Source organism: Cinclus cinclus, chromosome 2 (assembly GCF_963662255.1).
Source record: "Cinclus cinclus chromosome 2, bCinCin1.1, whole genome shotgun sequence".
NCBI classification, from domain to species: Eukaryota; Metazoa; Chordata; class Aves; order Passeriformes; family Cinclidae; genus Cinclus; species Cinclus cinclus.
This window is the reverse complement of record NC_085047.1, coordinates 52,697,681-52,758,628: the sequence shown is the minus strand read 5'-3', so window position 1 is coordinate 52,758,628 and position 60,948 is coordinate 52,697,681. Positions and strand designations below refer to the sequence as shown.

Below are 60,948 nucleotides of genomic sequence, written 5' to 3'. Positions count from 1 at the left end.
TGTATTGTGTTGCTCTTCCAGGCTTCATCAGCAGTTTCTCGACGTTTGGAAAGTTCTGACACACCCTGTTGGACTACTTGTAACCAGTGCCTAAGACTACAAAAACGTACATGTGGAAAAACCTTTCCTTGAAGGAGGTGTCCATCACAGTGCTGTGGAAACTCCGTGCAGGCCTTGCAAGGCAGGAGAGCAGTTTGTGCTTCCGTTGACACTCGTGCATAATCTCTGCTTCTTATGCACTCCAGCACCCCTATCAGTTCCTTGTTCTCCTTCACCAGCCCTGCAGTGAAAAGGCTGCTGGGCTGGAAACAAGGAGATGAAGAAGAGAAGTGGGCAGAAAAGGCTGTTGATTCCTTGGTGAAGAAGCTAAAGAAGAAAAAAGGAGCCATGGAAGAACTGGAGAGAGCTCTGAGCTGCCCGGGTCAGCCCAGTAAATGCGTCACGATCCCACGTTCCTTGGATGGGCGTCTGCAGGTGTCTCACCGCAAGGGGCTTCCCCATGTCATATACTGCAGAGTGTGGCGCTGGCCTGATTTACAATCTCACCATGAGCTGAAACCACTGGAATGTTGTGAGTTCCCTTTTGGCTCAAAACAGAAAGAAGTGTGCATCAACCCCTATCATTACCGACGGGTGGAAACCCCAGGTAATTATGTGATCTGCAGATGATTCGCATCTCTGTGTTAGCTCTTGCTCTGGCAGGTCTAGTCTTGGTGCGTCCTACAGCTGTGCTCTGAAATGTGAAAAGACAGGCTCCATCTGACGGAAGGATCTTGGGTCTTACCCTGCCTGGTGCTATCATAGCTCTGGCAGTCAAGACTAGGGAGGGAGTAAGGAGCCCCTCTCCCCTTGGGGTCTGCATCCCATCGGACCCCTGAGGGTGCCCAGATCTTGTCCAAGGTGCTGAAAGCAGCTTCCTCTCCATGGTCCTGGGTGCTGAATCCTCCCCATCTGAACTGGTGGCCATTTGCATGAAGTCTGGGCACCAGCCTGGCCTCACCAGCATGGTGAGATTTACGTCTCATTGAAAACCAACAGTTGACTCATTAACCCCCAGGAAACACTAGCTCTCTCTTTAAAGATAAGAGTTGCAGTAAGATGGCATATTTTGCAGTGAAAATGAAACCAGGTCAGTTGATTCTTCCTAAATTACCTGGTGGCCTGCCTTAAGTGGGATTTACTTACCTAAATGGAGACTTTATGTGAAATAAATCCACCAGGTTTCCATACAACTTTGAAATTTTCCACTGATAATCCTCTTTGGGCTGTACTAAAAACTTATGACTTCACTGAAAGGTCGTTTAGTTGGGCTTTATGTTAATGAAACAGCTGTTTAAAAATTGTAGCGCTCAGTGTTGACTTCTATAGGGATCTTAGAAAGCAGGGCTGGCAAAGGCCTTGAACAGTCATCCTATTTTCCTCTGCCCAGTGTCCCAACCAAACCAAATTACTAGGTACATTCCTGACAGATCTTTTCCTAATGAACTCTAAAAATCCCATGTGATAAAGGCTCTACAGCCTCCCCAGGCAAGTCATCTATTTCTTTGCTATCCATACAGTTCAAAATGATTTCTAATGTCTAACCTAGCTCTCCCTTGCTGCCAAAAATCATGGTAATTTAATTTACTAATGGATACAGTTGGTTAAACTATACTTTTTATTCTGAGATTACTCCTTTTCTGCCATGAACTTTACTCTGAGGTGACATTAGGATCAGATAAGTGAACTGTGGGATGTTTCTTTTCACACAGATGAAATAAGGGAAAGACATTTGTTAAACACCAGGGGCTGCTTCCTCTTCTGATAATCCTTCCAGGCCAGCAGAGCTGTCACTGTGAAGTTGCATCTGACCTACTTCAAACGTTGTCAAAACTTTTACATTTCACAGCTTACACTGAGTGGTGCTTGTTGTCAACAGTTTTCAGTGGAAAGAGCTGATCTCACGCCTTGCTAAAGTAAACTCTTCAATAATTTAAGAAAATATGTCCATAAAACATCCCATTTTTATTTGCAGGCTGCAGTCTTTAGTGTCTTCTCATTTCTTCTGGTTTAACTTTGGTGTAACTTGGCAGTTAATGGGGACTTCTCAGTGCAGTAGCTGACAGCACTGAACAGTGCTGATTTCAACACTGGTTTCCTCATCTGTTCAGTGCCAGCTAACAAACACTGTTAATGGAATAGTCCAGCAGCTGCTTAATGGCTGCCAAAGCTTGTTGTTCTGATCCTAAAACTCAGTAGCTTTCAGCTGTGAACATGTCTCTGTTGTTTGTCTGTGCAGCAGACTGGCAGTATCTCTTCTAGTAAAGTAGAAGGATACAAGGTGCTGGTCTGGCAGCTGCTGAATTGGTTACATGGCCCCAGGAACAGCTTTGACCCATGTGGACTTGTGTGGAGTAGCAGGTCTCAGGCACCTTGGACTTAGTCACCTTGTTTTGGAAGTGAAAGTGAGTGCAGCTGTGAGGATACAAGCTGTGCTGTGCCAGTTCTCCGTAGGACCCAGGAATCCTTCTCAGGCTGTTGTATTCACCCCTACAACTCTGCTTACAGGGACAACTCAGAAGCTGAAGCTCCCAGCTATAGTATATTTGTATAGTACAGCAGAGAATGCAACCCACTGAGGTGTTCTGGGGAACCAGCAGGAGAGAGAACTTGCACCACTGCAAGTGGTGCAGTGCAGCTCCAGTTAGAAAGCAGTGCTGCAAGGAGGTGTTGGCAAGGCAAGAGACCAAATGAGCTTCATGAGAAAGCGTTAGCAGTGAGGTCACCACAGAAAAGGCTGGGAGTGGTTGATTTAGGTGCCGGTCTGTTTAAACAACAGTCCTCTTTTGACTGCAGGAAATCTGCATCTTGGCTGTTGATCATCTTAGGCTTATATGAAATTCTCCAAGTCCCATCCTCTGGAGCTGAAGAATCTACCCATTGAATAAATCAACACTGTTTTTTATAATCCACCAGAAAGCAAAGCCAGTATTATTTTCATACAAATGTCCATCCTTTCAGGGATCAGTTTCCATCACTGCAATTTTTCTTGCTGAATCAACCACTCTATGACCAGATCCATTAACTTCAATCCAGAACTAATGAGTCGTGCCAAAGATGGGAGAGCCTCACCCTTTCTTTGACAGCCTGGCAAATCCCTAGACCTCTGTTACTAGAGTACATCTTTGAAATCTGGTCAGAAATTCAGGGATTTCATTATCTCTGCTGTGTCCTCAGGCTGTCCAGTCCCATTTTAGGCTGTGCTACTGATACTGCACAGATTACACATGGCTTTTATTGCTGCTGCAGGTATTCCTGGCAGATTTCTTCTCAAGTCTGCCAAATAGCAGGTGCCACTTAGACAAAAAGCAGAAAATATTTCCTCTGTGTGTGCAACACACACTGCAGAGAGAAGTTAGGCCACCTAATCTGAAAGAGGTAGGTATGCTGATTATGCTCTCCTTCCCCCTTCATTGTTGCCCTGAAAGAGCTCCTTAGAAGTCTGGTTTGTTGTCAGCAGAAGCTGCCTAAACATGTACCCTATTTTTTTTAATAAGAGATCATTCATATGTAAGTATTGCAAATTTGAGGACACACCATTGCTGTAGACAGGGGAATTTTTGACTTAGACTAACTGACTGCTTTCATGCAGCCTGAGTGGGACTGAGATGTGATAGCCTCTCAGGTGGAAGACCACCTGATGGCCTCACTGTTGGCCATGTGTTTGGGAGCAGTCATGGGCATGGGGAATAGATGGATCTCGCTGGAGAGTGTTTTCCAAAAGTAGTAAACTATGCAGAGATGGATTAATGTGTGAGAAATTGTTGTGTGGATGTTGTATCTGAAATTAAAACAAGGCAGATAAGTTTGCTTGCTAGCATCTGAAGTCACAGACTCTGGGCATAGCCAGGTTCCCAGCAAGAACTGTTGAAGCTAAAGGGAACAGGAGAAAGGCGTGAAAGGCAGTGGAAGGACTTAGAACATGACCATATTTGTCTTCAGCTCAGCAAAGATCATCAACACTTCAGCATGCATAGAAGGAAGGACCCACCTCTGGCTCTTGGTGGATAATAGCAGGTAGAAGAAAAGGACCCAAATGAGTGGAGAAAATGTGGGTAATTTATGAGGACAGGTCCCAACATACTCAATTACTCAGATTTATGCTGCTGGTCACACTCCCTTCAGAGTGGTTTAGCCTTGGAGGGCGACATGTTATCAAAAGAACAAAGAGAACAAGGCCCTGAGGGGTACTCTTAGCCACAAACATCAAAATCTCTGAATTCCTCCCCACCACAGAAGCTTTAGCCTTCTAGGCAATCACAGAACAGTCAGTGGAAAGAGTGAGTGAGGTGGCAAAAACTGTTCAGCAGAGCAGAAATTAAGAATGCCATGGTCAGAGTTGGGAAGGAGCTCAAGGTTTGAGAATTCTTCCTGCTGACTCACTCAAGGCAAATCAAAGGCTTTTCCTGGCAAGCGCTGTTCACACATCCAGATTCTCAGCTTTCATTTAGAGAAGGAGATGAGTTCTCACAGGGCTGAAGGAAGAAGCTCCCTTGGCTGTGGTACCCACAGTGAGGTGGTGTCAGCCTCTCAACACTGCACGACGATGCTGCACACAGCTGTCCCTCGCTCAGCACCTCTGCTGGGTGCAAAGGGACCCCCACCTCCTCATCTTTGAAGGCTGCTGGTCAGAGCTGGCTGATCAACAGAAGACCTGACAAGCATCATACCAGTTTCATGGAGCTGCTGAGGAAAACTCCAGAAGCAGCAACAGCTCACAGTCTGCAGCTGCTCACAGGAGCATGGGATGGGAGGAATACAGCTCACCAAAAGCACATCTGCAGTGATAGTACTGGTCTTGTCCCAATATATAGCAGTTAAAGAGTTTATTCCTCTCCACAGGCTGCAAAGAGATCCGCAGGGGACTGGGCAGCGCATGTCAGATATCAACACTTGTATTGCCTGTATGAGTCTTACCTGGATGTTTAAAGCTAAAAGAACAGTAAAGAAGCATAAATATATTTCTCTAGAAAGATAGCAGTGGACCCTTCATGCCACAAATAGGGGCATATGAGAGGCAGAAGGAAGTCTCCAGAGCACCACTCCTTGTCCTGGCCAGAGACTAATAAGGAATGCATTGGGCCAGAGAAGCATGTATGTGTAGTGTCTTAACAGATATCCCAGTGCCTGCATTTCCAGGCAGCTGAGAAGATAATCTCTGCAGGGAACTCCCTGTCATCAGTCCAATCTTTTGCATAGTTTTAGGGCTCAGTTCTTCAGGTCATAGGTGACTAGCAAATTCCCAGTAGTATATTCCAGTGGTTGGGCAGTCACATTGTTTAATCCTGCCTCTACCGCAGCATGGTGCTAGATCGAGCAAGAAGCTTGTAAACATTGTTGGTACCAGGCACTGTAAATGCCCCAGCTCTCTGAGTGACTGATGTGCATTCCAAGCAGCCTCTTCTCATGCATGTTTTGCATTATCTATACATTTTTTGCTTTATTCAATAGCAATTATTCCACTCTTTCATTAAGCTGGATAAATGAGACTTTGCCGTAATTAAAAGTTGTTAGCTAACATACCTAAAAATAATGTGCCTTACCTAGACAGAGCTTTTTGGTCCAAGCAATATGTTAAAACATGTTCAAACTGTATATTCCCATCAACATTTAAAACCAAGCATGCACATTGCTATTTGTTTCCATAAACTAGTCAGGATAGACTGGAAGATGATGTGCTGCTGGGTTTTAGGTGAGAGGAACTCTGAATACTATGTCAGTCAGTACAAACCTGCTGAAATGTCCCTGATGCTGGGGTAATTCATCCTTCTCACACTAACTCAAATTGCCTCCTTATTTTCTTTTAGAAAAATGGCTTTTAGATTTGCACAATATCAACTGGGAATTCACTCTCCCTACCTGTGTTGAAAGCTTTAACTAAAGTAATTAGGCACTATGTGAGCTAGTAACTAATAAAGAAATCTTGGACTGCAGTAATCACCCACTGTAGGTGTTGCTCTCCACACCAGCACTATGGAAGACACAGTTAAAGCATCAGATTGAACTTTTGTACTCAAAATTATTCATCAAGCCTCCTTGTCTTCCAGCCTAGGGACTGCAGCTTCATAGGTATCTCACTAATCAGGATTTTCAAAGTGTTTTGAGTCTTAATTCTACTCTTGCTTCTCATGTGTCAGAATGCAAAGTAATTTAGATCAACTTTGGGTTTTTCAAAGGTGCAATGCTGTTAACAGCACTGACAGTGTGATATGAAAGTGAAGAGAGTTTGGGGATAGGCAGTATCTTCTACTAGACTAATTTTTAAATGGTTTAATTTGGATTTCAGTTTTCTGACTTGAATTTTTCATGTCTTAAATACCAACCACTGACATACGCCTTCTTCTGCTAGATCTTTTCTAACAATATTGCAAGAGCTAAATTGATATTGCTGCAAAGTTGAATTGCCATTTACTTTTCCTTTTAAAGATCCCACTGTCTGTCTGGCAGCATTTTCAAGTACCTGAAAGTACAACATTTTAGATCTGGTGTCTGGCTTCAGGTCTGTACTTCCTTTTGCCCATCTGTAACACACTAGTAGTAAAATATGCGATGTATTGCAGAGCACTATTAATTGTTATTAAACTTGGCTGTGAATTTGGCACATCCTTGTGGTAATATTTAGAAAACTCCTGGCGTGTTCAGTTTCTGAAGAAGGAAGGAATAGGTAATTTTGAAAGGAAGAGATGTATTGCCTGTATTTCTGCATGCCGTTCCTGTGAATTTTATGGTACCTTGTTCAAGTCAAGGTTCCTTATTTTGCATGTGGAACTGCTGTAACTGGCTGCGGATCTGGAGAAAAATGTCCAAGAATTCAGCTTTTGATTCTTGAGTTTGGATAGGTTTGTTACTCTTCAATGACTTGTATGCAGACAGCAATACATGAGGAGCATGAAATATGCCTCTTTTTAAGCTACAACAAGATACACTTTCAAGAATACAGCTTTAACCATGTTTTTCTGTTGTTTTTGTTTTCAGTCCTGCCTCCTGTACTCGTTCCAAGACACAGTGAGTTTAACCCTCACCTCAGCCTCCTTGCCAAGTTTCGAAACACCTCTCTGCACAGCGAGCCACTGATGCCGCACAATGCCACTTACCCGGATTCTTTCCAGCATCCTCCATGCACCCCTTTTCCATCATCCCCCAGCCACATGTTCTCCCAGTCTCCTAACAGCATCAGCTACCCCAACTCACCAGAAAGCTCTTCTGGACCAGGAAGTCCCTATCAGGGACTCACGGGTAAGAGTGAGCTTCGGGACACTCTGACTGAGGCATTTGAGCATCTTGCCAGGGCCTGGGGTCAGGTGACAATTCTGTGCTCGCCCAGACAGTATCTGCAGGTTGAATGTTGGATAGAATGGACTTGGAATGTGATTTCTTGTGACTGTCTCTCGTATATTGTCTCTCAGTCCTTCTGACAGATGCTCAAGAGATTGAGAACTGGATTGAGCAGGACTGTAGTCATCCTGCTCCCAGAAGTGCCTTGGTGAGATGTCATGATTACTGTGGGGAAAAACTGAGGAGAGAAGCAGGTGTGTCAGGCCACCTTCTGTCCAAACTGCCCATCCAAGCTTCTCATAAAATTCTTGGAAAAGAGCACTTGAAAGACCCAAGTTAGGGACCTAGGAGGGTCAGGGTAGGAACCTTTAGAAACTTCATCACGAGACAGGATAAAATGGGGAAATTGGTGTGCAGATTTTTTTTTTTTGAAGTTTATGGCAATCCCACTGATTGTATAAGTTTCAGAAAGTTAAGGTGTTTAACAATCTGTCCCAACACTTTGATAAGTCACAAGTCAAGTTCCTATGACTTTGGAACATGTTCCACAGTTCTGAGATTAGCAGGTTTATGTCACTCAGATTGTTTGTGATGTGAGCTCCTGACTTAGTACAGCTCTAATTACCTGGAAATTTAACTGTGCTTTTGCTGTTAATGCAACACAGCTAAGAGCTAGTTTTAATATCAAAACTATGGTTCAAATTCACTTCAGCATTTTAACTTTCAAATAGTTTCAGTTATGTCAGCTTTTTCACAAAGATGAATTTGGGTCAGAACCTTGTAATTTAAGATTTTAGTCTTTCAACAATGAAGCTTTTAAATTCAGGTCCTTAATGATATGCCGAGAAAGATGTTTATTTTACAAGGTGTTTGTAGCATTTGAACTTCCTTTTAAGCTGAATACTTCCAACTCAGTGAGATATTTTTCCTTCCCTCTTCATTCATTGAATGTGCCTTCATTCATTTCTTCTCTAGATCTGTATTTCTGATTAAATCATATTTAGCAACATTGAAACATTTCATCAAGTAGTAAGACTTGTTTGTCTTCTCCAATATTTTTCTCTCACCTCTGCGTAACTAAGCTGTATTCAGTGGAGCTGGTCCTGACAGGTAAATCAGGCCCATTCCAGCTGTGTAATGACTCTGACTCGTGTATTCAACTGAACTTGGGACTTTGCAAAGCTACTTAATAATGGAAGTGGCTCAACCTGAGTTTCAGTTTATCACAGCACACAGCATACTGATAAGCATAATTTGCCTGTGTAACAATCAGGGATGGAAGGCTATCTAAAGCAAACTGGAGTTACATCAAGAACCTTGAGAGGGATTGCTGTGACCAAATATAGACGTAAACAATGCAGGTTTCTGCATCTCATGGAATTGTCTATACGCTCCTTGTAATCAGTGGAGGAAAACAGACGCTCCTAGAATAAGATTAATTGTATCTTCTTGTATATGTCCAATACACTGTGTCTGCAGGTTTCTATTTTTCTTTAGTGGGTATAAGGAGACCTAAATGTGACTAGTTTAGGAGTAGATGTCAAAAATATCTATATAACCACATGATTCTGTGATTATATTCCTTTCTTTAACTTATTTTTCTCTTCCGCTATTTCTTTATTTTGTTTTACTATTTTTTGTTGGAGGGTTATGTCATCTAAGTGTTAGAACTATCATATAGCGTATGAAATTCCTAGGTCCTGAACAGTGCTTAAATAGAATAGAATGACACGGCTTACTTGGAAGATTCAGTGATTGTTTCATGAGACACTTCACAGTTATCCATTCGGGGTCAAGTTGCTCCATTTTGAGGGCCAGCCAACAGACCCCAGACACAAGAGGGAATTTCAGTCTGGAGCCAAGTTAAACCCTTATTAAAGAGGCCCTTGGTCCTGTGAGCTTGTATGTGGCTGTGATTTGCATATAAGCCCATTGAGTTTCTGTTCAAATGAGACAAAACTATACACTTTTAGTACTTATGCATTGAATGTTGACATTTTATAATGTGAAAATGACGTCCTTTTTAACTTGGCTTTCTAAAGCCTCCAGCCCTTCTGGATAATCCCCACTATAGAGTCACCTTCTGTTTTCTAGCTCACATTGCTGTAAATGAAACCAATCGGGAGCTGAGCAGTTGTGACTCAATACTTTTCCTCCCAATGTTTTCATGACATCGCTGATGGGAGACTGAACAAACCAGGAGAGGGACAAACTTCCCTTGTAGGACAGAGGGAAAAAGAACAAGCCTGGGAGGAGTTTTGCCAAGTCTGATTTCTATAGCTTTCCGTAGGCTTTTTTTACAGATTATGAAGAAAGAGAGCTTTCTGCCAGAGGATCAAATAAATTTAGCTTCTGCTCTTAAATCTTCCTCCTCCTAGGTTTTAAATTAAAGACAGAATTCTGGAAATAATTCATTACTTTCTTAGGGTAACAACTGGTGTTTAACAGAGAACTTGATTTACACAGGTCTAGGCCTGAGGCACTGCTGTGACCATCCCTCTCTCTTTCAAGTACTTCATGTCCAACATGACAGCTTTCCCTTCCCATCTTTGCTGAACATGTAATGGTCTTAATCTAGAGACTGAAGGGAGGTCAGATTCAGATTTGTACTTTTTCCAGTCTTCTCAAGCCAAACAATGCTGAAGCAGTAAAATATTCACCAGGAAAAATCCAGGAGGAATTTACCAACATATTGACCTAGGTGTCTTTCTTCCTTTCTTTCTCCCTTCTTTTTTCTTTCTTTCTGTAGTGGAAACTCCACCTCCACCCTACCATGCAAGAGAACCTCCAGGAATCCACAATGGACGGTCAATGGATGCAATAGCTGAAAGTCAACTAGTGCTGTCTTTGCCCAATGGAGGTAAATCTGCCGATGGAGAAACTGAAAGTAAATAACCGTTTATACTATTCTTTAAATAAAAGCTTTACTTGTTAAGAAAAAAGATTGTTTAAAAAATTATTATTTGCACAAGAAAGTTTAGTGATCTGTGATAATAGATTTCAGGCAGTTTTGCAGTAAGGCTGTGTGCTAGACCCATCCATTAACTAGCAGGATTGGCTGATGTAATATTTCCATGAATTATGTGCAAAGTTACAGAGTTTAGACCTTATTTGCATCCGTGGACAATTACAGTTAAAAAGCTGTTAATGAAAGCAAACACTGTTATCTACATTGTAAACATAAACATATCAAATCAAGGATGGTGGGGCAATATAACACACAAACCCATTATCAGTATCAGAACTAATTTCTTTATCACCTTCAGTTCTAGGTTGCTTTAAAGCCTTATGGTAGGGACCTTTTTACTGCGATCTTTGTATTTATGTTATGTTACTGGCTGGCTAGAAAAGAAAAGGACACTTTCTAGTACAGTACAAAGATATTTTGACAGAAGACCAAAGCCTTTGTCAAAGCCCAAGAATTCTTTAGTGGGAGAGGCATTAATGGTCAAAGAAGGGTTGCACCTGCTTGCACCCCTCAAAGCAACTTGATGACCTCTCTAGCACAGCCTCTGCTACTTTTGGGCTAGCACTTGCTAGCAGTGATGTCCCCACCATTCAGAGCCCATTGCTGCAGAGTAGGAAGGGGAAATAGAGTTCCTCTGCTGCCTTTTGCTTTGGTTTCTTGCTACTGCAAAGGAAAAATCACTGTTGTTCTTTTAGTCCATCATATTGTGTTCCTAAAGAAATGTCATTTCTAGAATGAGGACTAAACACTGAACACACTTGCACATTAAACAAATATTGCCAGCCTTCTGTGAGGAAACAGCGAGGAGTGTGTATGTAGCATGTGTATGGAGCAGAAGGAATGTGAGGGGATAGTGCTAATTACAGATGGGGACATAGAACGGCCGGAAGTTATCAGACACCAATATTTTAAATAAATTGTCAAGCTACTTTAATCTCTTTATCACACCCTACCATGCCTGATCACTATCCCAGTGAATATTAGTTGGAAGTTTATTAGAGGTTATGCTCAGAGGTGCTCTGGGGGCAGGCAGGCTCACATGCCTGTGGTGAGCAGGCATGGATAAAGTTTCCTACTAATTCCTGTAGGACAAATGAGGCTCAGAGATTCTGTTACATTTTTGAGTTTTTCTCTGTCTCTGACTTAGAAAACCTGGGCAGGGATAGATCTAAAAGAAATGACCTTGCTGACATTTCTGCTTACAGTCTCACATGGAAGCAGAAAGCCTGAAAGCATGCAAAAATTTGAGTGATTTACTACTTCTGAACTACAGTTTGGTATTCAGCTGATGGCTAATACCAAAAACTTGGCTCAGTTTTGACTTGTTTTGAGCCCATCTGTCATCCCTATCTCCTGGTGGTGTGCAGAGCAGATGTATCCCTTACTATTTTCAGTGTATAGTTTGGGCCCCAGTTCAGCAAGGAATGTCAGTGTGGTTGATTTAATCCAGTGGAGTTTCCACTTTTAAGAAGAAGTGGGACTCCTCAGAGGCTTAGGGTTAAGCTGGTACACCAACCTTTTGCATGTTTGGGACTTCAGTCATAAAATCAAGAAGCAATGGAAGCTGTTGTTGGGGATAAAGTAAGACATGACTGACTGTTTAGATGAAGAGACGGGGGGGGGCTGAGAGTGGGAGGGACTGAAAGAAAACAGAGAAAGATTGTTTTAAAAATATTGCTGAAACCTGAGCTGCTGCTTAACTTTATTCCCTGCAGACTTTCGACCTGTTTGTTATGAGGAACCCCAACACTGGTGCTCAGTTGCCTACTATGAACTCAACAACCGGGTAGGAGAGACTTTCCAGGCCTCCTCTAGAAGTATCCTTATTGATGGATTTACAGATCCTTCAAATAACAAAAACAGGTTCTGCCTGGGTCTGCTCTCAAATGTAAACCGCAATTCTACTATAGAAAACACCAGGAGACATATAGGAAAAGGTAAGAGGAAACCCCTTCCCCTCAGGAACAATATTCAGAGCTCAGAAGATCCATGCATTGCATTAACAAACTTAGCTGATTCATCAGATGTGCTTGCCTTAAAGTCAAACCTCTGACATTACTTCTGTAGAAAGTATATAGAAGAAATAGATAGAAAGAAGTATTTCTATAGAAGAAAAACTTCAAGAAATAGAAGAAAAGCAGAGGATTCTTTTCTGACTGGATAACAATCAGCAGAGTAACTCCTTACAAAGGCTATTTACTTAGCCAGCAAAGAGAAAAATGTTGTTTATAGTTGTGTGTTCTAATTTAGCAGTATGTATTTTCATTTTATTTATTAGAGCTTCTGGCAACTGGGAATATTGCCATTGAAATGCCACTAAAAGGATAATTGCTGGTGCCTCAGGGCTGCTTCTCCTCCCACCAAATAACAAAGGGAGATGGATGAAACACTTAGCAGCTGAGTTACTTAGCTGCAGAACTCTGGTAGAATTGTGTTTGTAGCTCCCTCCCCGCTCCCCGCCAGTCCAATTTCGTGCTTTATCAGCTTTCCAGTAGTAAAACTAAGGTTTTTTATTCTCCCACCATGTTTACTGGTGCAGCTCTGTATGCTCCACCTCTGGTGTACATATACCCTCAGCCTGCAGTGTGTGACATGCTGCTGGTACCAGGTACGGGGAGACCACTCCTGGACACACATGGCCACACGCACTCTGTCCCGGTTCCCCAGGGCTGTGGAGGGTTTGATATTCTCCCAGAACTTACTGTTGTTTGTGGTGGTGAGTCAGAAGCCCTGTGCCAGCCAATTCTCCATGCCGATGAAGCTTTGACTCTTCTGGTATATCCAGTCTTGACTCATTATCTTGCCAACCCAGCCTCTCACCAGTAGCTGCCTGGGAATGCATTTCCCACTGGGCTAATTAACTCTAATTGTTCCACTCCTATTATCTTGTCAACCTCACCTCATTTCCCAGGCCTAGAGCAATATTTTAATTGGCTCTTGATAGTCTAGTGTTGAATGACTGAACACAGGGAAGCTCTGAGACAAATGTGATACAATTTTTGCAGAAGGCAGTGAACCTGAGGATTGGAGCAGGCAATGTTATGCAAAGCTCTTGCACTTTTCCCCGGAATGGAAGATGCTTACGTTTCAGATGTTGTACTGTGTGCCATAGTGGTTCATTGTGCAGAGTGCAAATGTGTTGTACATCTGCTTTTAACTTACTTAGAAAATAAAGAAAAGTTTTGCAGCCTATCAGTGCAAGCTGTCAGAGGGATGTAGATCAGAACTGAGCCTGGCCCTTAGAGAAGAATGACAGAAGATCCCAGCTGTCATTTGGCAATGTCACAGCCTGTGACTTTCTGCCCCAAAAGAAGAGACAGAACAGAAATAAAGTTAGGTAAATGCTAATGTCTTCATTCCTCTTAAGTGTGAAGATCTGTCTTAATTGATTAAAAGTCCTTTAAAGTCCTACACTAGTAATGTGCCCAAGGGAAGGGAACAGGTTGCCCAGAGAGGAGCTTAATATATCAGAGATCCTTGATTTCACTGCTCTTCCCAGTTTATGCAAATCCTAAAAAAAACATATACTAGTGAAATACAAGTGGCACCAGTGCCAGTCTGCAGAAGAGCACACAGCAGCCCCAGAAGTATATAGTTCAAAGGCATGGTGGACAGATGAAAGCTGCTGAAATGGATACAATTGTCACATGTTAACACCGGAGAAAAAAGAGTGAGTAAACAAGATTAGCTCAGTAGGATAAGGATATGTGATTGAATTGTCATCTAGTGTATCAGAGTGAAACCATTTCCTGGAAATACCACATCAAAGCTAAAAACAATCCAGAACACAATGCAACATCTACGAGCAATTGGACCTGTTTCAGCAGTTAGACTTCAAGGACAAAAAAGGAACTTTTGTTGAGTGTCAGAAAGATGTGGATGCTTGGAGATTGCTGAATTTTCAGTTTCTGCAGAGAGCAATGAAATACCACTAAAACATATGGACCTTTGATTTGGTCTTCTACAAATACATATTTAGCTGTTTGGTTTCCTTTAGGGTGCTTTTCTACTGTGAATGAATACTAGAATAATAGGAATACACACTGATTGTATTTATTGCTTTTAAAAAGTTCACAAGAAAATAATATTTTGTGACCTCTGCTTTCAGAAGTGACATTGATGTTTTTGCTATTGTAGCACAATGTTTGGCCAATGCCTTTGAAAGCATTCATTTTTTTTTTCAGAAAATGGGTTCCTTAATATACTTCGAAAACCTAGCCTTTAAAAATTTTCACCTTAGCATCTGCTGTGGTGACCCTAAATCAGTAGCCACACCTGAAGATTTGAAATGTGGTGCACATTTGTGTCCTTCTTCTTCTCCTCCCCCTACCCTCTTTTCTCACTTAATCTGATTATTTCAGAAAGCTATATGGACTCCATCGAGGTCCTTTCTGTCTTTCCCTTTTATTCAGTTCCATGGGAAGGAAGGTCAAGTGGTAAGAGTCACGGTGTGCAGCACCCCACAGTGCCTGGTGAAGTTGGAGCTGATGCTTTCCTGTCGCTGGTGTTCCCAGTGCAGTATCAGAGCTGCTCCGAGCCACACCCCTGCCACTCGCAGCTCATTTCAGATCTTGTGGGTGCTCAGAAGTCAAGTGATGGCTTGAAGACAGACTTAAAGGTTCCCATCTGAGTCACCCTGGAAGACTATGGGAGAGTTTATTTTTCCCAGATTCTTTTCACACTCAACCTGCTTTCCCCCATGGCATTCACACTTCTGTTTAGGGGCTGTTTTTGTCTTAAGGATGTGATGCTGCCCCTTGTTGTTATGACTGCAGAATGATGAACAGACTGGGACTATGTAACCAGTCTTTCTTTGTATGAAAGACACCAGAAATAAAACTAATTGCAGCTGCATTATTAAAGCACAGTTACCAGTAGCTTTGCAGGCAGCCTACAGAAGCTCTGTGAACATTTGTGTGTGTCTGAAGAGCATATCTAGCATTAGAGAGGAGGATTTCATTTTTATTTAGTGGTGGTTCTTACAAGAACAAAGAAGTGAGTTCTTCCACCTCTCGGCCATGGGAAGGTTTCATTTCCCCTAATCTAACCATGGGAAGGGTGACTGTCTGGGCATTTTCACAGAATGACTTGGCCTCCTTCAGGTTGTGGCTTCATGCTCACATTCAAACAGTCAGGGTCCCCATTGCCACACTTGCACTGATGAAGATCACAAGATTGCACCAAAAATAAATGTTGGTTTGTTTGTTTTTAAGTTCATTAGCTGGTTCAGTTCCTCAGCCTGGACAGCAGCCCAATCCTCAGCTGTTGATGCCAACATGAAAGCAGGTGTCGCAGCAGGGCACAGGGAATGAGAGAGCCTTTTCAGCACGTGCACAGACTTCCATGGCTTTAAGCTGGCTCTGAGCCTGCACTCAGTAGCAGATGGAGCAAATCATCTAGTCACAGTGCCTCTCTCTATCTATCAGCTAGAGAAGGTATCTACACAGTTATCATCTTACAGATGATCTCCAACTTCAAGGTTGCTGAACTAAGCTAATATAAATTTCCCCACCAATTCAGGTATGTTTTCATGCAAGCATATAACCTTGGTGGATTGGGGTATTTGAAGGGACAGAAGTGTTTCCACCCTAATTTCCCCAAGTCACAGTCAACATTTGAGTTAGCATTGGTAAGTCACTTAGGCACTGAAAAGTTCAGAAGAGAATCAGTAATTTTCTTGTTACAGGTCACTTGGAACAGAATCTGATGAGTAAGTCACATCATGTGAATGCAAATACGTGCTTCTGATGTGGCAGATAAAGCAAAATACAGAAAAGCTATTTTAAGTACGTGCCATGCTGTGTTTTAAATGTATGACAGTAGGATCCTGCAGTAAAACAACACCAGTGAAGTGGGTCTTGGCCAGTGTGCATTTGCTTAACAGTGAAAATACATTTAGCTGTGTAATGCAATAGTGCTTTTTCAGTTCTTGGATAGTTTTGATTCATGTTTAGGATGTGTTTGGCAGGTGTTTGATGTATATGTATGTATATTTTGTCATAAAGTACTATGCTGTTGGGTAAAAGTAAAGCAACCTGCACTAAGAAACAAAAGATCCTGTAAGGATTCTGGGCTTGTATGCCCAAACCAGTAAAATAATTACTAGATAATTAATTACTAGATTAATTATTAAAATAATAAATAATTATAAAGTGTGTTGTGAACAATGGAGAAATAATACATGTTCTATTTTGTTTTTCAAGGTGTTCATCTTTACTACGTTGGTGGGGAGGTTTATGCCGAATGTGTCAGTGACAGCAGTATTTTTGTGCAAAGCCGCAACTGTAACTACCAGCATGGTTTCCACCCTGCCACGGTCTGCAAGATCCCCAGTGGCTGCAGCCTCAAGATCTTCAACAACCAGCTCTTTGCCCAGCTGCTTGCCCAGTCAGTCAATCACGGTTTCGAAGTGGTGTATGAGCTGACCAAGATGTGTACTATTCGAATGAGCTTTGTTAAAGTAAGGATTCTTTGCCTTCTCTTGCATCCTTGCTAGCTTTGGTGCGAAACTAGATCCCATCAAATCCATTCCAAGGGAGGATGTAGGTACCCGACTTTTGAATAGCAATTCATACTGCTTGTTTTCCAGTATTGCCTTAAACTTAGAGGCGCTCAAAATCAATAGCTTTTGTGGTCAACCTGAAAATCTCTCAGATTACTAAAATTTAGGCATTCCATAGGCTCTCTGTGGAAAATAGGCAGAGAATGCATGGTAGTGTTCCCCCACTGATTGTTCGGAAAGCTCAACTCAAAAGGGCTTAGCAACACAGAAATGTTGCTGCATGTATTTTAGGCAGTTGCGATCTCTCCTACTGCTACTGGTTTACAATAGAGCTTGATAGAGCCCTTGATCTGAAAAGAATGTCCTCATGTATTTAGACTAATTTACTAATTTAGGCTAATTTAATTTAGTCTCACCAGTACCATAGACTGGTATATATTGTCTTGGTCAAGAAACACTGGGTCCTTTTTCACCCCTCACTCAGCTTGCAGAGAATTGTTGTTGTTTGCCATTTACCTGATCCCTGAAAAATATTGTCTTACTTTCTGATGACATTCACTCAGGCCAGCCACACAACCAGAAGGGTTTCTTGCAAGTGGAACAGAAAACCGAAAAGAACATTTGACCTTTCCCCTGTTATTTGGAGGCGACAGCAGGCCACCAGAGCCATGACAGTTCTGATATCCTTCATGTCTGAATTTCAGTCTGACTGCTCTGTGGGAAGTCTATCAATCTTTGTGGGACTTTCTCAAATCTTCTGAATGGCCTTTTCACCAGAAGGAGATCTCTCAACTCCTTTTAGCACTTAGGATTTATTTACATGCCTGTTGTAGCATCTAACCCCCAAAGAATGGTGTTTCAAGATAGTTTCCAGATGATGTGATGCTAGACCAACTTGCTCTAGTGCTGCTGGGGAGAGCTGGCAGCAATGTTCAGCCTGCAAACTAGAGCAGTTGCACCATTAGAAGCCTGTGGTCCTGCCAGGCACCATAAAAATAGCTTGAGGACATTCCTTTGTCTTGCAGATTTGTTTCTATACAAATGACTGAATTGAGATGATTGAATTCACAACTGAGAGACCAAAAAGTGCTCCAGGCTCAAGTCCAGTTTCCTTAAGTTCTACAAAGCCAATGAGTTGAGTCCTACATATCTTTATGTTCTAACTTTTTCTAGCCATCCTTGGAGACCCATCTTCTTAAGTCTTCAATAGCATTAAGAGATTAAGAGTGCCTTGGAACCTCTCCCAAGAGTCCAAGCCAAAATATCTGTGCCCATGACTATGCTGTTGCTTTGTTCTTGGGAGGGAACAGACACCTTGTTCACATACAAGCATTAGGACAAAAAAAAAAAAAGCAAGAAACCCAACAAATAGCATTTTCTCTAATGGAAGACATGAATGGGCATGTTGTTTGTAAAAGCAGTGTAGCCAGCTATGCAATATTTTCATTATCTCAGCAATTCAGGGGCAGGCTCTTTGATGTGGTGTCTGCCTCCATGCCCAGCATGGCAGCAGAAATAGAGGTGTTGATGCACTATATAATGCTATAGGCTGCCATATTATCACCTTGCTTTGTTGTAATAATAGTAGCTATTATTGTGCCTCAGGCACCAGAAGACCAGCGCAAGGAGTTATTTTGAACTCTTTCCCATGACGTCTGGAAAATTGCTATGCAAATCTCATCTAGGCTTTTTCTTCCTGTCCTGCAAATACGCTTTCCTGTATTCAGTCTTCCTGAAATATTTCCCTCTCAAGGAGTGAGCCTTCCTGTGTTCAGTCTGGGGTCAGGAGTGACCCTGAGTGTTGGGGTTGCAGTGCCCAGAGGGGCCTGTTGTCTGTCAGAGCCACAGTCCAAGAGAGCCCTCTTGTGCAGGGCAGTGCTGTGGCTTCTCCACTGACTCATGTCCAGATACTGCTGGTCACCTACAGCCCAAAGGGCTGGAGACCCTACCTCTGACCCCACCAATGCTTGAGCTACCTGCTGGGAGGCAGGGATGGGTAGGGACCAAGACATGAGAAACTTGCCAGGATTGTGCCATCTTCTGGATGCAGGGCATAGGACGGAGGGAGGTGAAGGTCCTGTCCCCTCTGATTCCCTTTTTGTGCCCAGAGAACAGCTGAGAGGAGCTCAAATGTGGTTGTATTATCAGTGACAGCAGCTTCCATCCAGTGGGCAGTGCTGATAACCAAAGCAGGATGACTCTTGCCACCTCTCCACTCCACAGCTGAGGCAGCTGAAGCACAAAGGGAAGAGATGGAGAGTTTCTCCAAGCCAAGGTCTGAACCCAGCAGAATCACAACCACATTTCCCCGTGTCTTGGGGCTAAGGGGAGCACCCAGCAGACTTGAAAGTTCAGCACTCTGGGACATGGAGCCTAGGCTGGAGAGAGCTGTTGCCCACAGGAGGTGGGAAGTGTTGGCAGGAGCAGCAGGACCCATGGGGGTACTAGTATCCTCTTTCCACCACCTGTGGAAAACACCACTGCAGCTTTGAAAGTTGTACTCACTTTATTCCCTTGTTAAGAGAACTCCAGCTCTGGGCTTCTCAGTCCTGGGGTGAAGGAGGCTACCTGCAACCCAAGAGTGATATACAGGGAGCACTGGGGTCCTTGCCCTCCTGTCATTTCCCCTGGGGGTGCTCCAGCCAGAGACAGCATCACTGGGTGTGTTTGGGAGTTGCCAGCAGAGGGAGATGGCCAGCCACCTGCCGGGCTCCCCCAAATCTGGCACATTGTGCTTGAATCTTGTAATTGTTGTTCTTCTGGATTTTCTGTCCTGTCTGTCAGCAAGGTGTGCCAGCTTCTCTGACACTTGCTCTCCTGGCTGTGTGTCTTCACTGCAGTTGAGTACTTGTGACTTCACCGTCTCAGAAATGTGACTGTGCTGGCATTTTATGCAAACATTTATAGAACATCAGCCTGAGGTTCTGTGAACACTGGCTCTTTCTACTCTGATAACAGTTCTGCAGTTCAGAAAAATGCTACCTGTTTGGAAGTACTCTTTGGGCTTTGGTGGGTGCATATTCTATATCTTATATCTTACTCTTCTGCTTTCTTTCCCCTTATTTTCATTAATTAGCATGGATTTTATCCAGACCACTTAGGTTGACATCCTATTTTAGTGTTGATCTCAGTTTTCCAGCTATCATCTAAAGAAGTGGCTGCTCTGGCAGCCTCAGTTGTCTGAGCTGCTCAGCACTCTAAAATTTTGGTGACTTTGGCAGCCATCAGTCTTAATATACCTCCTTTATATATGTCCTTGTTTTGTTACAAGAATACCAACCTGCCTGCCTATCATAATGACAGGTATGACTCAGTGTCTGATCAGCATCCCACAAATGAAGATCCTCATCCTGTAGCGAGACCATGTTTTGCACATTGCCCTGTGGAAATCTGAGTTCAGTTCTGCCAGTGAGACATCTGGTGAGCTGCAAGACTGTGGGCTGTGACTCGCATGCCTTGTGTTGCTGTGACATTCAGGCTGCTGCTTAGCACTGCTTAGACACTGTGCCTGCTTGTGAATCATAGAATATGTTGAGTTGGAAGGGATTCATCAGGATCATCAAGTCCAGCTCCTGGCCCTGCACAGCACCATCCCCTAGAGTCACATCCAAGAGCATTTTCTGAACGCTTCTTGAACTCAGCCGGGTTTGGTGCTGTGACCACTTCCCTGGGATGCCTGTTCCAATTCCCAACCACCCTCTGGGAGAAAAGCCTTTTCCTAACTTAAACCTGCTCCTTGAAGCATGGGTACTTCAGGTTTTCTTTCCTCCCTGCCAGCACCCCATTCCCATCTTCTCTCAGGTGCTTCATATCCCTTATCTTCCCCAAGAGATCTGGGGAAATTACTGCAGGACTTCCCACAGCAGACAGCTGGAACTCTTGTTGGGAAAGAGGACATGTTCAAGGATAGAAAACCTGAGGAAAATATTTATATGTAGGCTAAGTATGGTACATAGAAACTGCTGGAAGTTTCCAGTGGTTTAGATAAATACTTAGAAATTCTAAGGTCTTAGACTCACAGGATGTATCTCTACCAATACATGAAGCAGTGCCCAGGACCATTTCCTGACGAAAGAGGCTGGCCTGCTTTTTCTTGGTGCCAGACAGCAGTCTGCCAGACTTTCCTGGGCATGTCCCTGGTTTGCAAACAACAGGGACCATTCCCCATGGGCTGTTTGCAGGCAGCCAAACTTGGAAACAGGCCTTTCCATGCCAGTTGTTCTCAACACCTGGAGGTGTGACTGAGATTTTTAATTTAATAGCATCAAGTCCCTGGTAATTATGATAACAATGACCTTAAAAAGGAGCAAAGTTACTAAAGAAAATTATCCCGAGGATAAAGCATTAAATCTTGGGAACTTGGATGGTGGACTATCTGTAGTTTTGCTAGACTATCAGCACTGGAGTTGTGATTTGATGTTTTGGGTGTTAAAAAAAAAAACAACACCTCTTTTTTTGGTCCTTTTATAGGGCTGGGGAGCAGAGTATCATCGCCAAGATGTTACAAGCACACCCTGCTGGATTGAGATCCACCTGCATGGACCATTGCAATGGCTGGATAAGGTGCTGACACAGATGGGCTCACCTCACAACCCCATCTCCTCAGTCTCTTAAGAATCATCTCTAGAATTCCCTTAGGATGGATGCTATTGCAGGCAGTGGCTTATAGAATTCCCATGAACAGAAGCTTCTATATGTAGATGTACGTAGATGTAAATATATCTATATACATAGTCTACTTCCTTTTTTTTTCTTTTTTTTTCTTTTTTTTTCTCTCTTTTTTTTTTCTTTTTTGGTTTTTTTTTTTCATTTTGTGGTTTCTAGTTACTCTGATGCCAGTACAATAGGTTTAGAAATTCAGGTACAGCATATCTGTTCGCTAGTACAAAATAAGCCAAATTCCTGCAAAAGTGTCAAACATTTCATGTGAGCATCTTCATTCCCCAGCCAAGCCAGCAAATGGTGCAAATTCCCAGCCCTTTCACATGAGTTCAGAAACCTGGCTGTAGCTGTTCTTAGTAGGTGAAATTCACCCCTCTGCAGGCAACCAAAGTCAGATCTCTGTGCCATTTATATTCATCTTACATCTCGATTTCAAGTCCAGAAGAGGACCTTAGGTGGTACACAGGACTTATGCACAGAGATTACTTTTATCTAGCAAACTGAAGGACTAAACTGCAATTCCAATCTGTCTCCCTTCTGCAAAGCACAATGGGAAAACAGATCCTCTGAAAAGCTGAGGTACACTGTCTCTCTTGGAATTTGGCAGGAGGAGCGAGCCCTTGGGACATGTTCAGCACAGGAACCTTATCTCAGAGCATTCTGGACAATCCAAGTAGTCTGGTACTATTAACACAGTAGGGTACAGTACTGCTGCACTGAAAAGCAACAAGTTCCTAAGAAAAAAAATCAATAACTGAAAATATATGCCAATGAGTTAAAAAAACTAATTAACTTCTAGTTTTTTTTGCAGAGTACATACATACTTGTATATGTATCTGGCATGTAAACTGAATCCTATCCATTCTACAGTATTGATGTAGCCTGTTTTAAAGTTAGGACTGTCTGTACTTAGACTGCTGTGCTGATATTAAGGTTACACCTAAAAGGGACTTGAACTCTGATTCAGAAAAAGGAAATTAGGTGCGCATTGAAAAAGCAGATAATTACTCTTTCATTCATCTTGGGAACAGAAAGCCCCACACTCAAAGGATGCAATGAGAAGGAGATGGGAGTCAGCCATGTCCATCCCCTGTACTGGGCCAGTCCTCAGGATCTGATTGCATTGCTTGGGTCTGACTCAGAGGGCTTCCCTGCCAGTCACTCCATACATCCCTGTGGATGGTCTCTCATCTTAGATACAGGCTTCTGCATTTGCTGGGCTTTTGCCTTGCCAGCAGAAGATGGTGAGGCAGTGTAAGCCATGAACAAGTGAAGAGTGAATCTATGTGCAGAACCTTGTCTGTGTTCCCTCTGTAAGCAGAGAAACTTATTGCCTTTACCCTAACCCCATCATTACAAAATGCTATTCACTTGGAAACCTTTCCTGAGAAGACAGATGAAACTCTTACTACATTTTGATGGTCTTTAGTTTTGCTGAAAGAGTTGAGTATTATTTCTTTACAGACATAACAGTCCATTGAAAGTTATTTTTCTTTAAGGGTCAGAAAGAGTGATAATATCTCCAATATCATTCCTCCATAGAACACAATGAAGTGGAAAAATAATGTTTTCAGAATATTCCTTTTCTTCCCACACAATATCTAGCGCTACACATTTTGCTGCACAACTAGAAGAGGACACCCAAAATCTTCAGCAGTATCACACATGCAAAAGGAAATAACATTCACTGGAAAGACAGTGAGTAAACTAACAGTGTTACTTCATTTGAATGCATCTTCAGCTGCCTGCAGCACTAGCAGGGCACAGAAGGATAAATTGTTGTTACATTTGAGCAGTAATAGCAAGTTGTACAGGAAATTAGTAAGTGTGAAGAACCCTATTCTGTCACCATTTGATGTCAGCAGTGTCACTGTGAGATAGGAAAAACTTTACAGTCTCTTGCAGCAATGAAATCCAGTAATAATAATAATAACAATAATAATAATAATAACAATAATAATAGAATTTCCAGGCCTGCCATTTACTATTTAGCAGACTGTTTGGAAAAATACATTTTCCTCAACTCCTTCTGTCATAAGTGATCAGATACAATTTTTTAGCATGTTTATTGCCCCTCTTCTCCAGTTGCACCTTTGCTCCAGGATGAGCACCTTTTGATTTTCTCATTTTTTTTTTTAACAGTTAAGCATAAAGGAAAACACCTCTACTGTCCAGGATCTAGCTCTGTCCCTTATTCTAGATTCTTCCTTGCCTTTTAGGCTGAAACCTCCTTCCCTTTTAATATAGAGAGAAGCCTAGGAGTTCCTTTTAGACATTCCCAGCATTGTCATCTTCCTCATAGAGAGCAAAAAGAAATGTGCTGAGGTGCGTCTGCTTTGGGCAGCTCCAGAACTCGGTTTTCTGTTGATGTTACAGAGAAAAATTGGATGGCCAGTGAAGAGAAGCAGCTTCTTCTGGGGCATTATTTGTTTCATCACAATGTATTTCAAATAGGTGAAATACACTGCACTCTGAGCATGCTTGTGTCTTCCCACTGAGCACAAGGAGAACTCATGGTCACTAGCTCACATGTATACTGCTACACTGGATGTACCCAAAAATAGATGAGGGAAACCCTAATGAAGATGTGGTGACTTTTCTAGTAGTGATGCTTGCTCAGTAAGTGTTTGGTTTAAATGGAAGTTGGTAAATTCAGATCAATTTTTGCGTTCCTTTATGTTTACATTTATGAAATCGTTTTCCAAATAGGATTTGGCTTCCATGCAGTCCATACATGCATCTCATTTAACGTAGTCACCTTAATATTCCCTTACTAGTAAGAAAAGAGGCATTTCTGGAGCATGATTCTTCTGACCCCTTTAAAACGCCTGTATTAGGATGAGACAAATTTCAGTAAATTTAATTATTTGCTGAAAACTGGATCAAGGCACTTGATTCTGGGCAATTCTGGCAACAGCCACCTCAGTATTTAGCCTTTGGGAAGGCTAATACAACTGTGTCAGTTGTTTCCTATTTTGGTGGTTTCTGGGGGCTTAGCCCACTGTGCTGTGCCAACACACAGAGGCTGACAGCTCCTCCCCAAAGCCCACAGTACATGGAGAAGTGGTAACAGTGGATGAGACGAAAAAGTAAATAAGATGACCTCTGCCCAGATGCAGAGATAAAAAGTAAGGCTAAATAATTTCCCTTTATTTTTGAACAAAGTTTCTTTTACAGGCTTGTCTAGTATACGTGAATTGAAAATGGTTAAAAATTCAGGTTTCTTACAATTTACAGCAATATAACTTTGGATCTCTAATATCTTCCCCACTTTGGAAGGAGATAACTTCTGCTGAAAGGTCTTCATGAACCTCTACACATGTAGTCAATTTAAGGTCTTTATAAATGTACTACTCATTAATCCTCGTGCTTTGGAGACAGTCTTCCTGAGAGATTTAAAACCACTTACAACAAGACTACTTAGTTGAAAGCAGATTTTAATTTTTTTTTTTTTTTGAGTCATCAACAGTTCATAGCCTCTTAAAAGTTTCTGTTGAGGAGTACCATGCATCAGCAGGCAGCAATGGGAGTCTAATGAGGCAAAGGAATAAAGCACATTCAGCGTATGTAGACCACTTGCTTTCCTATTAAATAGTCAAGGGAAGATGACTTTAGTTGCTGCCAGTTCTTCAGCAGCACCAGTATTAATGTGCTGTTTGCATCCAGAGGTGACAGAAACAAATCTTGCACCCTGACTGCCTAGAGCTGTTCCATGGCACTGCTGCAGTCCCATCCCCATGCCTTGGAAAAGCTGCCCAGGTATGGCACAGCAATGGCTGTAGCATTGCAAGGTGTAGCATGTGTTTTTCCTCCCCATCAGCGGCTATTCCACCAATTTTACTCCTATCAGAATGCTTTGCCGGGCTCAGTTGGAAGGTTAATGTATCAGAAGGGGAAAGGTGACCCAAAGTAGCACCAGCTGGAGTTGAGGAAATCCCTTCCATGTCTCCAGCAGGTACTGTGCTAAGACTTTCACCGCCCTGAGCAGCCTTCTGCAGGCAGTCCCTGTCTGGAGCAGGGTGTCAGACTTGATGCCATGGTGTGATCCCTTCCAATATACATTATCCTCTGGGTCTCTGTAGAGATTCAGTGATAACTGGTTGCCACAGGAAGGACTTCTCTGTTAGCAGCAGGTTCAGGATGGAACACGTTTCTCCTTAGTTATTTCATATTAGTGTTCCCTCAGCATAAAATCAGCACTCCAAACATCTCTCGCTGTAAACACCATCTTCACCACACCCCTCTTAAAATGGAGAAAACAAGGCATTTGTGACTGTAACCTTATCTAATCTGCCCTTGTTCTTCCTGGTTTACAACACCCACCTTTGTCTATCAGCTCTGCAAATCAATCTCACCAGTGACTAAGGAGTTGCACAAACAGCTGGATTTACAGAGGCAGCTCAGGAAGGCATTTTGCTTCTTGACTGTGTGGAAACAATTAAATAAAAAGCCTGATGAATTTAGGAACTTTAAAGGGGTATCAAGCATAAAACTAATTTTCTTGGATTAAGACTGCTCTGGTGCAACTATAACTTTTAGGAATACTTTAGCACTACACGGTGCTCAGCAAAGGAAAGAAACATTATATCCTCTGTACCATTCATCTCTTCTCCTGGCTCCTCATAACCTTAGTGTAACCAAAATCAAACACAAGACAAAAAGGTCAATGAGTCATAAGGTGGAGCAATTAGATACCATTTTTCAAAGTTGAGAAGTGCTGCCCAAAATGTAGATTTATATCATGAGAAGGCCATGTAGTTATAGGACAAGTGGGTAATGGCTTTAACTGAACAACAGTAGTTTTAGTTAAGATATTAAGAAGAAATCCTTTATTGTGAGGGTGGGGAGACACTGGCACAGGAAAAGCTGTCCCAAAAAAGTTGTGGATGTCCCATCCCCAGAAGTCTTCAAGGCCAGGTTGGATGGGGCTTTGAGTAACCTGGTCTACAGGAGGGTGTCCCTGCCCATAGCGGGAAGGTGGGACTTGATGATCTTTGAAGGTCACTTCCAACCCAAACTATTTGATGACGATGATGTCCCAGATGCCTGCCAAGCCAGAAGCAAGACTTCCTTGCTCTGGAGAAACCTGGAGAACAGGCTGTAACTTGAACATTTCAACTCAAGCCCTTCTGAGTGAGTGGAGACCCTACTGAAGGGGCTGAAAAAATTTTTATAGAGGATTTACAGTTCATGGGTGTTCCAGTAGCCAGAAATGCATTGAGATGATAAAGAGACTGAGGAGGAGGAGGAGGGAGTATACAACCAGATAAGCCCAGTGGTCATCACTGGAGGTATCAAGGCAGTACATGCTCAGGTAGCAACTCTGTTCACCAGAGCTTTTTACATTCACATCTGAACAAGGCCTGTCTTAGGAGCAGCTCGAAGTACCACAATCCTTGCTCGGGTTTTTCCCATGCACCCAGCTCGGGAGATTGTGCCAGCTTCCTGATTAAGCCATTCGATACAGTGGGGCAAATGGTGTCCCATGTGCTCCAGAGAGTAAGCTCTGGTTGCATTTGGGGACAAAACTTGGAAGGTTACCCTCTGCCTCGCCACAAGATTAATGAGGAGCTCAGCTTTGGGGCACTGGTCAAGGACACAATAAACACATCCAGTATATGCTCCTCAAAGAAAGATGAAGTCTGAACAGGAACTGCACAACTGAAAGAAGTGGACTATATATAGAGAGAACATCTAACCTGGGAAGTGTGACAAACCAGCTAATTTCAAGATAAGGTGGGAAATGGCAATGCTCAAAGGAAAACAGTCAGCAGGAACCTAAATGAGGACTCCTGACTATGAAATCACATTTTAAACAGTACATAAGGATGGACAAGTGTGCTTCCCTAAGAGCAACTAAGAGATCAAGTTACCATGAAATAAGAACTTGACAGAGTTGGTCTCATCTTACAGCAGGGAGAGAGAATCGATGATACTTTAGATCTGTGAATAAAAAGCTTCTCAACCTGGAGGCTTCATTGCAGCCACTGAAACAGGGCTTGATCCTCATGGCAGCTCCAGGAGTACCTTCCTGCAAGATAAAGGAAGCCTGAGTAGGCATTAAGTCTTTGTTCAGCTGGGAGAATCACTTTGTGTCTCTAGTACAGACAGACACTTCTGAATGTTGGGGACCAGCACAGAACACAGCCTTTGGTTTGTACCCATCATCTGCCATAGGAAGCTCCAGAACAGCCAGGAACAGCCAGAATCCTGTTTACGTGTTCACCCCAGGGCTTTCCAGACACCTTGCCCAGGCGTGCCTTACATTACATTGCCATACTGATGCCACACTTCTCTGCCAGGGAGGTGAGGCTCATGAGAATCCTAGCAAGAGGACATCTCCATTTGCACCTGGGCCATGCTTGCAAACTTGGTGCCTGTACAGATGACAAATCTAATTTGCAGGCCATGTCTCTCGCACAAGGTAGACATAACCACTGTCCTCCAGAGTCAGCTACTCTTACATTAGTCAATGTGAACATTTGCAGCTAATTGTGAACACATTTTAGATCTTCACTCATAGTGTTTTTATTATCCATGAATGCTGCTATTTTATATTCTGTGTTAGTATTCAAATAATATTGCATATGAATAGCATAGGGTGAAATAGACCAACCAGTTAATAATTTTAAATACAGACCTCATCAGCAAAGAAAAGCTAGAAAAAACTTGGTAAAATCTGACCCCTTGCACTTTCACAGTAGTGAGCGAGCACATCGTACTTCAAAGTAGTTTAATTGATGCTGAAGTGTGTGTTGTCTTATTCACAGTTATGTCCATGAGAAGCTTTGCAAATGATATGCAAGGGAACAAACATAATGATGAGCAGAGATAACGTGCATTCAGATAATTTTTCTTCACTTACTCAAGCAATTGGAGTTTTTAATTATTTATAATACTTTAAAAGTACAAGTTAAATGTATCACGGCCTGCTTTCTGCAGATAAGTCAGTATTAGCAATTTAAACCTTAATTTCATATCATCTCTGTGATATAAAAGGGGTTGAGAAGTGAGATAAGAAAGTGAAGAAACAGGCTTTTTGTGTGGATCAACGAAGCCATGAAGTTGCAAAGCTCTATGCAAGGGGCTAAAACGTGGATTTGTGCAAGGTGTGTTTACGGGATTGTGTTAACTACGACCTATCAAGTCTGGTGGGAAAAGCACTGTGAGTCATCTGTAGATTAACAAGAGTCACTTATGTTTATGAATAATTCTGCCCTCTGTTTTCCATCAGAAGCAAGGCAAAACATCTGCATTATCCACAAGTATTACTCACGGTTTGTGACATTCTGTAAACCAGCGCAGGTCACTGTATAGAGAACAATACTTGGGCTCTTGCCTCTAGAGAATGAAAAATTGCAGACATAGCTTTCAGGAGGAAGAGAGATCCGGGCAGCTTGGAGACCTCCAACCAGCCCCAGAGTACTCTGTTCCATGCCGTGTCGTACCAAGAGGGATGGAATGACTGCTAACCAAGGGGACACTTTCACAAGCATTCCTCCTGCTGTATTTGATTTGAGGCATTCTGAAAACAACACATTTAGTCTGAACAATACACTTTTTAATGCACTCCACTTTCTTTGGCCGGAATTATTCTATTGTAAAAGGGATTATTCACGTCTTGTGTTTTACTGTTAATAAAGATATTTCTGTTTTAAGAGCTCCTTCCCTTGTTGTCTCCCCCTCTTCTCTTTTAAAGAGATTTGCTGTAGGTCCCAGTACGACGACAAGTGGCTTTGGGAACTAGAGCATTTAAGAAAGCCTTTATTCATACAGATCAGTCTTAGGCAAGAGGAATCAGTAATTGCACTAAGTGAGTAAATGGGATGCTTGACACAAGAAAATGTATTGAAAATTAATTGAGCATAAAATCTCCATGTACAGTATATGAATTCCTCACTGTCCTGTGGTAGATTTGATGATTCAAGAGGATGGTTCAGTTTTCTTTGGATGGGGACAACTCTGATAGTCAAGAACAGTGATGCTGCCCTGTAACAGAACCCTTCCCTCTGGACCAGACATTAATGGAAAGACAGACTTGCAGCTGCACAGTTCTCAAACTGCTCAAGAACAAAGAGAGCTGTAGTAAGAATGTACTCTTACAGAAGCGTCGTGTTTTCATCTTCCTAAAATTCACATTTAGCTCTGCAATACCAGAAGGGAGCAGACAACACAATGGACCTCGGAGCTATGCAGACAGTGCTGGCTTGGGAATCCCATCCAATCTTCTGCATGGACAGGAGCATGCTACTACCAGCACATGTCCCAGTGTCTGCATCAGCCTGACGGTGCTGCTATCACAGACTACCAAAAATACAGGATAGATACTGAACATGTCTGTGCACAGCTTCAGCAGCTTCCATTTGTTTTGACATAAACAACTTATTCAGCACTGTCTTAACAAACATGCCCTGTGCCAATTTTGCACCTAATGGTTTGGGTTTTCTAAAAGTCTAATCAGATCTCTCCTCACAAATGAGCTGCTCATCTTTTATAAGTTGACCATTTAAAACAAAATCAAATACATTCTATAATTTTTGTCAATTATGTTTTCATGTCTATTCTTCTATACTGAAAAGTAACCTGATTTTGCTTAAATCTAAAATAACTCTCTATATCAAGACCTTGAAACAACAAAAGGCCATCTAGTCAGAACCGGCTGTTTTAGCACAGGAAGAAAAACCCATACAAATTTAACAAAACAAGAACAGACTTTTTTTAAAGAAAACCCAAATATTTTACTTGCTTATTGGTCCAGAACTGTTTATACAAAGTTTTTCAAGTTCCTTTTTAAAGAACAAGTTGCACAATGTCAATACAATACAATAAATCCTTACAGAACAAGTTTTGTACATACAAAATGCAGAGCTTTTAAAAACCCGTAAGACTAACAAATACTGGTGAAGAGATATTATTTAGTGGCTCAAATTGCTGCAGTATAGAAGTAGTACTTGAAAATAAGCATCTAACCCATTTGGATAACCTCTATTCAGTAAAGTGGCTTAATACAAAACTATTTTTAGAAATAAAGCATGGGATTTAACACTTATATAATATAGTGTTTGGATTCTTAGCCCAATCAATTGCAAATTCATTTTAATTGGCTGAAAACCTGTGACGTCTATCACTGCAGCTGATTAGAGATCTCTGGTCTTAATAAAATAACTTTAACTATACCTTTTTGAGAAGAAAAAGACTAGATTTTGAATTACTATTATGAGTTAAAAGTTTAAAATTTAATTTAATCACCTAAAGATTAGTTGCATTCTCATCTGTAATTAAGTTATATTTCACATATAAGAAGTTAGCAATTTCAAATAACTCCATGTAACAAGGTCCAACTCCCAGCTTCATACTTTTCACCTAATACTTTTTAAAGCTTTTTGCCATTTATCACTTTAAGAAATTTTAAATGCAAATTTTTTTTTCATCGGTGCATAATGAAGCATTTCAAACCTACTCGACTTGCAGGTAATGAACAGATCACCTACTTGTACATTTCTGAACTGCTGGATTGACTTCTTGATGTCAGGTTGTCTTTGCCTTTAGTGCAAGATTCTACAGGACATAAATTTCTTGTTTCCCTGAGCAATTGCTGGTAGATAATGCCACTGGACTGCCTCAACTTCAGAACTTTGTTTCACAATGTCCACAGAAAGTAACTGACTTCTATCAATGATTGTCATCAAAGACTGACTTGTTTAACTGTAAATGTTTATATAGAAAAATGTTAATTTATCATAACTTTGGTGGGAAAAGGGTATACAGCTGAACACTCCTACCATAAACAAATTTTTATTAACAAATGAAATATTAAAATGAAGGTTTAGACACAATTAGAAAAGACTTCTCCAGATTTCAAAGGAAACAGCCCCTTAAGAGATCATACAGCCAGTGTTACATGGAGAAACAGCACAGTACTGATTACATGAGCTCAGTTGGGAATTCCCGAAAAAATCATAGACTGGCCAGAAGGCAAAGATTTTAGAGCATTGCCAGAGAAAGACTTGTGCACAAGAAGCACCCCCACGTAACAAGTTACCAGAAGATGAAAGAGGCTATGCACTGTTTAGTGATGGATCCTGCTGTGTGGCAGGAAACCATCAGAGGTGCACAAGTCATTGAGGCTGCTGAAGGAGAAAGCGAGTCAAGCCAGTTTGAAGAGGCGAAAGCCATCCAAACTGGCCTTAGAGACTGCTGAACGAGAAAAGTGACCTGTCTCTATTCTGACTCCTGGATGGTGGCTCATGTCCTGTGGAGGTGGCTGCAAAAATGAAAGAAGACCAATTGGCAATGCAGGGATAAACCAATCTGGGCTAGACTGTACCTGCACTTGAGCAGGACATCAGCACACAGGTGGAAAACATGACTGGAAAGGTACATCAGGTAGATGCTCGTGTCCCCAAAAACCACATCACTGAAGAACATCAAAACAATGAACAAGTAGATAAAGTTGCCAAAACTGAATTAACTTAGGTATGCTCAGACTGGGAGCAGAAGTGTGAGCTATTTGTAACCTGATGAGGCCATGAAACATCAGCTGCCACAGAGGGGCTCGTTGAGGGGGGACCTGGCCATGGAAGCCATAGCTGAGATCATTCATGCTGCAATCAATCAAGCCATTGAAGTAAACTTCCCCTGGAATAGAGGGGAGTGGCTGAGTTTCCAGTAGGGTAAGGCCTGGCAGACTGGACCGCTGCCATATGTTTTATGGTAAAGAGCTACATACTCACCACGGTAGTGATGGCTGGCAACATACCCTGTCAACCATTACCATTGCTCAAGACACCATCTCAGGTTGTGAGAGACGCATTTTGTGACAACGTGGTACTCCAGAGAGAATCGAATCAGACAGTGAGACTAATTTTCAATACAACCTAATAAACTCCTGGGCAAGAAAACATGGCATTGAGTGGACATGACAGCCCTTGTCACCCATAAGCCTCTCAAAAGATTGTGTGGTATAACAGACTGCTGAAGACTGTGTTTGTGTTATGTAATGGGGCATGGAAGGATTGGGATGTAAATTTAATAGAAGCCACTTGGCTTGTTAACACTAGGGGATCTGTGAAGCTCCCTGGTCCTGCCCACACAAAAACCCTACTCACTGGGGAAGATTAGGTACTATACATTGCAAGTGGCTGGGAAAATCAGGGTGGATTTCTCTCCCTATAGGAGAAGGTAAACCCATTTATGGGATTGTCTTTGTTCAAATACCTGGGTGGGTAATGCAAAAGGATGGGGAGACCCAGTGCGTGCTCCACGGAGATTTAACCTTGGGGAGAATATTAATTTGTGGTGAAAGCTGTATTGTGAAAGTAAAGCAGCAAAAATGACATTAACTGATGAAGCATGAATTTTGTGAGGAGTAAGGAGAGTGGGAGGCACAGGGCCAAAGTTGGTGCCCAATGATTAAGCGTACTGCTTCTCCTGTCCTGAGCACTCATCTTGATTGAACCTAGCCTAAGTCGTGGCCTGATTTTGGACATCTGGAGGGGTGGAGAACGCTCTTGAGATAGGAAAATAATACCTATCTGTGGAAGGACATGGGATAGCAGTTGATGAAAATCTGTATGTCCAAAGTCAACCCATCACAGCCCCTCTGCTCTCCTCTGGTGAAAACCCCATCTGGTGGACTGTATCCAGCTCTGGAATCCACAACATAGGAAGGACATCCACCTGTTACAGCAAATCGGGAGATCCAGAGACAAATTGATTACAGGGATAGAAGACCTCTCCTATGAGGAAAAGCTGGAAGAATTGGGGGTATTCAGCCTGGAAAAAGAGATAGCTGCATGGTAACTTAATTGCAGCCTTGCATTACCTGAAGGGAGCCTACAGCAAAGATGAGAGAGGGACTTTTTACAAGGGCATGTAGGGATAGGATAAGGGGGAAGGGGTTCACATTGAAGGAGAGTAGATTCAGATTAGATATTAGGAAAAAGTTATTTCCCTTGAGGGTAGTCAGGCATTGAAACAGGTTGCTCAGAAAAGCTGGGTATGTATACCTCCTCCCTGGGAAATGTTCAAGGCCAGGGTGGAGAGAGCTCTGAGCAACCTGGGCTTATGAAAGGTGTTCCTGTTCACAGCAGAGGAGCTGGAACTTGATCATCTTTCAAGGTCCCTTCCAACCGTTGAGGAATACATCTGGTGCAGGTAGCTGATCTGGAAGTTGCAGACTGAGATGTAAACTGAGCTCTGGGTGGGATCCAAGATGGGAGGCAGTGAACTGCCAACTCTCTGCATAACAAAAGGCATGGAGTTGAGTGGCTAGCCAGGTGAACGGATGCAGGGACACGGCAGGGATGGAAGACTCAGAAGAGAAGACTCGGGAAGAAGAGCAAGGCTTGCCTTAGATTGTGATGGTATAAAAGCCCAGGAGCTCCTTTATCTGAGATACCTCCTCGGAGGCACCAGCCTGGGCTGTTTCTGTGTTATTACACTATTAATAAATTGCTTTATGGAACAAGGTGTCTGAGACTGGGGTCAAACCAGTAAGGAAACCAGGTCTGACTGTGAGCCAGGTGTGCAGGGAGTCAAATGGGGCACCTGCCAGATCACTGGAGCTACCTGCAGTGAAGGAGCTTTGGTCCCAAACTTAGTCTCTGGCACTGGAAGAGTGACTGTCAGAGAGTCTCATGAATGGTTAGACTGGGAAGCTTCCATAACACAACCCAGGCCATTCTATGATTTGTTCACAAGTTTGCAGACACCCAATCAGCTCAAAACCTCTAAAGTGCAAACAACAAACAAAAACGTAACAACAGCAATTTCAATTTTTGCTTAAACATTGAAATTCTTTGCATTTATACAAAATATAGATCCTGTCCCTCCTTCAGCACCATCTTCTGCAGATCATTGATCTTTCCTCATTACCCAGGTGCTCCTTGAAACTGTTGCTGCCTTTGCTCCAAGGCTTGTTGACTTAACAGTTGCTGCTGTTTCTGTAGAAACTGCACTACTTCTGGGCTTCTGAGTAGGGACTGAAAGAGAGAGAAGGTGAACTTTACAAAACTCACATATGTTAAATAGCTACCATAGTAATATTTTTCCATTACATGCATTTGCACATTACCCACTACTGTTGCTTAATATCACAAAAACCCTGTAAGTATAGCAAACAGAAGTAATCTACTGACATACTAGAACCAAAACATCTTTCAGTTGTGCTTCTGTTCTACAGCTGTGCTTCAATTGAGCTAATTGCTACATTTCCCACTGAAGATCACTCAGAAACAGTTTAATAAATGAATAAAATATTGTAATCATGCAGCAAAGCTCATGTGCCAGTCAGAGTTCAAGCATCAGTACTATGCCCTTAGCATATATTTTAGTTTTAGGCAGTCCTGTGAGGAGCAGGGAGCTGGACTCAATGATCCTTGTGGGTCCCTTCCAATTCGAGATAGTCTATGATTTTCACTGACTGTCCAGAATTTCCCAACATTTCAAAACAGCACTCCATCCACAGGGAGTCTGTTAAAAAACTCCTCTGCATTCAAAGACAAAAGTATCTAAAAGTATTTCCATCTGGCTCCTGGCCCGAATAGTTGTAATCTGTAATCCAACTCTGGTTGTTCACTCTCATTTCTGCACAGTGACAGCACGAGTGATTGTAAGGTCAAATGGCAAATCAGTTTGGGAAGTGATCCTTCCAAAAATTAATACAGGAAGAGTTATTTTTCAGTGGAATGAATTCCCTAGATGCTTACTCATTATCCATGGTCACTTCAGTGATATAACCAAAGAGGTATTGCAACTGCAAGTCAGAGGAGAAAGAGAGAAGCAGGAACCAGATCACAGAGAATCTGAATTTCAGGAATGCTGAAAGAAATCCTGAGTTCTTAAAGAGCATTGACATAATTAGTGTAAAAGCTCTGAACATCTACTAAAAGCGCTTCTGGTTGCTGTACTTCTATAAAAAATAATGTTTAATTCATAAGATATCTTTCAAATTTAATTAAAAGCCACATCAATACAAACAGCCAGGAAAGTGGACAGCAAGTCAGTAAGTGGGGCATGAAGAACAAGAGATAATATGAAAACTACTCCATAGTTCATTACTTGTTTTTCACATAAAAATGGAAAAACTATGAACACTCCTCTGAGTTTTAGACACAATCACTAAAAACGTGCTATCAATGAGAAAGATTTATCAAGAAATACATCTAGGTAGTTGTATACTTAAGACTGACACAATGTTTCCTTTAAAGCTTTCCAAGTTTCTGAACAAACAGTACAGCACTATATAATGAGGATTGTTACTGTGTTGCACAGGTAACAGAGAGAGGACAAACAGTCCCAACAGCTTTTGAAGAATACAGACTGCAAAAACATGCGACAAAGAAAGTAGTAATGAAGAAGCCTGAACAAATTGTAGGTACTGAATGATTTGTGCTGGGCTTAACTTGCTAAAGGAGTAAACAGTGTTTTAAAAACTTATGAGACAAGCCATTCATGCAGTCTGCAAATATTGTAAATTACACTGTTTGCTTAGTGTTTGCTTTATCAACACACATACACACAACTTTAAGTTTGATATGATACATCTGCAACTTCCAAAGCACACCACAGTAAATCTTACATCAAACCTAAAGTCCATTCATTCTACCTAAGGTTTTGGGTTAACAAGCTAAAACCATCTCAGCTATGCTGTAAGCAATACTTACCCCAAAGAAACCACCACATCTGTTACTACCAAAACTTCATATCATTAAATTCAGTCATCCCAGTATTCTTCACAGAGAGGCTGAAGCAAACCTCTCTGAAGCATGTTTCAAATTTGAAAATATGCACATGAAGTGCATGCTTACTGGACTGATTTTCTTTTTTCACAATGGTGACAGGTAAACACTGTTACACTGCCTTTGAGCTCAAAACCTCTGGAAAGCAAGACTTACCAGCCTCTTTTTATTCAATACTTGTTCTAAAAGAGTAGGTCTTGCTGGGCGATCTCCAATGGATCCCGTTCTCTGCTTTGCAACAGACACTGAACCTTCAACACTATCCTGCACATGACAGAAAACAAAACAAAAAAAACAAACAAACAAACAAACAAAAAAAAAAAAAAAAAAAAAAAAAAAAGGAAGGCCAGACTATAAACTCTGATATAGCAATGCACAGAAAATCCCAAGAGTAAAGAATATTTGCCTCCTTAATCTGCAGAGCAAAGTAACAGCACAGGAATGGAAACCTATCTATTCAAGACCTGGCCTCTTCTTTCCACCTCCTTTCACTATTTCACCAGCAAGAGTGAAGCAATGCAGATGAGTTAGTCTTCTACACCGCAAAATTAAACAGGTTACTAGGGTTAGTGGATGGCTTCAATTTATTTGACTGCCTTTCTCAAAAATGAAGTAATTCGAAACAGGTCAGCCTCCAACTTGTGAAAATGAATGCTATCTACCATTTGCAATTGGGCAGGAATGACAACAATCCTTGTAGTACAAAAGCAAAACATACTTGAGAACACTATGATGAACTTGCCAAAGTCACACATCTTTTTTTTCCCCGCCAAGTTCATTCTGTTCCCTGTACAATCAACAGTCATCTGAATTAGACATACTAAAACTTCATGGCTCTACAATCTACCCTAAGGAAAATATGAAAGGATTGGAAAATTTCAACCAATGTTGGATCCTATGTGTATTGCGTTCAAAACTTACTGACAGTTCCATTTACCTGAAAGGGTTCAAAAGCAGGAACAAAAAACTGTCCCAATATTTTTCACTTCTATCCTGTATACAGAAGTGAAAAATTAAACTTCTACTAGGAGCTTCTACTGAAAATGGCCTTAATAAACACCACTGCAAAAAAAAAATTTAAGTAACTTCAGCACTAAATATCCTGCTTGCTTGTAAGTTCAGGCCCTTATGAACTGAATGTAATTTCCTTACTTTCAAAGCAACATACACTCACACAAACTGGGAAAAGAAAACCCACCCTCTTCCAACATGCAATAATCACTATTTAATGCTACAGATCAAAAAGTTTTAAGCCATCACTACATTAAATGAAGCATTTTTACCCTTCTCCCATACTGTTCCCTTTTCTGAACTAGCACAAGTATTTGTGTAGAGACAGAATGAATTGAGCAGGATGAACTATCAGGGAAGGAAGTGAAGAGGGGAAGTCATGCTGGTATTATAAATCTAGAATTCATTCTCCTCTTAAATAATGTGTACAGCTTCTCTTATCTCACTGAAAAGACAAGTAGCTACTAGAATTAGAAAAGGCTCACAAAACAGCAAGGATGATAAAAGTGTGCAACTTTTTCCTTGGAAACAAGCATGCTATGCCTTTTCAATATGAGAAGGAAAAAACTTAGAGGCAAGCCTTCCAAGTATCACAAACACAAGAGGAACCAATTACATTGTTCTAATGTAAACACTACTTGGCAAATTAGGTTGACACCAGAAAGATTCAAAAACAAGGTGAATATTCTCACCAAGTAGCAGAACTGAAGAAACTACCAGAATGTAACAGAGGCTCAGAGTTGACAAGGGTTCAACAAAAATCCAAAATACTATATGTATCGCTTAACAGAATACATCAGGAAAACCTCAGCAAGTCCTTTGAACTGAAAGAGAAGAGAGAATATTCCCTAGCGGCATCATGTACACTTCCCTTTTTCAAAGCACCTGCCTCATGGCTTTTACAGACATACAAAAGAAAATTCTTTCATGTGACACCCAGTATGTTATTATTATATTCACATGGAAAAAAACCCAAAACAACCAGAAACAGGAAAATATTTTGTTGGTCAGTTTGCAGTTAGATCAATTACCAGTCACATGACTCCCAGACACAGCTGTGATGACATAAAAGGGTTGTTTGTAGCACGAGTGCCAGGTAAGATTATTTTTCCTTCTGGCGAACACTCTTTTACACCTGCCACTTTGAGCAAAACCACTCAGCCCCTTCAAGTGTAAAACTTTCCCTTTTTCTGTCTCATCTAAATACAAGATCTGAAACACTAACTCAGGACAAGTGATGGTCAGAGATGTGTGTGGTCTTAGCTAAGTCACTAACTGTAGGAAAATGAGTATTTAAAAAGTTCAACATTACCATCGGTTTTCCCACTGATAGGAACTCCCCATCTAAACAATACACATAACCTTATGCAAGTTAAGTATTAACTAGCAGTGCTTGAAATATTTACCTGGCATTTAATATAGGACTAATAACCAAAATGAGTCTTGAGGAACCTACACAACTGATTGTTATACACCTGATACCAAATGGCCTCTGTCACTTTTAAACCCCACACTACAGCACCAGCTCAGTAACAAGCCTGACATTTCTCTTAGATCTATACCTTCCTACCACCGGAAAAAAAAAACCATAAAAATTAAAAAAAGGCACGCTGCAAGCAAACCATCTCTATTCTTTTCCTGGAATCTTCTGGTATAGCTGTAAGTTTCTACAATTTACGTCAGAGTTGAAAACAAACGGAGTTTGCTTTGGCGAACAGGAGGAAGAGCGAGCTGTAGACCGGCCCTAGACTTCTTTCCTTTCCTTCGGCCGTCAGCTTTCCAGGGACGCCCCGACTCGCAGGGACCAGGCAGCACCCGAGGGTGGCCCCGCCGCCCCCCGCCTCACCTCGGCCCGCGGGCCGCCCCCCGCGGCCGCCGCTCCGCCGCCCCCCAGGGCCTGGTCGCTCTTCTTGCGCTTGTACTTGTCCTTGTAGATCTTGTTGCGGTGCCGCTTGCACATCCAGGGCTTGCGCTGCTTCACCACCTGCGTGGTGGTCTCGCTGCAGCCCTCGTACGTGCAGCTCTTGCACTCGCCGCCTGCCGCCGCCGCTTCGCCGCTCGCAGTCCCCGGCGCCGCCGCCTCCTCCTCCTCCAGCTCCTCCAGGCTGGCCGTGCTCTCGCCGCCCGCCGCCTCGGCCTCCTCCTCCACCACCTCGACCTCGCCGGAGGTCCCCAGCTCGTAGAACACCATCAGGCCGCCGCTAGCGGAGGGCGGCAGCTGCTGGTCGGCACTCGGCTGCAGCACCACCCCCCCCGCCCCCTCCTCCTCGCCGACCGGCTGCATGACAAACAGCGTCAGCTGCTGCTGCGGCGGCGACGAGGAGGAGGAAGAAGCGGAGGAGGTGGGAGCGGCGGCGGGGCTGCCCTGCAGGGCGGCAGTGCCGTGCCCGGCCCGGCCAGGCCCAGCCAGGCCGGTCTCTGAGCGCGCCGCTCCCGCGCCTGCGCCTGCGCCGCGCACGCGCCCCGGCCGCGCTCGGGGGTGGGGCCCGGTAATGATGGCCCCGCCCCCGGGGCGCCGTGAGGGAGTTTGCGCTTGTGGGCGCGGTAGAGGCCCTGGCGGGGTTTGGCTCCGCGTGGTGCGTGCTCGTGGTTCAACGGAGCCGTGGAAGCCAGAGGCTCTGCAAGCGATCAGCAAGTTTTATTAGTATATTGCGCGCTTGGCGTGGGAATTGGGTTTTTAGCCCCAGACCTACAGTGTAAGACGCGGCAGTGCGTTTTGGATAAAGGGGCAGGGTGAAAGCAAAGAAATAAAGTATGAATTAGAGAGGGGGTGAGTGGTCAGAGAGAGGAAAAAGAAAAGAAAACAAAAAGAAAATTTAAAAAGGAGAAAAAAGAGAAGAGAAAAAAGTGGTGCTGCCCAGGCTCCGAGTGCGGTACCTGTTCATGGACAGGTTTCTCACTTTCTGTGCAAATTCATTCTCGTGCGCAGTCCGTTCTTCCAGATCTTCTGGGAAATAGCTCAGAGGGCTTCGAGGGACTTGGATGGTCTCGATCTCCTTCCACGGTCCATGCCCACACCTTGCCCTCATTCCTGCGTTTGTGTGATGCCGTGTTGTGCTCATCTCCAGGAATTACAGCAAGGCTGTTTGTCCTGGAAAAGTGCCGCCCTCCCTCCGCATGGCCCCGTCTCCAGCCACATCTTGTTCTTTAGCACGGAGTGTTAACACCAGCAATCCTTGTCTGTTAGGGCAAGCAATCCTTGGTTGGCTCCATGCCTATCCAGCTATCGCTTTCTTGAGCCATACACATTACCCCTTTATCTCTGGGATTCTTCGCCCTGTCAGCCTGCTCAGCCTCCTGTCCTGCTGTGGTCGTGTGGCGGCTGTCCAGACCTAAGCTTTCCTGCCGCTGGTCTTCACAACTGCTGTCTCTGGGCTGTGCTTGTTTCCTTGCTCTTCATCCACTGTCACTTGAGAGTGCACATAAAGGGATGCAGTTTGGCTTGTCCCACTTCGCCTTTTTGTTGCCTCTAGTGACAGCCCATGTGCTGTCGGCATGCTGTTCCTTGCCCTTTCTTCCTTTGACTATCAATTCTCTCCTTGGGTTACTTCTGCATGGCTGCAGAGAAGTCCCACTGACTTCCATCTCCTTGGTCACCTGCTGTTGTGTCACCCCTTTACTTGTTAAGACTTGTTAAGGAGGTAAGCCTCCTTGCTTTCTGTGAGTTCTTGTCTTTCTCGTTGCACACAGCAGTTCATCCCATATTAAAGAACACTTCTGACTCCATTTATTCCCTGGCAATTACAGCAGCTCCCTTTTCCTGTCACTAAGATAAATGATTATGCTGTTCACACTTGCAGCTATTCTGTTTCACCTCAATCTTGTCATAATATATTTTTCTCTCATTTGTCAAAATAGTTAATGATGGGTATAATCCAAGAAAAATCGCAGTGAACCGAGTAACTCTGGCCTCATTGCCTTTGACCAAACAGTCAAGGGCGAGATGACCTTCAGCTATAGGGTTTAAACTGGAATTATAGACTATTTTTGTCAGTGAAGACGTACTTTCCCCACTTCTGTTCCAATGTCTTTCATCTCTGTTACAGCCATGGTGGGACAACTTGCCAGAAGCTTTCTTTAGGACTCATCCTTGATCTGTGTCAGTAGTGAAACATACAAAAATTGCACATAGCCTTGTTTTCCTCCTGCTTAACTATTTTGATGCCATCACAAAATGTTTGGGGTTTTGTTTTTCCACATTATAGGTCCATTGAAATATTTTTAGTTTATTTATTTTGCTTTAAGTGCATCTTGAAAGAATGTCTTCCTAAAATTCTAAGTTGTCCTGACATTAATTAAAATAAAAATCCAAAGTAATAATGAATCAAAATAAATCACATTTTTCTCCAGGCACACTCCCTGCATGTATACACATGATAACTAATTAAAAGAAACAGGAGACTGATAACTTTTCAATTCCAGGAAGAAGGGTTGTTTGGGCTCTTCATCTGCTTCTGTTAAGCCCCACTGAGACAGCAGGGTTTGGCATGGGCCAGTCTGACCAGCAGACTGAAAGAACTAAAGCCTACATGATAAAATTATTCACGGAGTTGAGGTTTCCAACCAAATGCTCTGCTGAAAGCTCCCTCTCTTGTAGACTAAGTTGAATTCTACCTTAGACACTCCGGTAACACTTTGGGATTTCATTGGAGACTCTGCCTGGAAGCATATTTCAACTCCATGGTTCTCATTTTCCTCTTCTGAAGAACAAAGAGCAACAAAAAACCACAGAAAACTAACCATACATTGCAAAGATATTGAAGAGGTTAATTAATTAGCAAACCAAATTGATATTTACTGAGTCTATTACTGTACTGGAATGTGAAGTATTATCCATTATTTTACTCCAGAACCTTGTAATCTGCTTGCTTGAGAGCATAGAAATATACACTTGTAGTAAACTAGTGTTAGATAACAAAGCAAGTCCTTCTTAAAAAGCTGCCACTGGTGTTCCATTATTCTTTTCTGCCTGGTTTTCTCAGATAGTCACTCTGATAGAAAATAAATAAAAAAAAGTATTTGCTTCCTTGGGCTGCACTTCTGAACATCTGGCTGTTGGAGAAGGAAAGTCAAGCTTGGAAAATTTTATCACCAGTCTGTCCATCATTGCTATCCAACCAGGTGCAGTCACATCATGTTTTATATTCCCAGGTGCAATTAAATGGAGAGGACAAATAAAATTACTGAAATGTAGTGAGTTCATTTACTGAAATGTAATAAGTTAATTTGTCCTTAGGCTGACATCTCTAAATAAATATTTAAATAGATTCTCTGATTTTCTGCTGTCTCTTCATTTGTGTTGGTAAAATACTTAATTGTGATGTTCTAGATTTTTGTGTTAGTTCTTAATTATCTCAAACAGCATGTTTTAAAAACATACAGGTTAAGATTCAGAAAGGTAGTTGTTGAAGAAGCTGATTTGTCCTGCTTGCAAGCCAAAATAGTACTAATGATTATAGCTGAAGTAATATTTTTGAAGTTGTTAAAGTTACTTTAGCACTCTTCTATAAGGGATTATAAGAATTTTGTTCAGTTAATATCTGTCTGTCTATCTATCTATCTATCTATCTGTCTATCTATCTATCTTTTAATCTGTCTTTTACACAGAAATGCATTTGCCTTTATCATGTGCTGTAAGAGCACAGGCCATACTAAGAACTTCTGGGAGACATAGGACTCTGAAATTCATATATCCAATGTTATGATATCCCTACAAACATAATCTAAATGCAAAGTATCTTGTAACTTTATTGCTATTGGTTATTTTTTATTATAAAATTAACAACTTGAGTGAAGGAGAGAATCTGGGTTTTTAAAACAGGAGTGGTACTTGAAAGATAAACAGGAATGAATGCTGGAGGAAGTTGAGAAACAATAGTTTTTAAAATACATCTCTTTAGAAACATATTTTGATGAGGGAATCCAAATGCAAGTATATAGTCAAGAGAGATTTTTCTGCATTGTTGTATCTTGTACTGCTGAGCCAACTCCCCATTTAGTCTTCCTACTTACTCTTGATGTTCAAGCCAAATTGCATAGTAATACAGTCATGGAAAGATTCAAAAGATCAGCAATCTGAAAACAAATCTGCCCTCAAAGGAAGGTGATGTGCAGAGTGATCAATGTGCTTACTGGCATGCCCAGGTGCCAATGAGTGCTGAAGTCTTACCACAAATAGCAGGGCAAAGGAGTTTAAGCTACTGTAATCAGTCTGTTAAAGCTTGTTTTTCAGATAAGTGTACAAAAATTTGATGCCAATTTCATCAAATCTGATAAGCATCTCTCTTTGCACTCTTCAAGTATACAAAATGAGTGTAATCAGAAACTCATTAAGCTTTATGAATTACAGACAAATTTATTTTTGCAATCATAGAAATAAAAAAAAAAACCCTAGCTAAACAGAAGTTTAGTTTGCATTATGATGTGTATTCTGGTTTTAATATATGTGTGACAAAAATGGTCATTAGATGTAGGTTTCTTTCCCCAGGCCCCTCTCATTTTACATGGTTACCTTTGTCCCATGACAACAGATAAATAGGTATGCTGAAAGAGAATCTTCCCTTCCATATATTTACATGTAAGTAGACATAAATAAATTGGCTTTTTAATAAAATTAACATTCACACTATAGTAAAACCAATCAAAAATAGATATGAATGGAAGTGTGCAGGACAAGCATTAGACTATACCTCAAACCTCACACTGGGCAGTTATTAGCCCCTGTTCTCTCCACAGCTTTAGGTACTGGAACACTACTAAACTTCAAAACAGTGTTTCTTTGATGTTCTTTTAAATTTCTGAAGTAAAACTTAACTGTAGCCCATTTTGTTAGTCTAGGTGATTTCCATTCACAGTGAATGGATCATGTTTATTATGTGTATTTTTAGCCTCTGGGTAGGATCAATGTCATTCTGGATGTTGTCCCCCCATGCAACATCCTTGGACATGTCCTGAGCTGTCTCCTAGTCTTTGTGAGTTGTTGTATATGCCTTCATGGTATGGAACAGTGAGCACCTTGGCAGAGGTCAGCATTGCTAATTCTAATTGTTATTGTTTCACAGGTTGATTCTCTCTCAATCTAAATTGAATTGAATTCAGGCCGACTTTAAAATAGTATTTCTCTCCTTATAGCCAAGAAACCATGAATAACAGAAAATTGCTTACTTTAGAAAAAGTAGGAATAGTCACTATGCTTAATGAAGCAGTAAATATCAAAAATGGAATAAATTTGCAAAAATGAAAAAAGAAAAGCAGTGAGCTCAGTTTTAGACTATGGAACATTCTCTTTCAGTAGAAGTAGCGAGAGCTTTGCTGATTAAGAAAGTTAAAACTAGATGGAAGCAAAGCTCTAGATAAGGGAAACAATCCTCTCCTGGCAGGGAAATATGTCATATTAGCTCTGTCCATTGCCAACAGCTGTGGCTGCCAAATGCAAGCAACTCATACCTGTGTCTGAATGTCAGTATCTTTTCCTTCCTATCTTATAACAACTGGTAACACTGATCATGTGTTCTGGCCTTCATGCTGACATTCATAGAATAACAGAACAGTTTGTGTTGGTAGGGACCTGACAGATCATCTAGTTCTAACTTCCCTGCCATGGAAACAGACACTTTCCTCTAGACAAGATTGCTCAAAACCCCATCCAGTCTTGGCATTGGACATCTCCAGGGTTGGGGCATCCACAAGTTCTCTGGGCAAACTGTGCCAGTATCTCATCACCTTTATGTTGGGAACCCCAGAGCTGGATGCAGTACTTTAGGTGGGGCCCCACAAGAATGGAGTAGAGAGGCAGAATTCCCTCCCTTGACCTGATGGCCAATTCCCTTTTGGTGCAACTCAGGATATGATTGGCTTCCTGAGCTGTGAGCAAACACTGCCAGGTCCTGCTGAGCTTCTCTACAGGGACTCTGTTTCATGATCTAAGGGAGTCACACCTTGTGGTCACTCACCAACTTATTCACAAGTTGTGTTCTGAATAATCTTTTATCATTTTAATCAAGCAGTGAAGTATCTTCTGTATAGTTCTCATATATATGTTTTGCATGTCATTTCAAGCAAAAGTTGGAAGACTTACTTCTGGCGTAGTTACCTGGAGAACAAAATTTATATTTTCTATTTTTGGCTTAATGCCACATTTCTCACATATAAGTGTTATCAAAGGTGTCTAGTTTTTCTGAAAGATGTATTTCACACTTGAGAATCCCCTTAGTGGAAAGGGTGCCCCTCACCTATTAACAGAAATATCTTTATTGAACTGGAGCTATTTTTGCTCACTTTTCCAGCACTTGGCTGAAGCTGTGAAATAGCAACTTTGTCTTTTACCCAGTCATGGAGGCTTTTCTGTTTTGTTTTTCAATATCAAATGTGTGTGTGTGGGGAGTTGTTATTTGTTTTGCTCTGTTTAAACCACCACTCTTTAAAGAGCAAGAGAATCACAATCACTTTGTCTTCTTTGTACTGCAGTGATGTAGAGGGCACCCACAAAGGGAAGGACAGAGGCATAGAGTGTTCCTGACACAGGAAAGTCAAGATGCCCTGGTTTATTAAATTGCATAGTAAGAACGGTCAGTAAATAAGATTTGTTGGCTCCTCATTTGTATGCTTTCCTAGCCCACTTTCTTTTCCTTTACAGAAAGTCAGGGAGAAAGGAGTCCAATTCATGGCATGTCAAATCTTTTGTTATATTCTGCTCATTCCTGTTCTCTTTGAAATGCTTGGCAAATACAGGTACAAAGGAAGTTCATATGTAGGAACTTTATTATGATCAGATTCAGACTATCAGAGACTGAAAGGAATTCACTTTTGCAGGATAGAGGGGAAGGAGTTATCACTGTATAGGACTGAAGCATTGCTTGATCCTCAGTAAATCTTATATCTGTGCCTAAGAAGCTATTCACTTTCTTCTTTCTCAGACTGACATTGCAAGACTTTATTTAGGTACAGGAATAATATTTTCTAGACAAGTGTGCTGTCTTTGTACTGTGTATATACAGCTATTCTGCTTTTTCTCTTGGCAAACAAGAACATGTGTAATTTGGACCTGAATGCTGGCCCTTAAGCATCCATGATCAATGGCCTGTTGGAACGCCCTTGGGGACCCAGCTGTTTTCAAAGCCATTCTGTTAAAGCTGGATGTTTAAACTGTTTAATTTTGGAGGAGTCAGGACCCAGATTTCCAACTAGATCAAGCTAGTTCCAAGTACAGGAGCCTGAAAACAGCCTTCAGGGAGCTCAAAAGGGATTAATTAATGGGCCATTAGCACATGGCTTAGTCATTAGCTTATATCTTCTAATTACAATTACCTTTATCATTTTTCTCTTTCAGAGATCTAGGGACAGTTCTTTGGTTAGTTACCAGATGCCCTGGGACTGCTACTTCACATGAAACATTTTTCTCAAACATTGAATTTCTTGGTCCTGTCATGCAACATCACGTCAAGCATTTGTATTGATCTACAGTCATTTTAGCATTCTGGCATTGCAGCTGCATATATCTGATGCATGCATTTCTGGAGGCGTCACGCACTTGTACTTAGGCATCAAAATTTATAGGCAAAAGAGCTCTTCCGTGTATTTTTACAGAAGGTTTTTGTGAACCCAGAAGTCCCTGGTGTCACCATTTGGCTGAGGTACATCTGTTTCTGCATAATTTTTTATGCATTCCTGCCAGAAGGACTAATGTTGTAATCCACAGGCTGAACTTCTCCCAGTTGAGGTCAATGGCTTGTATTATTCAGGAGACACTCAGACCTTGTCCACATCCTGGTTTTTGTTTTAGAAGTAGCTATTTGCTTACAGAAAAATAGAAGTTAGTTTGGTCACTGCAGTCTGAATAGTTATGCTGAGAAATGCTACTGGTTGCATATTCTGGGACAAGAATATTAGTGAAGGCTATGTCCCTTTGTATACTGGAGACAGTCAGCTTCAGATACAGAATTTTTCTAAGAAGAGGCCAATGTTCATGGAGCTTTGTAAAGAAGTTACTGTCTCATAGCACTCAGAGGAGACAATCTCATTAAAGAAACAGGGCAAAATTTTCCCTTTTTCACTATACCACCCCAACTTCTGTGGATTTTCTATAACTCTCTTTTCAGTACAGGAAAATCAAAATGTTGGGGCTGCAATGATGGGGTTCTGTGTAATGTTTTACATAAGTTGACAATAGGTAATAAACATTATGAATGGTATGGAGTAACTTGCAGAAGAGTACGATTCCTCACTTCCCAAGGGCCACAAGTAATGTCCTAGAGGAGAAAATTTTGAGTCCACAAGTCTACCTTAGAATGCAGAGAAATTAATGGATAACTGTATGGGGAACATGGGAAAAGTGCTGAGGGTTCTAGGCGTATTAAATATTGAGAGAAGTAAGGAGAAGTCCTCCATGAGGACTTGGTATGTGTAGTTCTGAAGTTGGTTTCCTGTTCTAAATAGATGGCAACTTGTAGGCTTAGTGAATTGTTAGCATCCTTTTTTTTTTCTTTCTTTTTTTTTTTTTGTGTTTTGTGAACAGTCTTGTAGTGGTCTGTGCCACACAATCTACTGAATAGTGTTTGGAAAGGGAAAATGTACAACCTAGACATTTCTGTCCTTCACTTTCAATTTCCTAGTCTTGTGCATCCTATGTAGAGCTGGGCATTTAAATTATTGAAAGCAGAGTAGGAAGCATAAAATGCAATTTGAATATTCTCAACCTGTTAAAACATTTTGTTTAGTTCTCCATATACTGACATAGTAAAATTGTGACATCTTCTTTTCAACAGAATATTTTACGTAAAAAAGTCTCACTATTTGTAAATGTTCCTCTTTATATTGCAACTCTTGTACAATCCTTGTATTGCAACTGTTGAATAACTCATTGTAATAAAGAAAATGGTTCCCATGGTATTATTTTCTTATTATAAATGATTCTTCACACAACAGCTTTAGGGAAGACAGTCTTATTCCAAGTAATTTTTAAAAGTTGACTAGGGGCCAGGTAATTCTCACTCAACTGCTTTTTTCAATAAAGAATTATAATTCATGTTTAGAAACATGTCAGAGTTTAAAAAATGTAAATTCATTCCTCTTTGCTTCTCTTTGGCACTGTCCCTTGATAAAGAGCTTTCTCTTTTTTTTATACTGGTGGCTGATGACAGAGCATTCCCATGGAGCTCAGGTGCAAGGGCTGGCACAGTATACTGAGGAGGACCACTAGGTTTGGACCAGTGCTCTGAGGATAAAGCTAATTGACATTCTGCAGTGTGAGGAGTATAGATCTACAGATGCAGATTTTGGACTTGATCAGTGGTAGTGAAAAATGCCAACGTTGTGTTATATACAACAAATACAAGTTGGAAGCTTAAATCTTTGTGCTCCTCTGAAACTGCCTCTATTACAAAAGATTTTTAGATGCAGAGAATCTAGATGTTAGTCTGCCCTTTTTTCTCTTTTAAATAGGCACTATTGATTTGGTTGTTTTCAAAACAGTATGAACAAAGTGAATATATGTCTACATATACTTGTTCATATACTTCACTTTCTGTGTGAGGAATGGCCAATTGCAAAATCCAGCTCTGATTTAAAGCCTTAACAGACACACTGAAATCAGTAAGAACAAAGTCAACCCTTGCAGTTTCCACACAGTTACACAAATACTACTCAAAGATGAATTTGGACCTACAAGCCCTTTAATTGTTGACAGTCTCTTCAACAAATCAAGCCTTACTCTCAAGGAAATCACAATGCTGTTACTTACTCAGGCAATGTCTGGGAGATCCATATTTCTTGTGGAAAAAAAAGGAAAAAGAAAGAGTAAACGAAAATAAGTCACCACTCCTGAACGGCAGTGAGATCCCCAAAGCCTAATAACTTATTTCACTGTGTTTATTCCTCCTAGTTTCCCCATGACCTGGATCTCTTGTTACAAGAGTGTGTCAGATGTTTGCAATAACATGACCAATTGCAACTGAGTTTGGCCTATTTCCACGGTCAAGTCAAGCATCAGACTTGAGCTTATATGTAGTGTCCTTAATTTCTTGGTAGCTTGCTGACAGGGAAAACACCCAGCATGACTTTGTGTATTAATGTAATCCAGAAGAATTGCTTTTTAACCTTGTTGGTCTTTTCTGCTTCTTTACTCCTACATAATAAAGTGATTGTACGTAAAGTAATGGTCTTTCAGTCATATCCTAGTCAGGCAAATCAACACAACTTTTGATCTTTTTATAACAAATACATCATCCTATTACAGTAAAATCATAGAATACCAAGGGAGGGTTTAGACTGCCAGTGCTAGAACATTATTACACCTTCTAAAAATTAGAGATAGTAATTTGCTTACATGAGGGCTACTAAGTGCCAGAATATGATAAAGAAGAACTGATCACAGACTAGAAAATCAGGGAACCAGTAATCAAGACTAATTGCAGTCACTGTGGAGAAAAAAATTACCCTAAACAGTAATTTGAAAAACATATGCTACCCATAAGGATGACATCACATGTATAGGAGTTAACTTTAAAACAGGGGGGAAAAAGTGAGCAAAATAGGTTAGGAAAAAAATAGAAAATAGTTGATTTAAAATAATATTTTTTAAATAGTTAAACAAGACAGATCCAACCTATTAGAAGGGACAGCTTTGGCTTAGAGCCAGTCTTGACCTACTAATGAAGCCAGGGCAGGCCTTGTGAATATTAAATTATATGTAATGAAAAATAGGTAAGGATGCATATATGATCATGAAATGTAAAAAAAATGTTAACATCACATAGAAAAAATGAGAAGCTGAAGAGTTTTAGAAAATGCGTTCTTCCTAGACGTGTTGTTAATTTGAGCTGATAAAGTTATTACGAAGGAAAAAGAAATAGAGGCTTAATAAATATTTCTGTTGATTAATTGAAAATACACCATGCTCTTTTCCTATCATAAGAGGAAATTAAAAGTGCTTTCCAGTTCTCTAGCAGCTCAGGGGGATAGTGAACATCTGCAAAAGAAAAATTTTGTTAAGTCTACACTCCTGTATAATTTGTACCCAGAGATCTAAGGAATTGGTTGAAATTCCCTTCTAATGAATCTTGGATTATAGCTGTTCCAAGAGGAAGGAAGGCTATAAATGCTGCAGCAGTTTTCCAAAGACTGGGATAATGGCTCAAAGCAATATATACTGGTTATTCTGATGTAAGTCACACATATAAATCCTCAGTAGTGAAGACTAGACAAGAATTATAACTATTAAAGAGTTGGATATCAAATACAGAATAAGTCCCAAAGAAGTCTCTTTTTCATTGGAAATACAACTTTTAAAGTTGAGTCTGGTTTTGTTTTTGTTTTTTTAATTGCGTTGTTAAGATAGTGTATGTTTGAGAAAAGTACGAGTTGTAAACTATTAAGGCTTTGTCAAGTAATTTGGCATTATATCAGTGCATTCTGATTAATATCAGGATTGTATACAAACAGTAAAGGAACAGTAAGAAAATAATGTGGAAAGTGATTTTTAAACAGATTCCAGTAATGAATTGTCCACACAGGGTCATAACTGAGTATGAACATCTGTAGCAGAATTTTACGTAGAGTAGTAGTAATTCTGATATTTTTCAACATATGAATTAATTATGTGAAAATAAATACAAGAAGCTGATGAAATTCCGAGACTGTATTAAGGTATATAGTAAATTAGTAAAGTATTTATAGTAAAATAGTAAAGTATATATGGTAAATTACAATGAGGTTGTGGCTATGTCCCTGCCAACCTCAAAGCATGTACTTTGCCACAGTAAAAACAACTAAGAACATGAAATTCAGACAAATCTTACAGAATGGTGAGCTTTTGCTGCAAAAACATTGTTCTGAAAATTATTTAAAGGTCACAACATGAAAACATTTTGCCAAATACTCTTACTGTCAAGTTCATGTAAAAATGTGACTTTCAATACTCACACTTAGGAAGACAAGTTTATTTTCCTTTAGAACACTGGTGAAACTTCATTACAAAATAAGACTAACATGACACATGAGCTTTTCTGTTTTAAAACTAATTTATAGAAATTCACTTTATGCAGAAAACCGATTAGACAAATGAAACCCAACACTCCCTTCCCCACCCCTGTCCCCCTTTACAGCTAATATCTAAGGCCAGGAATGACTTCAGAGTGAGATGTAAGTTCACTCAAAAGAAAAAAAAAAGAAAAAAAAAAAAGAAAAAAATACTTGATATGTGATACAACATCAATATAAGTAGGTTTTTGAAGCTAAAATAATAATAAGTGAATTAAATTAAGTTGAATTAAATAGGGAAAACCTCAGGAGGAAAAAAAACAAAACAAAACAAAACCAAAAACCAGTCAGCCAAAAAACCCCCAGCATTTTCTGGAAACTAAAGTAATACAGATTCAGATGGGATGTTAGATATAAATTTTTAAACCTTAAGATGATTAACAACTGAATTAAGCTAATGAAACAGTGGTGGATTCTCCAACTTTCTGGTTTTTTTGGATTCAAGCCTATCTAAATTGCTGGAAAATATGTTTAGCCAAACACAAGATAGCACAATGAAAGGGGAGCTGTGTGATACAACTGTGAAACATCCTGTGAAATACTGGAGATTCAAATCAGATGATCTAATACCCACTTTTCATGGTAAACTCTAAATCTACTTCAGTCAACTATAGGTACCATAAATTTTACTTTTGATAGTACTCAGGTTATTAATATTGAAAGATCATAGATCTCAGTCATACTAGCTAGAACAGGTTGTAAAACTGCTATTTAAATACTCTGAGCAAACCAAATCTAGTGGGAAGATGTTCTGCAGAGATTTCTTTTCCTTTCACTCCTTTCTTGGAAGGACACATTCCTCTCTTATGTGAAGTTGTGTTTTTCTCACTGTAGCAAAGGAGAAACTTGTATTCTTCTCTCTTATATTACCCCTGTAGTTTTCCCTATATTCACTCACAGGAATTCCCTGTAGCAGGACAATGGTCAGCACCACTACCTGTGCTGTGCTTGTCCCTAGAGCATTGAGAGAAGCAGAGATGGCATGTTGACAGCTGGATGTTTCCTTAGCTGTGGATACAGGCTCCATGGTTTTGTAGCAGTAATGCTCTTCTGTGCAACTACTGGGGCTTTCCACCAGGTTTTTAAATTTCTTCACATTGGACAGCAGTTTGGGAATTTGTATCTGCTCTTGTATGAATTAGATGGAGCAAAGTATAGCTCATGCAAAATTGCAATTCAGATAATGGTACTGCTTCACATTTCAAAAGAGGCACAGCAAAGAAAGATCTGGTAGCTTTGTATACAACCAATTATACATCTGAAACCTGAATGATCTTACAAAGAGGAATGTTTTCTTACAGAGGAGTTGCTGCTGTAGTGACTGTCCAGCAGGCTGAGACCGCAGCACTACGGTCAGAGTGAGGGGCAGGTTTTGCAGATTATGTGGGAACAATAGAAGAAACAGGCAACATTTTCTGTCTCTGTCTTCCTAAGATCCAGACAACCCCATGGTGCTGCTAGTTCTGGCAGCCCTCGCCATGGAAGGACAAAGCAATCTCACAGCAAAGGTAACTTTCTGAAGCTTTTTATGCTTTGAGTTCCATTCTCTCCTAAAACAGCGTTTCATCTTGCTCTTCCCATGTGTATGCCAATAGACAGGCTTCCCAGCAGAAAGGCTTGGCTGAGGGGTTTATAGCTGGCAGAAATCAGGAAGTGTAAAGTACATTGACATAATTCTCTGTACCATGCAGAGTGCCATTTCTACTTTTCAGAGCCATTCTGTGACTTCTGGCCCAGGGGAAAGAAATTAGACAAAATTCAATTTCTGAATATTCTTGGCCTGGGTTTTCCCATTAAAGGTTTTATATGAAAACTAATTACTTTCTAGTCCCACTGTCTTATAACAGTCCATACTGGTATCCATCTAAAGAAATTAATGTGTTCCAAAATTAAAGACTAAAAGCTTCTAGCTTGAGGAAGGTTTTTGCAGCTCTAGCTGTGAATGTTTGAGGTTATTTGCAGAAAAGACACCTGTACTTCACAGAGAAGAGAGAGGGAAGAGAGGGATGAGGTATGATCCATCAAGAAAAATTTCTTGAAAAGAAAATGTGTTAGGTTCCTATTCTCATGTGGGTGAGGTATGTTTTACCTACTGGATCATGTTCTGTCTGGTACTTACCGAGAAGTTCCTGTGACACAGAGACTGTCTCTGCCATTTGCCGTGCTGCGCCTCCCAAAAGTCCCAGAATCATCAACTGACATTGCCAAGAATCCTCACAAGAAAATGGCATTAGCTAAAATTAGCTAAATAAGCTAAAAGCCTGTTTAACAGGCTAAATAAGTTAAAGCCAAAGACATACAGGTGAAAACCTCTTTGTTAAATGCCTGAATGAAAAAAAAAAAAAGAAGTCTAAGAAATCAACCTTTCTCGCTGCTCTCAAAACACAATAATAGAAGAATCAATTAGATAAATGAAATGTGATAATAGGAAGGGACCATTGCTCTCCTGCTGAATAAAGTTTGCTTCTCTCAGAGATTGTGGTGTCAGGAAGTAAACTACAATGTAGTAAGTAAGAAGGGCAATTCACAACACCTATATGACCAGAGACTCCACTAAGGATAATTTCATCCTGTAGAATTAGTTTTCTTTCTTTCCCCCTTCTTGCAAAATCTAGAGAGCTGTTACTGAAATAGCAAATTCTAGTCTTGATTTGAAATTAACTTATTGATTCAAAGACAAGACATTTAGATTTATCTTCAGACAACTTCGGGGGATTGTCTAGTGAATTAAAATGTTCCAAATTTCCTGAGAAAGTGATGCCTGACATTGCGAGTGCCACATGATGCTGGTAGAGCTGTGATAGGTTGGTTTGGTGAGTCTAAATGTAGAGTGATATGTGAACATGTGAATATACTTTTAAAACTTTTACTTTTTTTTTTATATTTTCTCCACAACAGATCTATTCCATAGATAAGGCCCAAATACTGGAAGTGTCCCTTCAGCATCAGCATCTCTGAATGGCTTCAGTAAATCAAGCTGAACCTGGGACTGAAAATGTTATGGATCACTCATACCTAGTTTTTAATCACTCCTCTCTCCTTTAGCATCTTATTCCTTTTTTAGTCATTCCCAACAGACACGTTTTTTCAAATGTGTCTTTTCCCAGTTTTCTTATGTGTGCCATAAAAGTCTCTCTAAACCTCTGATAGCACAACCATGGCACTTCTGATTTTGCTATCATTCAGTTGATGCTAACTTGTCTCTCTGTTCTTTACATATTCATTTTCTTTCTTCCTTGATTAAAATTCTGCCTGTCATGACTCAAACTTCAAACCCTAATTGCTTGTCAAAGTCATACAAATTCTAAGATGTCTCCTCACAGTGCAGTTCTCCAAACCGTGCCTTGTGTTTGTGTTGACTCCAACCAAATCTGAATGGAAAACACTGAAATAAGATAATTACTTTAGCATTCAAAACCTTTTCCTGAATAAAAATTAAATCCATCTTGATCATTGTAATTATAAAATGGGGAAGCATTTCTTCCCAAATAAAAAACTTGAAATTGCTGGAGGGACCTCCTTCTGGGGTGGTAGCTAACAGTGTCAGGGAGCAGTAGCTGCGGAAGCCAGGTAATTAAAGGTCCTTAGAAACTGTCCTCTCTGAGAACGGTAGAGTCTTAATCGAAATCACATTCTGGTCCAGTGAGTCTTGAAATACTGCTCAAATGCTGACCCCTAGGAAATGTCATAGCCCTTCCTGAGGTCAGTAAATGCTGTCAAGGAAATGATAAGGTTAATCAAAACTTTATTTCTAATGAAACCTCTCATTTAAGACACTTCCTCAGGGGTCAGTAAGAGGCATGAGTTATGAGCATATGTATGACTTCTTTGCACCTTCTAGCATATCTTTGCTGCTCTTGCATTTGTTATCCCAGCATCAGTTTATTGGTGCCAAGGGATAATCTAGGCTATTTCCTTATTATTTCTCTAATATTTTTCTATTATTTTTTTCTGTTTGCAAGAAAAACAGCTAGTGTATCAAAAATTATTGGCACAGCAATGGCAAACAAAAAAGAAAATAATATGCACAGTGTGCCTCTTGGAGGTGCTCAGTACAGTTCTCGGTCTGTCTCAAGGGTGATGACAAAACTGGAAGAGGTACAAAGATAAGGGATAAGGAAAATAAAAAGTATGGAACAGTTATATAATAAATAGACAAGTCAAATTAACTGAGAGATAACTGAGAGGGTTGAAAGGTCTGTGAAAACAAGTGGCTAGAAAAGACAATTATAAATTTTTATTATAAACTCTTCCATCCAATACAAAAGCAAGAGACCTTCAAATGACACAAGGAGATGACTAGATAAAAGCAAACAAAAGAAGTGACTTTTCATACAATATTCAGTCATGCTGTGAAAAGTTTCCCTGCAGAAAGTTGTGGTTGCTACAAGTTTACATAATTCAAATAGTGACTGGACAATTTAATGAAAAAGAACTTCAGCCAAAGTAAAATGTGAACCTATTGTGTTATGTGCAGTGGTACTATACATAATGGTATACATGTTTATATGTTTAAAATATCCACTGTGTACACCACAATTGTATTAAACAATTGCATAATACAGTTTTGATATACATAGTGACAATATTTCTGGCTCAGGAAGTCATCAACTGATTATTTGCTGGATGATTGCCATGAGAGCACTTGGAGGAAGCACTGCTGTGAGTGTACTGTTCTTATTGCCTTCATCAAGTATGCTAACCGCTGTTCTCCTGGGGATTATTGTTGTTTTCTTCCTTTTCTTCCCTTTTTTTTTTCCGCTCAAGAGAAAACTAGCCTTACTGAATTCAGTGCCACAATCTGCTCTATGAAGTGTTTCACCAAACATCCCTTAAATAGGGGATATTACCATCTGTTCCTGGCACCTTTGAAGTTTGGCTGCTCTCATGGGCACAGAATTGACTAAAATGCTGTTCCACTCCACTGGATTTTGCTTTTGTCAGTAAATGGGAGAAAAGGGAATCAAGAAGGGAGGTGTTGGGTTTTCCTGGGGCCTTGTCTACCACTCCTACTCAGATTCTGTGATTTCCAGAAGCACCAGTCCTATTACCAGTAGTTGGATATTGGCAATCACTTGTGATCCATGCTTCTGGGAAAAGGACAGTTATTGCCAAGAGGAACATAGCTACACTGAGGCTGAATGTGCCACATATCAAGTGCTACCTGTGACAAACAGTACAGTAGCACCTTTACAAGGCTGAATCCTGGGCTAGTTGGATCCTTCTGACTCTTCTGGCCAATTTAATATTCTTAAATAACATGAGGAAAATATTTATCCTGATCATACTACAGTTTCTTCTTAAGCTGACTCTTTCAATCTTCAACATTTCTAGAAGATTTCATTCAGATTAATAGATAAATATCTTAGTGAATATGAGGTTTATGAGACAAGTATCTTGAAAAGGCTGCTGTGTTGGTTTGGAAAGGTCACTGTGGTTATTGTAGACAGCAGCTTGCAGCCTGTCTGGCCATGATTCCATATCCATTTACAGCTGGATCAGCAAGGAATAGGCTCCAGACTTGTGTCTGTAAACTAGGCTTTAGTCCACAGCTCCAGACCCACAGCAGAAGACTTGATTGAATCCCAGGGGTCCTGCATTAGCCACAATCAGAGTAATCAGTGGAATTCACTGTGGTAAAAAAAAAAAATGTCAGTTCCTATACCTCTTTTTTTTAGGTTTTTTTTTTTTTCAGTGACTGGAGAGGAGTAGGAGCAACAATATGGCTAATGCACTGGGTGCTATGAAAGTGGTACTGGGAAATTGTGCTAAAACAGGCACTTCTGGCTTCCTAATACCTCCATCTGATATATCAATTCTTATGAGGGAAAAACTGCCTTGCAATATTTTGCAGATTTTTGAAGCATACAACTAGAAAGAAATTGTCACTGTAGTTTCTTCCATCTGCTCCCTTTGGCTACAGGTACAAGACTGTCAATTCATCATACACAAAAAGAAACCTGGGGCCAAATTCTCTGTTGGCATAACTGCACATAAATCTTGGACTTGATCTTCCTATGAAGAACTGATTTGGAAAAAATAGGTGGAAAAACAAGAGAAAAATGGAAATAGCAGTATATGACCATCTTTTCTCATAGTTCATAGAATCAGATAAAGGATCTCAGGGTACTCTTTGTAACAGGTTTCTGAGGAAAATACCTTCAAGAACCAAACACCAACAAAGTACTGGAGAAGTAGGGATGCTTATTTCTATATGCAATAAGGAATTAATGGCATCCTATCTGTAGCAGATGCTGGATGCATTGTCATAGAATTTTAATATTTAGCCATACCTTTTTGCAGATTGCTGTTCTTGCCATCAGAAACACATTTGATCTCTATCTGTTAGTCAGTGTGAAGTGTTTTGGAATAAAAAATGGACAAGTGGACCTGATGGGGTTTGCAATTTTTGATGCCTTATCTAATATAGAAATATTTTAGAAGAGGAAAATGGGCCCTCTGTTGTCTTTTGGTCTTAAAGCCTGTTGTGTTTCTCAACTGTAGTATGAGAAGATTTTCTTCCACTAAAACAATTTGAAGAAGAGGTTATCATAAAGAAAGTCTACAGAGAGTTTAAAAGCAAAGATATAAGTGGAATTTGAGGTGGGACACCCCCCCATCCAAATGTCACATTCCACATGGGGTACCTTAAGACCTGAGGGTCTTGAATGAAGTAAGGTCCTACTGTGTCCACAGTAGGCAAAAGATCTTAATTTATGGTTGGTGTTGTCTCACTAGAAAAACTTAAAACATAATAGGCTGAGAGAATTGTGCCTGTTTAGTCTGAAGAAGGCTCTGGGGAGACCTTATCACAGCCTTCCAGTATCTAATGGGAGATTATAAAGAAGAGAAATGTGACTTTTTACACAGGCAGATTGATAGGACAAGGGGAACATTTTTTGAAGTAAAAAAGGAGACATTGACATGAGATGTTAGGAAGAAATTCTTTACTGTGAGGACAGTGAGGCACTGGAACAGGTTGCTCAGAGAGGTCATGGTTGGCCCAGCTCTGGAAGTGTTCAAGATGAGGCTGGATTGGGCCTTGAGCAACCTGATCTAGTGAGTGGCATCCCTGCCCATGGGGAGAGGGGTGGAACTCAGTGATGTTTAAAGTCCCTTCCAACACAAGTCATTCTGTGTTTCTATAGAACTACATGGCAAATAATGCTGGCATCAAAAAGAGCATTTCTATATAAACACTGTCCCATATCATTGACCTGTTATTATCAGTTACAGTAAATATTAGCAGTGTCTAAAGCATAGATGAGCCTCGAGTCTCTAAGAGCCATTTGTAAGAAAGAGCAGAACATAGGAAAATTGCCAAATAACCATTTTGTGTTCAACCGCTGATATTGGAATTACAAGTGTATACTATAAGCTGCAGATGTTTAGCTTGTAGCGCCTGATTTTCCTGCATGGGAATGCAGATAGGTGCATATTTTTGAATGGCCTAGGCTGGTAAGGCTCTGCCATCAAGGCAGGATGAAAGGATGCGAGAAAAGGCTCTTACATTGTACCAGAGGAGGTTCATAACAGGTATTAGAATTTTATTTTTCCACTGAAAATGTGGTTAGGCATTGGAATAGGTTGTCCAGGGAGGTGGTGGAGTCACCATCTCTGAAACTATTACAAATGTGTCAGGATGGGGCACTTGGGGATCTGGTTTAGAGGCTATTATGGTGGTGTTGACTGTTGGACTCAGATGATCTTGAAGGTCTCTTCCAATCTTGATGATTCTGTGATTCTGAGATTTCATGATCTGACTGTGCCAATTCAGAAAATATGAGATATATCCCAGGAACTGTAATTACTCATAAGTCACTGCAACCCTAACAGGATCAGCATCTCTAAAACTGTAAGTTGGCAATTAATTGTGCATAGCATTTGGTTTGTCATGAGTCATGATTGACTCATAATTCTCATGTAGATGCAGCTGGCACCAACCCCAGGAGAGGTGACTGAGGCTGAGAAAGTAAGAATCTCATGATGGGATCGTAGTATTGGTAATGTATTCAAAAGCTGGGGAACAGGGATTTTGAAGAACCCTGTGATACAGGTTCCAGTAGCAATTACATATCTGTCTTATATTTAGATTTCTGAAAATTAGGAATCTAACTACTACAGGGAGTTTGGACTGAAGTTGATTAGTGCTGTGACTGAAGCTGATGAGACATCTGAGTTTAAGTTAATTTGAGGAAGATCCACAAGACCTGCTGGTATGCCTCCCAGATAGGTATTACAATAAGAAGCATGCCTCTAGCCTTAGGAAAGGAGTCAGAACATGTAAATTAGGAGCCAAGGCAGGCAGTGTGAAGAATTAAGACACAGAGTATGTGAAGAAATGCAGGATCTGCTAACACCATTGTTAGAGTGATGTGCTGGAATGCAAAAGGAGGAGAGCATCCAGCACTTCATTCTGTTTTCTCCATAAAGCATAGGCATGTTCTGGGTCGTTTCCCAAGAGCAATCTACAAAACACAGGAGTTAGTGTATGGGGAAAGACTGGTTGAACTCCAGTCCTTCTCCAGCATTAGAGATAGTGCCTCCATCAACTCACATTAAGTGCCTCCATCAACTTGAGTGCTACATACAAGTAGCACTTCACAGAGCAGAGCTCACTGCTTCTATGAGTCTAAATCATCCAGGAAGTGTGAAAATTAGATTGAACACCCTCCTTGATCTCAGAGGAGAGAAGCCATCTACCCTTTCTGTTTGCCTCAGGGCTGTACTTGTGAGAGGACCAGGGCTGAGGTTGCGGCTGGAGTTGGGGCTTTGGAACGACCCCTCTGACAGGACAAGAGAGAATGACTTTAAAATAATAGAGATGAGATTTAGATTAGATATTAGGAAGAAAATCTGTCCTATTAGGGGGTTGAGGCACTGGAACAATTTTCCCAGAGAAACTCTGGATGCCCCACTCCTGGAAGTGATCAAAGCCAGGTTGAACTTGGAGCAACCTAATCTAGCAGAAGGTGTCCCCTCCCAAGGCAGAGGGGTTTGAACTGGATAATCTTAAAGGCCACTTCCAACCCAAACCATTCCATCATTCTATTCTAAGTTGCAAAGTCATTCATCTTTATATTCAAAAGCAAGCAAGCACATGATCCAAGATATTTTTAAAAGTGATGCCATGGAGAATTTCAAGGGGTTTTAGTGGTCTGTGGGGAGATGGAATTGCCTCAGCCCTAGACCTCTTATCTTGCTGTGTGTATTAGCTGTTTGAACATAGAAAATATAGAACATAGAAATTGGATTTGAACATAGAAAATGGATTTATTAGGAGTCTTTCATTCCCTCTTGCAAACACAGCTAGTTGTTCCAAATTAGGAAGGAAGTAGTTAAAAAAAAGGAGCCTGTGTAATTTGCAATAATTTTGTTGTATCATTAATGCCTGATAAGCTAGCTACTTATGTAAGGACACACTTTCTTATTAAGAGGCAGAATGATGACCCAGGGAGATGGCCAAGATCATGGTAAGGATTAAATAGCAGCAAGGTAACAACAGCAGTCTATTTCAGAGGCAAATGAAGATAAGGAGAAAGCAACAGTTACTGGACTTGCCGTTCTACAACAAATAGAAGGATGCAGACAGTTTGTGCTCACCTTTCTGCTTGTCTGCCATTGCCACATCACCATGTGCTGTCAAAGGATCACCCGGTGCTATTCCATGAATGGAGCCATCAGAGTTGCTCCTGTAACAGAGCTGCTGGTGTGCT

The 60,948-nt window shown here is 41.0% G+C and overlaps 2 protein-coding genes across 4 annotated transcripts; one reads left to right on the top strand and one right to left on the bottom strand.

The window, feature by feature from the left end:
• Positions 1-234: 234 nt before the first annotated feature.
• SMAD9 (SMAD family member 9) lies at positions 235-21,741 on the top strand. 3 transcript variants are annotated; one of them, XM_062514720.1, is made up of 6 exons: positions 235-646; positions 7,015-7,275; positions 10,064-10,174; positions 11,998-12,219; positions 16,486-16,742; positions 21,255-21,741. In XM_062514720.1, exons 1-6 carry the CDS (start codon positions 235-237, stop codon positions 21,396-21,398), a joined length of 1,407 nt encoding a protein of 468 aa, XP_062370704.1. In that variant the 3' UTR covers positions 21,399-21,741. The 3 variants fall into 3 exon arrangements, with proteins under 3 accessions (XP_062370704.1, XP_062370703.1, XP_062370705.1); XM_062514719.1 differs by having other exon boundaries at positions 10,064-10,201; XM_062514721.1 differs by lacking the exon at positions 10,064-10,174.
• An 8,439-nt stretch (positions 21,742-30,180) lies between these two features.
• Positions 30,181-40,227, bottom strand: RFXAP (regulatory factor X associated protein). The gene is made up of 4 exons (XM_062514921.1): positions 40,076-40,227; positions 39,045-39,816; positions 36,344-36,451; positions 30,181-34,429 (listed from the first exon to the last, which is right to left on the bottom strand). Exons 1-4 carry the CDS (start codon positions 40,225-40,227, stop codon positions 34,319-34,321), a joined length of 1,143 nt encoding a protein of 380 aa, XP_062370905.1. The 3' UTR covers positions 30,181-34,318.
• Between the last annotated feature and the right edge of the window lie 20,721 nt (positions 40,228-60,948).

Bases quoted from the DNA above. Each gene is read 5' to 3' on its own strand.
- SMAD9 (XM_062514719.1), top strand. From the start codon at position 235: ATGCACTCCAGCACCCCTATCAGTTCCTTGTTCTCCTTCACCAGCCCT. The intron at 7,276-10,063 runs GTAAGAGTGAGC...TTCTTTCTGTAG, and splicing joins TCCCTATCAGGGACTCACGG to TGGAAACTCCACCTCCACCC. The intron at 16,743-21,254 runs GTAAGGATTCTT...GTCCTTTTATAG, and splicing joins TTCGAATGAGCTTTGTTAAA to GGCTGGGGAGCAGAGTATCA.
- RFXAP (XM_062514921.1), bottom strand. From the start codon at position 40,227: ATGAGGGCAAGGTGTGGGCATGGACCGTGGAAGGAGATCGAGACCATC. The intron at 39,817-40,075 runs GTACCGCACTCG...GATCGCTTGCAG, and splicing joins AGAAACCTGTCCATGAACAG to AGCCTCTGGCTTCCACGGCT. The intron at 34,430-36,343 runs GTAAGTCTTGCT...TCTCTCTTTCAG, and splicing joins TATTGAATAAAAAGAGGCTG to TCCCTACTCAGAAGCCCAGA.